Source organism: Zingiber officinale, chromosome 6A (assembly GCF_018446385.1).
Source record: "Zingiber officinale cultivar Zhangliang chromosome 6A, Zo_v1.1, whole genome shotgun sequence".
NCBI classification, from domain to species: domain Eukaryota; kingdom Viridiplantae; phylum Streptophyta; class Magnoliopsida; order Zingiberales; family Zingiberaceae; genus Zingiber; species Zingiber officinale.
Window position 1 is genome coordinate 93,710,799 of NC_055997.1, and position 72,089 is coordinate 93,782,887.

The window sequence follows — 72,089 nt, forward strand, 5'->3', positions numbered from 1 at the left end:
TAGTCTGCACACTTAGCTAAATCATCAGATCATAACAAGACTTAACTTGAACCTTTGACAACATCAAAACTCAAGTTTGATTCTGGTACAGCTTGCACCAACAAACGACGATGGGGAAACGTAAGAAAAAATATTTTTCCTTCCATTTTAATTCTGAGGATGGGAGGGGAGCAAAGAAGGTTGTACGAGTATGGGCTTGGAGATAAACAAGGTCCTCACTATGGCGACTAGGGGTGAAGAAGTAGTGGAATAGATGGGGAGTCCAGGAGACTTCACACACTTTCCAAAGGAGAACGAACCCATACAAGATCTGCATGGAATTGGGAGTAAGTTGACAAAGAGGAATGTGGAAATAACGACTTATGTCAGAGAAGAAAGGGTGGATAGGAAAACGGAGGACGATGACAAACTATTCTTTGAAAAAAATCACATTACCCATCGGAAGGGAGGAGACCCTATGAACCTCAGACGGTATGATGATATGCATGACCATGGGGGCTTCATACATGAAGCGAAGATCATCCAGATCCACACCAGTGAAAGTTGAGACTCCAGGAGCATATGCAGGCACAGGGGAGTCCATGAGACATTGCAAACACAAAGCGAAAGGGTCAGAACACAGAAGGTAGCAGAAATAAGAGGAAGACTTAAGTTAGAGGTGAAAGGTTCAGTGAAGCAGTAGGACAAGGATATTTATAGCTATCAAGAGGGGCGCAGAGGGCCTCATCATCAGCGGCCATCATATGATCCATACATAAGGTAGCTAATGTCATCCACAGGCTTAAATGCAACGTGGGTCGTAGGATCATCTTAGAAAATTGTGCCAGAATGTCGTGTTAGAAGGGAGCTGTCGTGGCTTCAGGAATAAGCGAGGCTATAGTAGCTTCCCCTCGGACCCGCGAGGGGACTCTTAAGTATCGTGGCTCCCGACTAGTCGGGTGACTAGATTGCGAAACTCGGTCGAGGACCCTAGAGTATGGTGGCTCACAACTAATCGAGTGGTTAAATCGCTAAACATGGTCGAGGATTGAATCGGTTGGTCATATATATGCCCGATCAAGTAAAGTGATCTTCCCAGGTGCATGCCCTAACACCTACAGAAGTGTTAAGCTGACCAAGCTTGACCAAGCAAAAAACCTGTACTCAAGCCTACTTGGATATTAAATTGGCAGACTGTTGATACATAACCAAGTCTTAAATCGACTAAGCACTTGCAAGGGATAAATACTTAACAAACTATTCAAACGTATAAAGTAAAAGGAGCAGAGGCCCTGAGCGAGCATAATAAGTAAATAGTACATTGCATAGGAATAGTCTGGCCGATCATATGCCTTCCATAATTTTCAAGATTGCAGAGAGAGGGGAGGCCTTACATCCGTGTCAAAAGAAAGAAGAAAGTTACAAGGTGAACCCAAACTACTCAAAGGAAGGGAAGGCTTTGTCAGGAAGCTCTTTCAGGAGATGGGCCCGGTCCAAGAAGGTATCAGGGGGAATTGACCATAACGGCAAGGCCCGGTCCAAGAAGCCTTGCTCCTGCAACTGCAGCAAGGCCCCTGCGTCACCATAGCAAATCATCTAGTCGATAAGGTTGCCTATGTTTGCCCCGAACTCTTTGGAGGCTAGGTAGGTTGCCTTGTGAGTTTCTAGAAGAGAGCTCTCACCCTCCTGATATTCTTTCAGCTCTTCCCCAGCTTTAAGGGCTTTAGTCTGTGCCTCAGTTAATTCCAGCAGGTGGTCGTGGTCTCTACCTTAGTCGCTGAAAGTTCGTCTCGCAGAGACTTGAAAGCAGTCTCAGACTCCTCCCACCGCTTCCGAAGGGCAGTTTCCCGATCAGCGCCAGCTGACAGATCTATCTTTTTGGCTGCCAAGTCTCTCTCTAGAGCATTGTGCGCCTCTTGAAGCTCCCGCAGCTGTAAAGAGAGGGTGGTCACCTCTGCTTCCCTCTCTTCTAGGTCAGCTAAGATCTAGGCACGCCGTAAGCCCTCAGACTTAAGTTTGGGCTCGCTAGTCCTCAGAGCGGTCTGCAGGGACTGTACTTTCTCTGACTCCACATGAGCCATGCCTCTGATTGTCCAGGTCTTCTCCTCAATAGTCTAAAGGTAGGACTGGATCGGGGTATCGACAGTGGTTAGGTCAAAAATGCGACTGGCGGTCGTAGAAGATGTCGTCTCCTGAATGCGAGCCCTTAAGGATTCGTTCTCTTGATGTAGACCGGCCACGTACTGTGAGAGTCTTAGCCCCATGACATAGGTATGTCAAAAGCAAAAGAAGGATCAAGATTATTTCAAATACACAAAAAGGAAACAAATAAAACTCACCGACACTAGTCGTTGAGAGAATAGATTGGCCAACTCCAATTGGGGTCATTTCAAAACCTGGTTGGCGGTGCTTTTCCACGAGTCAGCCAGAGCCCCATGGAGTTGCACCTGACCACAATTGGGAGATGTGCTAGCGGAAGGAATGGAGCCCAACACTTGTAAGGAGGACAGTTGGAAGGCAGAGGTGAAGGCGTACCGGCTCTTGAAGCGCTCCTTAGAACGAGAAGGAGCAGGAGCCGAAGTGGGTAGCTAGCTCGAGGATGGTAGAGTGGAAGGCTTAGAAGCCTCGGGTTGGTCTTCCACTCAGGAGATGGTCTGTTCCGGAGCAGAGACTTTAACAGGAGAAGAGATCGCAGCCTCTGTGGTAAGGGGTGTGTCTGTCCGGACAGGGGTTTTGTCTTTGGAGGACATTCGGGATGCAAGAAACCTCTGAGGTGAAGACTGGACTAATAGGGTAACGCGTCGCCTTTTGCGCTGAAGGCGTAAATGCTGCTCAAGAGTTGGAGAATGAGCCCTCTCACCAACAGCTACCTCGGTGGGGAGGGATTCAGTGTCAGGGGCCTCAGGGCCCCAGAATGTTGAGAAGAAACCTCCGTTGAGACGCTAGCCTGGGGAACTTCCTGGCCTGCCATGATCTCTCGACCCCGCTTCTGCAGAATCTCACTAGGCATCATAGAGGAGTCGAGGGCAAAAGTGCGAAACATGATGACTTCTGTAACCAAAAAGAAGATACCTCAGTTAGCGAATACCTGAAATGGGAGACATTGGATCTTACCAAAAGGAGTGCCCAAAGGCGTCAAGATGGGGCTTAGCCCGAAAGTGTGCAACACACTCTCTCTCAACAGAGAGGGAAGCTGAAGTTGTACTCCCTTCAGTTTCTCATAAGCCACGAGACAGTCTGGTCAATACTGATGGTCGCTCAGCTCGAAGGGAGTTGGAAGAGTGTGACACCATTCCATAGGTCAAGACACAGACTCAGACAACTGGACATAAAAGAATTGAGACTTCCAACCCTTATTGGAAGAAGGCATGCCCTCAAAGAACTTGTACCCGGTCTGGAATTGCACCATGAAAACTCCTAGTTCTGAGCGTTTGAGGGAATAGAAATGGTGGAAAAGTTGTGGCATCAAAGGGATTTAATATAAGCGATAAAGAATCACCATTCGACACATAGCACGGAAGGCATTGGGGGTGAATTGAGATAAGGGGATACCAAAATACCGGCTCAAAGAAGAAAAGAAGGTAGCGATAGGAAAGCGAAGATCACTATGAAGCTGATCTTTGAAGAAAGTCACGAAGTCGACTGGAGGAGGATAAGGATGGTCATCAGGCCCCGGGAGGCAGAGCTTGTAGGTATCCGAAAGTTGCAAGCTAGGCTGAATATACTTAAGGTCACTCCTATCTAAATCGGAGCGGAAATACGCATACCAGGGTACTACCATCTCACCGCCCATTGTAGGGTCAAAAACTTAGGGAGCAAAAGATGAAGGAGGAGTAGCACTTATAGAAGAGCACGAAGAGGAAGGAGAGCGAGCAAAAGCAAGTAGAGAAAGAAGGATTGAAGGGAGATGAAGCGCTAAGTAGCAAAGGCGGGCGACCTTTAGGATTTTTAAATCAAAACTCTTAGGCAGCATCGGGAGGCGAGCCGGACAAATCAAAATGGCATAGCGCACATCAGCCGTCAGATCTAGAGAAGAAGCACCCTAGGGTCGCGTGCAAAAAGCGTACGTCAGACATCATAAGAAAGTTCGTGGGGCATGTGTCCGCTCCCTATGAAGTGGCATTTATGATGGAAGTGAAAGGGAAATAATGGAGGGGATATGCAAATAGGAGTGCCCTACCTCATGAAGACCATGCCTTGAGAATTGAAAATTCTAGGTGGCAGCTTCGGGAAATGAAGCAAGAGACGACGGGAAGCGTCGATCAAAATTTGGCGCCTCCACCTATCCTCGGAATCAGAGTAAGATTCAAAATTTGACTAAAGCCTTATGTAATGCACTTTATGATGGCAGGAGCATTAGACTAAGTCCGCGAGCACAACTCTTTCAAGCCACAAATGCTACCCTTCCAAGCCAATTCCCTGTCGGGATTCCAGACTCTCGCCCCAGCGCGAGTTATAAGTGAGCATGCTCTCACGCCTCTAAACTCTCGCCCTAGCACGAGTTATAAGTGAGCATGCTCTCACAACCAATGACCTCTCAGTCGGGATTCCAGACTCTCGTCCCAGTACGAGTTATAAGTGAACATGCTCTCACGACCAATGACCTCTCGGTCGGGATTCTAGACTCTCTCCCCAACGCAAGTTATAAGTGAGCATGCTCTACCGACCAACGACCTCTCGGTCGGAATTCCATACTCTCGCCCCCAGCGCAAGTTATAAGTGAGCATGCTCTTACGACGAATGCCCTCTCGGTTGGGATTCCAGACTCTCACCCCACCGCAAGTTATAAGTGAGCATGCTCTCATAACCAACGACCTCTCACTCAGGATTCCAGACTCTCGCCCCAGCGCTAGTTATAACTGAGCATGCTCTTACGCCTCTAGACTCTTGTCCTAGCGTGAGTTATAAGTGAGCATGCTCTCACGACCAATGACCTCTCGGTCGGGATTCCAGACTCTCGCCCCAACGCGAGTTATAAGTGAGTATGCTCTCACGACCAACGACCTCTCGGTCGGGATTCCAGACCCTCGCCCTAGCGCGAGTTATAAGTGAGCATGTTCTCAAGACCAACGACCCCTCAGTCGGGATTCCAGACTCTCTTCCTAACGCGAGTTATAAGTGAGCATGCTCTCACACCTCCATACTCTCGCTCCAGCGCGAGTTATAAATAATCATACTCTCATGACTCCAGACTCTCACTCTAATGCGAGTTATAAGTGAGCATGATCTCACGACCAACGACCTCTCGGTCGAGATACCAGACTCTTACCCCAGCGCGAGTTATAAGTGAGCATGCTCTCATGACCAATGACCTCTCGGTCGGGATTCCAAACTCTCGCCCCAGCGCGAGTTATAAGTGAGCATGCTCTCACGACCAACGACCTCTTAGTCAGGATTCTAGACTCTAGCCCAAGCACGAGTTATAAGTGAGCATGCTCTCACGACCAACGACCTCTCAGTCGAGATTCTAGATTCTCACCCCAGCGCGAGTTATAAGTGAATATGCTCTCACGCCTCCAGGCTCTCACCCCAGCACGAGTTATAAGTGAACATTCTCTCACGCTTCCAGACTCTCGCCCTAGCGCGAGTTATAAGTGAGCATGCTCTCACGACCAACGACCTCCCGATTGAGATTTCAGACTCTCACCCTAACACGAGTTATAAGCAAGCATACTCCCACACTTAACAACTCATGGGTCAGCTTTCTACACTCTTGCTCTTGGGTGGGTTATCAGCAAGCAGAGCCTTCACTAACCCCCTCCCCCCCCCCCAAGGTCTGCACAAAGTAAGAAAGTGCTAGGGAGGAAAGGAAAAAAAGAAACATGAACAACAACCAAAACCCAACCATATTTGCATTTATTGGATAAAATACAAGAAACACTCCTCAAAGGATCATTTTTGCATTTGAGACATCTAAACGATCATAGTTCTCTTCTAGTATCAGCAGTCGGTTGGCACCTCGGGCAAAAGTGTTCCGCTTGACTGCCTGCTCCAGATAAGCTCGAGCCTGAATTACCTCAACCTTGGTTGACTGAATAATGCGACGTTGCTGAGCAATAGTTTCACTTTTGAGCCGGTTTTCTTCTTAAAGAAGGGATATGGAAGAGGTGTGTTTCTCTTTCAAATAGATCAAGAATTGGGCTTAGCTCTCCAGGTCTGAATAATATTTCTGTTTCAACGCTACTTTAGCCCAGACCCGAGATTTAGCGGCTAACCAAAGTTCCTCAATTTCTCGGAGAAGAGAAAATTGAATATCTCTATCCTGCATCATCTTGGCTAAGGTCGTACTCTTTTAGGTAAAGTAGCTGAGTCATCTGATCCAATTGTTGACAGAGATGCTGCAGTTCATTTGACTCAGAATTCAAATCCATGGGTAAGGGGCGTCAGTAGAAAGAAAGTATGACTTTATGGATGATGATCGACCTCCTTTCAAACAAGAGGGGAAGGAGAAAGCAACTTATGCAGAAGTTAAAATGACTCTTCTTCTTACGTTGATTGAGTAATTAAACAGGTTATACGATCGAGGATCTGGAAAAAGGAGCAACATTTAAGGTCATAATGGCGAAATAAATGAAACCAGGGTATGAGTCTAGTTAGTCAGACTTGTGCATCCTTCGATTAGACTTGGAGGGGAGGCTTGTGATACGGTGTATAATGGTAGGGTCCGATAAAGCCAGGCTGTCATAAGTCAAGGAGACATGGCAATCAGAAGTCAAGGGGGATGTGACAATTAGAAGTCCAGGAGATGTGACAGTCAGAAGTCAAGAGGGCGTGACAGTCAACAGTCAGGAGGACGTGACAATCAACAATTAGGGAAAAAAGAGGTAGGACCGCCTGTTGTCATCAGTCGCATGATGCTCGGTCAGGTGCTTACAGATCAGGATCTCAAATCTGAATCAGGATGTGCGATCGGGGTAATGTCTGACCTGCTCCGACTGGTTGGATTTTCACAGCTTGGTTATATCAAGGTCTGGTTCTCTCAGTATGCCAACTCACGGTCAGCTCTTGAGCGATCTCGCCACAGTTCTTCCTACTCATCAAGACTTAGGCCAAGTGTTATACCTGACAGATCATCCTGAACTGCCCCTAGTCATACCCGGACGGGACAGAAGGCACTACGCGACAAGATCAGAGAATCGTAACCGCCTATTAGAGAATAACTGTTGTATGTTAGAGAATATTCCAATGGTCTGCGGTCATCTGTGAATGGAACCTTCTTCTAGTTCATGAGAGGATGTCACGCGTCATCCATCACCAAACAGGTCTTGACACCCGACATTTCCTAACATCAGTCAGGGTCCAGAGGTACGCACTGTCATATAAAAAGGGAGGTCATCTCTCTTGAGCAGGTACGCTTCTCACATATTCGCACTTATCTTCTACTTTTCTTTCTTTTTCGTACATTATTCTTCTGGAGAAAAGGTACCTGACTTAAGCATCGAATGACCTGCTTTGGGAATTTTTTTCCTGATTTCTGACCTCTAACGTTCTATGTGCTTATCTGAGTGCATGTAGAGCTCAAGTACCGTCGGCTTAACTACCACTATCCGTCAACACCACGTGAAGATCCATTTTCTAAGGTATATATGATAAAGGTATTATAATCATCTCTCCGTCAACACCAACAACAATTCTTTTGACCTTTGTCTGATTCAGATTTCAAACCAGACCAATCGTCTTCTCAATTCCAACGCTGAGCTACAAAATGCGGTATTTTACATCAAGATCCACTCTAAATTTATCAATTATTTATTAAAAAATAAAGTGATATAAGCAGGTGCACACAGGGGCGTAGCTACATAGGGCCAAGGGGGTGCGGCCGCCCCCCCTGAAATTTAGGGAAAAAATTAATACAATGAAATTATTTAAAAATAATTTAATTATAAATTCTAAAAATATCAAGATTTTTTTTACAAATTGTTCAATTAAAATAAATAAGAGAACCCAAACCTTTTTTTTCTTCTCTTAGCCAACCTTTTTCTTTCTCTCGATATTTTTTTCTCTCCCATTGCTTGTACTTTTTCCCCTCTCCCTTCCCGTATTTTCTTCTTCCTTCTAATCCCCTTTCCTTTTTTCACTCCCGTGGTCGTCTTCCTCTTATAATCCCCTTATTATTCTTTCCCTTTCCCTAATCCTAATTTTACCCTCAAAATCCTCCATCGCACATTGATGTCATTGTCGTCCATGTTGTTATTGTCGAACGCCGCTATCACTAACACTGATATCGTTTGCTGCCAGCGTTGTCATCGTCGCTTCGTCGATACTCCACAGCAAACGCTTTTTGATTAAGGTAAAGTTTTCTTGCTTTATTTCTTTTGATTAAGAATTTAAGTGTTGGAAAAACATATAATGTTAATTTTTCATATATTTATATTTTTGTTTGCTAGTCAAGCATTGTTTGATTTGTTATATGAAGATGATTAATTTCATTGGCGAGCCTTCAAAAATTTGATCAATTAAATCATATCATTTATTGCAACTCATCATATAATTCACTACAAGAAAACTCACAATTAGCGATGAAATTTAATTTCCGTTGCTAATTAGAAATCAAAATAAATTATGGTCACTAATTTAGCAACAAACTAAGTTTCCGTTGCTATTTTAGTGATTGAATTAAGTTTCCATCATTAATTAATTTTCTAATTAAGATTTTTATTCTCAATTTCTCTTCCTAACGCCCTAAAATCTTCCTCTCTTATCGACCACCTCTCCAATCTCTAGCACGTTCCTCTCCTCTCCTCTCCTCTTCGATCTTTAGCACCAGTATGCATCGTCCCATCGGTATGCTCGATCTTCTCCCCTTCCCTCTCCTCTCTTAGCGATAGCTTGGCAGCGGTGTCACAGGGAGAGATCTCGTTTTGGCCGCGACCTCGCTGTGAGGTTTTGCCTGGGCTACGACCTTGCAGCGAGGTGGTAAGATCAGGCATGACCTCAACAGCGTGTCATAATTAGCTTGAATTCATCCCCTCATTGTAAATTCTGGCTACGCCGCTGGATGCACATGAAGAAATTGAAACGGCGGAGGTGCGGTGAGAAAAATCAGCTGCGGCGGGCAGCGGTGAGATTGAGTTTGGACGAGGACGAAGACAGGGCGGAATGGAGCAGCAATGGAAATCGCGTCCGAGTCTTCACTGCTTCTTTATACTGTTGTCTGACGTACTGCGCAGAGACATTGAAAAAGAAAAAGGGAAGAAGCCGCCGTACGGCTCTCACCCACTCCACTTTGGATAAGCACAAATCCGTGCGTAACCCGACCACTAGCCGCGGCAATGGAGTAGACGACATCACGCCCTTTGCCTTCGCCATTCATGCTCTGCACCTGCACGCATTTCCTCACAACCGTGTTATATTTCCTTCGTGTGTTTGTTACCGGCGTGATTCAATCCCAAATGGTCCAAGCCCAAAACATTGGGGTGGGGCCCTTGCGATCCCGTATCGGAACTGGGGCCACCGTGTCTGGCCCTATTCGGATTTCGCCACACGGTGGGCCAGCCGATTGGGTTTGCTTGTTAAGTCAGTATTTTAATTGTTCTTGCTTGTCTTCTGTAATTCCACCCATCTTCAAAACTCTTTACGATTGATGGGACCAATTTTGGAACAAGTTAAACGAAACGAATAGACGAAGGCAGACCATCGTTTTGTTGAAATGCCCCAGTAGCTGCTACGTCTACTGGCTCCAGCTCAGTCGATGCATATTCAGGCTGGCTCGGTCTTCTGATAAAAGCTACAACAAGGGGCAAAACTGCATTATTGATTAAAATTAATATTTAGTCAGGGACCATCTTAAAAATTATTACGCATAAACTAATTGATTTTACTAACTGATACTCAGAACAACCTCCAACATTAAGAATTCCACTCACGATGGCAATGGCCAAGTACCTAAAATAATTGAATGCATGTATATAAAAGAAGCTGTTGGCACAATTGCTTTCAATGGAGGCTGCCATCCACAGCAAGCAAAGGACAACCACACAACAAGAACATTAAAAAAGACAGAGGCAGCTAAGACGAAGAGAAAGAGCATGGGCAAATAATTGACCCTGGATTTCATGATTCAAGCATATTTTTATACAAATTGAATATTTACAGAATCGAGGGACACAACAGATGAGTCGAACGGCCTAAGATTTTTACAATAACAATTTTGGAGTTGGAAGAGATCCAGAACTTTTGAGCTCAAAAAGCAAACTCCCCCTCAAGCTATAGCTCTTGAGAACAATAGCTAATCCAATTCATGGATCAAAATAAAAACATTAAAAAAAAAAAGAAAAAAAAGTAGCCTTCTTCCTCTCCGTCTCTCATCTCTTACTTTGTATCTACATGGAACTTGAATTACGAACAGACAGAATGGTACTAGAAAAATGTACAGTGGCAGAGAAAAAGCTTAAAGGACTTGCAAAATACCTCAGAGCTCCATTTTAATTTAACTCTCTTCTTCGCCATCTCCGTTGCTAATTTTGGCACCCTAAATTTTGGATTATAGTTTGTCCTCTTTGTTATTGTTTTTGTCCTCTTTGTTTTGTTATTCTCTTCCTCGGCAGCGCTCCAAAATGGGGCCGAGAACGCGCCGGAAGAAGGGACTGGTTTAGGCCACAGCGGTTATGCTGCTGCAGCTCCGGCGGCCGCGGTTGAGGCAGTCAAAACCCTCGACACGCACGGCTGCCGGAACCAGGCCAAACTTGGCGTGGGCACAGCCTTGCTTGGGGGACACAGGCGGGCCGGTTTGGGTTAGTTGTGAAGGGGCGAAGGGCGCGGGTGGGCGGTCCTCGCCGAAGCGGGCGTCGTGGACGACTGGGTTCGCCGCACGGCTCGGCGGCGAGCCACAGAAGAAGGGTGGTGAACAAGAAACTTGACTCTGCTCTCCTCCCTACAATCATTCAGCACCATAGAAATTTAGATGTTTTATCCGAGGAATCAATTGATTTATTAAACAAACTAATAGAAAACAAAGAAAAATCTTACCTTTGAAAGAAATATGTCAAGAAGGTCTGCCCCGGCCTTCGAATCAGACATATCCAATTGATGACTAAACAACAACAACAACAAAACAAGAAAAGTTGGACAGGTTGGAGCATGCGAAGAACGAGTGATTCGTCAAGTAGCAGCTGGACTTCAGATGAGATGAGACGGATACCTGTGCCATCTAAGAGGCCGGACGGAATCTCCGACGGAAGCGAACGAGCTTACTCGCCGAGGCTTGGGACAGAGGACAGGCGGCTTCCTCTCTGCTACGGCGAAGGGGGCCCTCATCTCTTCGCAGGCAACAAAGGCGTTCTGCTGTTGCATCGCACAGTGATTCATTTTTTCTTCAAGCTCTTCGAGACCCGCGACAGCAACACCTCTACAAGAGCAAATCAAAGGAATAAGTTCTCCGATCCAAGCATGAACCACCCAATTAATTAAGAAACCCAAACTTTCTCAACCAGATCTGGAAAAACCAGGTAAAAATCCAAACAAGCAAGCTACTTTGGACAGAAGGGAAACGAAAGCAGCTAGGCAATGGAAATTTTAGCTGTTATCGGACCAGAAAACCATAAGTTTTTAACGGGACAACACAATTGCCCTCTCTTTGCAGAAAAACTGCCGATAATTCCATGAAAGTCCAGTAAAGGTTCCATCTCATAGTAAGAGGGACTTCTTAAAATCACGAGATGGATGAAAAAGCACAGATTTAAGAGCAAAAAGGACGATGACCGCACAGCATCGGAGAGTATTATCTTCAAATACCTTGTCCCACCTCCTTCGTGCGAGAGAGACGATGGAGAGAACTCCGGCGGGAGAACAAAGATGAGAGTGCCGATAAAGAGAGGAAGGAGAGTAAAAGAGAGATTCGGAACAGATTTATAGGAAGAAAAAAAATAAAAAGATAAAATAAAAAATAAAAATGAGAGAAGCGTGAGGGACCAATAAACAAGATAAGCGAAGTAGTGTAGGAATCGGATGACCGGTAACCGGCGTGACCAGTAATCGCTGCAATTAAATGATGAAACTATATTTAAATTCAAAAAATGTAATCTCTTATCTCGTGATTCGATTTTATTATTTATAATACTCCTCGAGAGTCGTAGCTCACTCCTTTTAGTTTTAATTTTTGCATATTATTCTTCTAAAAATTCCACGAATTAACAAAACATCTCTTAATTTACAAACAATAATTAATAAATTTTGATAACCTCTCAAAATAAATAAATAAATCTAGATTTTATGTCACCGTTCCGTGTTGGATTATGGCGTTCCAGCTACGCATAGCTCATATGGCTAACTAATTAACCACTCATTAGACACGCATAATCTGCATTTAATTAGGTTTACTCGGAAATATAATTACTCGTATATATCATACGTTCGGTTTAATTATCCGGTCATAATAATTCCTTAGCCCTTAATTAAATATTATTAGCGCATTTTAATTTGTTTAATAATCAGGGCTTAGTCGACGACGCAGGCAGCGATTTGGTTTCAATTTCTGGGCCAGTGGACGGCGGCGGCGGCTCAACCATTCCGATCGTGACTCCGGTCAGAGCTTTTAATTTTGACCCACCTTTTCAACGGGGATTATATTAACATTAAATTCGTTATCAGATTTCAAAATCAAGAATCATTAAACTAATTAATACCAACGTATTTATATAGATACCAGATACGTAGTGAATACACAGTAAAGAGGGAGACACTCGTGCAGTCACGTGAGTTATCCTTCTTAATCATTTTAATATATATATTTTGCATCTAACTCTTAATATTAAATTTCGTTTGCTTTTCCATGCATTGGATTGTACCATGTGCGTAAAGATTAGCTAGAAATCGGTCGATTAATAATAATGAAAAGAAGGGGACAAGTGCAGCACTAAACAAATCTGACATTGTCGGCGACTTGGTGCCTTGGTAGGGTCCCACGCAGCGTGAAGGTGACTAATTTGGGGAGGCCCACTGAGAAATGTGGGCCTGGCCTCACTAAGGTTGAGCCCTTGCTCGCATGTCAATTACACCGGCCCATGTTTGCAATATTGGTGAAAGAGAGAGCCCACGTGGCCCAACCGTCTGGAGTCTCTGTTTTCATCACTATGACAGTAAATCCCAACCTTCTTTTACATTTCAAAAATCAAAACTCTAGCCGCCTCCCTGTAAATCCCGGCTGAGAACCTGGAGAGGCTACGCCGGCGGTGAGGCTTTATTTTGTCGTCCCCTTTGAGAACTGGGGGAAACCTGGATTCCCAGATCCGAGGAGCTGCTGCTGAAGGGATCTCCGGTTGGCGATCAGCTGCTGAAGCCGGCGCTGAACTGTGCTGTTAATACTACTACTGAAGCCGCTGTGTGGTTAGAGTTTCTGATTTTCTTTTTACTTTTCTACATATTTGGTTGGAACTCCTGAAGACTTGGGGATTCCCGGTTCTCAGAACGGAGAGCTGCAGCTGAAGCTGTTGCAGAAGCTAGCAATCCCATCCAGTGGGGAAAGACGAAGAAGAACAACACAGAAGCTTCCTGCAACTCAAGCGGTGGATTCCAACAATGGACAGTAGGCAGCAAGTTCCGGTCTGAATGAGGGAACAGTCTCCTCTAGTATCTCGGTGACACTTGATGAGGAGGACCTCTATTTTGAACCCAACTGTTGAACTGTTTGACAGAATTGACCTCAATGAAGTGCAGACAGATGTCGATGTAGTCGAGCTCCCAATACACAACCTGGACAAAACGGAGGATGCTTGGGGGTTTTGCCTCATATTTTCCAACACGATTTCCAGGCAACGAAGCGCTTTTTAAGGTTTGTGATTCCTCGACGGGAACTTGTTCTTATTTTGTTCACCCCAGTGGCTGGATAAATCTTCAAAGGAGAGGATAGGAATGATGTGCTGAATGCGGGGCCATACTTTGTATCTGGCAAACCCCTGTTGCTGAAGATCATGCCAAAATTTTTTAAATTTGACGACCATGAGATTAAGCATGTCCCGGTTTGGATAAATCCCACGGGATTATGTGAGATGGTAAATGATGTTGGAAATGGGGATAGTGGGGAATGTGGCCCATGTTCTCCACTAAACATAATGGAAAAGTCCATTATGCCCCTAGTGTATTTCCTTATATAAAGGGGATCCGTCCAAGGCTCAGTGTGCGTTGGAGACGAGAGTAAGAGGAGAACATTCAAGGCGGCGGGATTTGGTTTGTGGAATTGCGGAGGACTTTCCAATCTTGTGATCGCTCTTCCGACAGTGAGTTTTCGCCACTGCAGACTGCGGATCTGCGGGAGATCGCTGTAAGTTTTTACCGCATTTATTTTTAATTCGCCTTTCATGCATTTAGTATAATCTACAGTGGTATCAGAGCCGTGTTAGTTCTAAATGCTTAGAGACGAATTATGAAATCTCTGTTTGGAAATTTTCTGTATCGCTTCGTCATTTCCCGTCGTTGTTTTGCATGACTAATGTGTCGTAACATACACGTTGTGCCAAATTTGTAAAATCGCAACGCTGCATGGATTTGCCGACGACGGCAGTACATGGCCATGACCGGCGACCGTCCTAATAGGCCGGAGATTGGCCTTCGTGGTCGGCGACTGTATTTGTTACGGTTGCATGGAGGCTATGGGTGAGGCGCAGCATCGACGACTCGGCATGGTCGATCGTGGGCACGGCGTCGGCGGAAAAATCGTGCATTTGTGAAGCACGGTGCAAAAGACGTGGGTGTTTTTTTTATGTTTATCAAAAAAAAAAAACCTGTGAACAAATAAGTTCCCACGTATTCATGCATGCAAATATTTTGTAAAACAGTATGCAAATATTTTGCAAAACAATAGATTTATAAAAAAAAAAATAATAACGTGAGCATAATTGCTGCATGCTTAAAAAAAAAATGAAACTTTTGTGTTTCGAATTTTTTATGCAGAAAGGTGTTTAAAAAAAAAAATTTTGCATGCGTACTGTACATGTTAATGTATGCCTATCGTAACAATATTTTTAATTTTGGTACATGCAATAATTAATTGAATATTAGTTTCAATTAATTCCCATTTATAATAAATGGTCTAGAGTAATTTTGGTCCATTTAGATCCGGTTCAGGTTTAAATCATTAGTTGGTTTAACCGAATCAATTTGATCCAACCCGAAATCAATTTGGGTTGATTAATTGGACTTAGACCAAATATGATCAAATGATCAGATTTGTTCAAATGGGTCAGATTTGATCAAAACAATTAGATTTGTTCTAATTGGTCAGACTTAAACCAATTGATCAATGATCAAACGGATCTGAGTTTGATCAATAAGTCTGAAATTGGTAGAAATGGACTTAGAGAAAAAATAACAGAACATAGGCACAAAATCCCTGTCCAATTAGATTAGTTCTAATTAAGGACAATGGACCAAGCTTAGGATCTGGATCCCTAATCAACTGATCCAATGGGTCTGACCAATTAGATTAGTTCTAATTGTCGACTTGAACTCCTGAAAATCGAGAAGATTTATTTTTCTTGATTTATTATGTTGGTACTAAGCCTGTATAAATTGAAATAAGCCGGTTTTGTACTGGTTAGTCGGTTTTGTACTGACTTATTTATTTTCAATTTTTCAGATGGCACGGACGATTACCACATTGACTCATCGCGAAGTACGACGAAATCAGCTCAGGGAGGAGATTCAGGAGATAGAGTACAACTCTACTTATGGAGCCGACGGACACATTGGACGACTTGATGATTTGTTTTGGAAACTTGAGCGAGAAGAATTTCCAGTCCTGGACAGTTATAGGATTTGGGCTTTGATGCAATCATTGCCAGAAAATCCTAGGATGATAGCGGACTATATTTGGGGGTGTCATCAAGGACGCGTCACATATTCTGTACTATGTGAGGAGTTGCTTCATCATATGACTGAAGAGGACCCGGAAGAGTTCGAAGAGGACCCGGAAATGATCGAGGAGGAACCAGAAGAGGATCGATAGAGAATCTTGAAGCTGTCTTGCCTAGGATTACCCCAAATGAGTCTAGGTGAGAGGGATTATATTAGAACCTGCACTAGTGTACATCCAGTGGAAGTGGTAGTTGCCTATCTAGTTTATTAAAGTTCTGTTATTTTTATTGTCGTTTTGTATGAACAATAGTTAGTCCATTTCATTCATGTCAGTTAGTTATATGTTAACAATTTACAGCATAATTTTATATTAATGATATGTTCATTTATTTATGTTGTTTGCTTGACATGATGCATGATTAGTTCATGATGTATTAAATGATTAGTTCATTTAATTAAAAAAAACATGATATATTAAATGATTAGTTCATTTAATTAATGAATTCATGATATTATAAATGATTAATTCATTTGTTGGGATGTATGTAATAGAATTGATTAATATTAATTTGATTGGTCATACGGATGATGAGTGAAAACATAGTTGTCACTTGATTTTGTAAACCAACTCAAAGTCATATTAAGTCAATCATAAATTACATACATATGATATACACTGAATACTAAATAATTTATTTTTTTATGATAGATTATGACAACCGAAAACATAATAGCTGAACTCAACAAAGGTGAAAAACTTAATGGGGATAACTACAAGATCTGACACCTCAAGATACAATATGTACTTGAGGAACAAGAAGTTCTAGAGACTGTAAATCAGGTTATGGAAGTACCTGTAGATGGTCCCACTGCAGAACACAGACGAGATCTTGATGCCTATAAGGCATGGAAGAAAAAAGACTCCACTGCAAAGGGTATATTGATTAGTTCAATGGTAGACGACCTAGCTTTTGAATATGAGTCATATCTTACGGCTCATGAAGTCTTGGTTGCCCTTAAAGAAAAATACAGTGGAGTAAGTCTGCGCAAGCTTCGACAGCTGACAATTAAATTTGACAGCTACAAAAAGCGTCCGAATATGTCAATGGTTCAACACCTCAGGGAGATGTCGAACATGATTCGGGAGCTTAAAACTGCTGGTCATGAGTTGACTGATGAACAACAGGTTCAAGCAGTTATTCGTTCACTTCCAGATTCTTGGGAGACCATGAAGCAGACCTTAACTCACAGTGAGAGTATCAAGACTTTCACTGATGTCTCACGCCATGTAGAATTGGAGGCGGAGAGAGTTGAATCCGCAAGGATTACTGGACAAGCCTATGTGGCTGTAAGTTCTGCTGGATCATATGGATCCAAGAAAAAAAAATAGTTCAAGAAAGAGAAGGGAAAGAAGAGGGAAGCTGCTGTTGTGGGACAAGGCCCAATCAAGAAGATAGTCAAGAAGACTGGAAAGAAACCTAAAAACAAGTTGACTTATTTTAATTGTGGCAAAAAGGGTCACTTTTCTCGGGAGTGTACTGAGCCGAAAAAGGTAAATCCAAGTGTGTCTTTTTTTCAAGAGCATTTTGTTGCTAGTTCAGTGTTGTTAGCTGATTCTTATCCTTTGTGGATTATAGATTCGGGAGCAATTAACCATGTATCTCGGGAACGAGTTACATTTGTTGAGTACCGTCGGGTACCAGCTGGCAACAAGTGGATCTATGTGGGAAATAATGCAAGAGTTGAAGTCAAAGGAGTCGACACTTGCAAACTCAACCTACGTGGTGGTAGAGTTTTATTTCTACATGATGTCCTGTATGCTCCTGAAATTCGACGGAATCTTGTTTCCGTTACGTGTCTTCTTGATTTAGGGTATTGTATTAATTTTTACAGTCGGTCTGTTGAACTTAAGATTGACTCAGTGTCAATCGGATATGGTTTTTTTTAACAAATGGTTTTATGGTTCTTGATGTAGAACCAGATGTCAATTATGCTATTGATGGTTGTTTTTCAAACATTGCTTTAACTAGTGATGCAGATATAACTGATGAAGTTTGGCATGCTAGATTAGGACACATAGGACAAGAACGTATGAATCGATTAGCTAGAGAGGGTCTATTGGGCACTCGAGATAAGATTCAATTGTCTATATGTGAGCATTGTCTTGCTGGAAAAGCAACTAGGAAACCATTTGGAAAGGCTATTAGATCTGAATCGACATTGCAGTTAATTCATTCGGACATTTGTGGTCCAATGAATGTGAAGGCTAGACATGAAGCTTCCTATTTCATTACATTTATTGATGCTTTCTCTAGGTTCGGTCATGTGTATTTGATTTCTCACAAATCTGAAGCATTAGATTGCTTCATTCGTTATATGAACGAAGTTGAGAATCAAACAGAACGTAAAGTTAAGGCTTTACGCACTGACCGTGGAGGGGAGTATTTGTTTGATATGTTCAAGACAATATGTAATGATAGAGGGATTATTAGACAGTTAACAATCCCTAGAACTCCACAGCAAAATGGGATAGCTGAAAGAGAAATAGGACTCTTCTTGAAAGGGTTAGGTCTATGATGGCGCAAGCTAATTTGCCAATCTCCTATTGGGGAGATGCACTATTAACTGCAGCCTATATACTTAACAAAGTGCCTTCAAAGTCAGTTCCATCTACCCCATATGAATGTTGGACAGGCAGAAAACCAGATTTGAGTAATCTGAGACCTTGGGGGTCAACTGCTTATGTTCATGATAGTTCTCACAAGTATGGAAAACTAGGGCCTAGAGGTAAGAAATGTATCTTTATAAGATATCATGAGACCTCCAAAGGTTATGTTTTCATAGGTGAGCAACTAGATGGAACCATCTCCGAAATAGACTCGAGAGATGCGACTTTTCTCGAAACAGAGTTCCCAATCAGAGGTGATGTTGATAAAAATGTTCCTCTATTTGAGGAGGATGAGATATTATCAACAAGAGAGGTGTCAAAAGGGATACCTGAGTCTAGTCAACCGAGTGAGAGTGATATGCCGAGTCATGAGTTGACTTCTCAACAGCCCAACTTACGGAGAAGTGTTCGTAAGATCAAACCTAAGAAGAGGTTTGATATTGAGAATGAGGCATTGGTTACACTTCCAATTGACGACGACGAGCCTCAATCCATTGAGGAAGCATTGGGATGTAAAGTTAGAGAAAAATGGAAAGCTGCAATGGTTGAAGAGATGGAGTCCATGATTCAAAATCATGTTTGAGACTTAGTCGATCTTCCTCCGGGCCGAAGGGCTATTGGGAATAAATGGATTCTCAAAATAAAGAGGAAAGCAGATGGATCGATTAACAGATACAAAACTCGTTTAGTTGCAAAAGGATATACCCAAATGGTGGGTATTGACTTTGAAGAGACATTTTCTCCCGTAGTGAAATTTGTATCAATAAGAGTTATTTTGGCCTTTGTGGCACATTATGACTTAGAATTACATCAAATGGATGTAAAAACCGCTTTCCTTAACGGTGATTTTGACGAAGAAATCTATATGGTTCAACCAGAAGGTTTCATTGCTGAAGGCCAAGAGAAAAAAGTATGTAGACTTGGAAAGTCTATATATGGGCTAAAGCAAGCGTCAAGACAATGGAACATAAGATTTAATGAAGTCGTTTTATCTTATGGTTTTGAAATGATCAATGAGGATCATTGTGTTTTCCTGAAACAGGAAAAAGGAAAGTATGTCATTTTATCATTATATGTTGATGATATGCTGATAGCTGGAAAATGACATAGGATATGTGAATGAAGTCAAGAAGTGGCTGTCATCACAATTTGATACAACAGATATGGGAGAAGCTGAATACATCTTAGGGGTGAAGATCATAAGAGATCGTCCTAAAAGACTTTTGGGTCTGTCACAAGAGTCTTATATAAATAAGATGTTACATCATTTTAGCATGTCTAATTGCAACATAGAACATACACCTATTGTGAAAGGTACTGTGTTGAGCAAGAGTATGTGTCCTAAAACTCCAGAGGAAATAGCTGAGATGAATAAAAAACCATATGCCAGTGCTATTAGTAGTTTGATGTGTATACGTCCCTATATCAGCTATGTTGTTGGCTTAACCAAGACACTGGAAGGAGGTGAAAAGGATATTCAGATATCTGAAGGCGACAACAGATTATTGTCTCTGTTTTCAAGGATCAGATATGAGTCTGAAAGGTTATTCAGATGCAGATTGGGCTGGAGACCTGGATGATAGAAAATCCACATCATGCTATGCATTCTTGCTGAATGGTGGCGCCATCTCCTGGAACAGCAAGAAACAAGTTTGTGTAGCTTTGTCGACTATGGAAGCTAAATATGTGGCATGTTCAGTAGCTGTACAAGAAGCAGTCTGGTTGAGAAGGTTTCTGAAGCATCTGAAAATTGCTGAGGATAGTGGGAGTTCAGTAACTGTCTACTGTGATAGTCAAGCTGCAATAGCTTTTTCCAAGGATCTCAAATATCATAGCAAAGACAAGCATATAGAAATTAAATATAATTTTGTAAGGGATATTGTGGCTAAAAGAAAAGTCATTCTTGAGTATGTCCCTACACGTGTTATGCTTGCAGATCCTTTTACTAAGTCAATGACTAAAGAGTCATTTAAAGAACATGTAAAGTCTTTGGGACTTCGTAGAATGTAACAATATTGAAATAACAATCAGACTTTGTGTTATGATTGTGTCATTTGCCATAATTTATTCAGTGTATATGTTATATTTGTTACATTCATGTAAGATCTCGGTGAGCATGTTGGCAGGTGGAGATTGGTCCACTCACATGGACAATCATCTCTGTTTGTTAAGTACAAATAGGGGTAAAACCGTTACTTATGAAACAGCTTACGTAGCTGAAATTATGAAATTAGAGACAGATTCATAAGTTGAGGTCGCCTTGATAATTGTGTCAAGATGAGATCATTTATGTGTAAATAATGATCGAAGTAAATGAACCCACCATTACTAAACCTGTTGAAAGTCAGATTAGAATTCATATGTTGAATTCAGGATTAGACGTTAGGTATGTCTAGATCGAAATCTCTACGATGTTAAATTTGAAGACAACATGCACTCTTTTTAGTAAAGAGAATAACATCGTAGCATGTGATTCATACCACATGTGCTATTGCGACAATAAAGGTAGTAGGAGAATGAATCCCTGTTTCTATACTATGTGAGACCTTTGAGATTATATGTTAATCTCAATTTTTGCCTTAGTGACTATTTAGCTGTCTACTTGAAGTTTTAATCAGTGTCTGCTACTTTAGCGTGTATCCTATGGCTATGGATGATTCGGTCTATGGAGCATAACTAGGAAAGTGACTGATTAAAATGAATTGATTCTAGCTAAAAAGGAAGATTAAATATATTTACATCTTTTGTTGTTATTCACTGGTCGACCCATTTCTGTTATGTACGGAAATGAATGTGAATATTGGATATGGAACATGCTCATGACATAATGGTCATTATAAGGGATTAGAGATGTTCATATCGATGTAAATGAAAATTATTTAATCTGGGTAAATAACAAGACATGGATATCTTCAAGATAATGGTTGTGTGTCACTTGAAGATTGGATGGATTCTGGATAAAGGCTATGTGCCACCAGGAAAGAGGCTATGTGCCATGAAGAGTGTGTCTCTAATTTATTTGAGCAGCTAAGTAAAATGTAACAACTTTATTAGTATTGATTGCTCAAAGAGCGGCTAAGTCAAGGTGTAACAATCTTCTTAGCAACTATCGCTCAGTGTGCTTTCTGTCGCACGAATCATTTTCTCTAAGTATGGATTGGATGTTCTCATACGGTCTATGTGACCAAACTCTCTAATAGTCTATGTGACTTATTAAGTTTTTGTGACTTACCTGAATGAACTAGTCTTAGTGACTTACCTTGGACGAGTGGGAGATGTTGGAAATGGGGATAGTGGGGAACGTGACCCATGTTCCCCACTACACATAATGGAAAAGTCCATTATGCCCCTAGTGTATTTCCCTATATAAAGGGGATCCGTCCAAGGCTCAGTGTGCGTTGGAGACGAGAGTAAGAGGAGAACATCCAAGGCGGCAGGATTTTGTTTGTGGAATTGCGGAGGGCTTTCCGATCTTGTGATCGCTCTTCCAACAGTGAGTTTTCGCCACTGCAGACTGCGGATCTGCGGGAGATCGCTGTAAGTTTTTACCGCATTTATTTTTAATTCGCCTTTCATACATTTAGTATAATCTACAAATGGTAGTTACGTTTGCAATTGAAAACGTGAGGTCAAATCATAGGGATATCGGGGCGTAAATCTCTAGACCCTATGTACCTCATCCGATCCACCACTTGCCCTCTCGGCTATCATGATTTACTTTCCTCATGATGACCTTGAGTTGGGTGCGATGGAGACGCTGAGGGCAAGTGATTTCGCCTTTTGCATATGTCCTGGTTTCGATAATGCTGCCATGTTTACCTCTGGAATGTTGGAATGCCATATGCCTGAGCCGGATTGTATCCAAAGTAGACAAACCATTATATACAGACATGGAGGCCTGCACAAAAGAATATTTAGATTTTGCTAGGGTACTCATCGAAGTTGACACTTCGAAGGAATTAGTCCAGAATGTTAAGATCAGATTACCAGACGGAGAATATAAGCAAAGGGTGGTCTTTGAATATGAACCTAAATTTTGTACAAATTGTAAAATGTTCGAGGACAATGCTGGCAATTGTTTGCCGCTGAAAGAAAGCATACCCACCACCCTCAGGAATGACACTATACAGCAAAGAATAAAGGAGGAAGATGGGGAGCTGGGACCTAATGTGAAACAAATTGATTCGTCAACTGCCCAGCTGATGAATGCAGCAAAGGAAAAAAAAATAGGGAGGAGCATATAACAGCAACCAATGCCGCAGCAGGCACAACAACAACCAGCAGAATGGACGATCAATTTCAGCAACGCAGCAGTCAACCAGACAGGAAGCAGCTGAAAAGAAGATAACGAGCTTGAAGGCTGTGAACTCAAATCAGAATGAGCAATTCACTTTGCTAGAACAGGATGAACAGCCAGATCAAGCAGCAGATGTAGAGAGCAGGGTGCAAGCTAAATGAAAAATGGTAAAGCCTCAGGGCCCATCAAGGCAAAAGAGGTGGAGGGTGGTCCATACACTTTCCATATCTCCAAGAAGCTAGCCTGCTGGAATATAAGGGGCCTAAATCTTCCCCTTAACTAAATTGGAGTGAGACACCTCATTAAGGAGTACAATATAGATAAAATGCAAGTTCTTGAAAACAAACTTAGTTAAGAAAAACTAGAGCAAGGTGTGAATATAATCAGATCAACAACTTTCAGGAGGTATTGAACCTGACTAGAGTTCCTTTGAAAGCACAGGATATGGACCCACTAGCTCCGATCCATTGTAAGGTGAGCTGTTAGGTAATCTCTATCTCCTTCCAAGTCAACTTTGTCAATGGATTTTTTTTTCTGTTGTCAATAGGAGGTATCTGTAGGAAAGTCTCAGAACCAGGGATGTTGAATCATATCATCCATGGATGATAGTGGAGGACTTCAATAATGTTACCACTCCAAAGGAAAAATATAACGGTGCAACTGTCAGCCTATGAGACCAGAGATTTAAACAGAGTGCTTTCTCATTTATGGGATACTCTTACACATGGTCGAACAAAATTTTGTGCAAATTGGACGAAGTATGGCTTAATCAAGGATGTCTGCAAGTGGAGTACTGTGAACTTCACAGGCAATTTTTTTTTCTCTCTATGGTGTTTATTAGACCTCACATCTTGCTTGGTGCCACTCTTTCAGCTAAAGAATCAAAGAAGACCCCCTTTAGATTCTTTAATATGGGGACAGAGCATACAGATTGTTTGACTATGGTGCAAGAGGTGTGGAATCAACACTGGAGTGGGACACGACAATTTATCTTTTGCAAGAAGCCTAAGTTGCTTAAGCAACCCTGAAGTTACTGAACAAAGAGCATTATTATCATATATCATCCGAGCGTGCCAAGCAAACTAGAACTGATGCAATGATAAGGGGGGCCCACCAAGTGTCGGGTCAAGGACAGAGATAACAGCCGATATGGAAATCAAAGTCAAGGCGGTCAATACAGAGAACCAACAAGCTCACCAAAAGTGAGTCGAATAGAGGTCAACTTCAGTTGTCGATCGGAGGTCGACTTCATTTGTCGATCGAGCTTGAAGAGTCTGATCGGCCAGAAAGCTTATCGAAGTAGATCGCTCTCCCTGACGGGTCATATAGAGAGAACATCAAATGACACACAAATGACAAAGCGAGTACCGGACAGACCGGAACTCATGCCCAGTCGAGTTAGAGACAATTGGTCGAACCAAACTGTAACGAAGAAGAGTTGTTGAGATCGACCGAGCGGGGAGTCCCGGCCAAGCGACTACCCTGCTCTGCCAAACAGTGGGGTCCCTCCCATATCTTATAATATCCCTTTGGGAGATAATGCCACTGACAACAGGGCATGATCAACAGGTAAATCGTATGATGGAAGCTTCTACGGTCATATCAGGGATTTGCATGCCTTGTTAAGATATGGTGTCAGAGATACCTTTCTGACATGTCTTTCATAGGATGGTTGGAAAAAGGTGCCCGCGCTTTGAGGAGCATGCACATCGACTACTGTGGTACTATATAAAGGGGGATCTATGCATCGACGGAGGTATGTGTTATTCATTTTTCACACTTGTGATTTCGTTGCTATTACATTGATTTGCCTTCTTCTACTACTCTAGTGATTGACTTAAGCATCGGAGGGCCAACGCCGGAGACCCTTTCCCTGGTCCGGCACTGACGTTTTTCATGTTGCAGATCAGAGCAAAGTCTTCGCGAAGTCAATAGATGAGCCACATCCCCAGCTAACATTCTTTCCGATTTTCAGACAGGATCATATTGACACCGTCTGTGGGAATGTAGCCTGTATATGAGACGTGAAGATGGAGGACGCTGAATGACTCACGATGGTGACACTGACGCAGGAGGAGTTAGATATGCTAATACAAGACTAGGAGGCCAAAATGTTGGAGCAACAACAACTGGCGATGGCCAAGCGACACATAAATGAACTCGCGGCGTCAACAGCGGGACAGCAAGCCGGATATAAAGAATGAGCGGAGAACATATCTATTCGGGGGAAGAATAAGAAGCTGACCGACACATATGGGGATGCGCCGAATGCGCTGTTCCCCTTTCATCGGGTATTGTTCCACACACCCTCAGAGGAACAAGGTCGGGTAGATAGAGATCAAGGGTCTTCCTTGGATGACGCGCCTATGAGGGATGCACAGAAAGGAAAAGCACCAAGGACCAATGATTCTCCCGAATAGATCAACTGGCAGTTTTCTTAGGGGATTCTAAACAACCCGCTACCCTGACATTACACTCCATTGACGATTGGGGAGTACAATGGAATAATCGATCCAGATGACCACCTGACCAAGTTCGATAACGCGGCCACACTCCATCAGTGCACCGACAAAGTGAAGTGTTTGTCTTCCTTACCATGCTCTCTAGATTGGCACAGTGGTGGTTTAGGCGCTTGCCGATAGGATCAATCTGCAGCTTCAGAGACTTTCGAACGACATTTCTACATCATTTTGCCAGTAGCCGTCACTACCAGCAGATGAATGTTAACTTGTTTGCTTTGAAGCAAGGGCCTAATGAGGCAATGAGAGCCTATATCAAGAGGTTCAACCAGGTAGCCATGGACATTTCATCAACCTCTCCAGATTTATTAGTAAGTGCCCTTCTCGCAAGGGCTTTCCGAGGGCAAGTTCTTTCGCTCACTCATCCGAAGGCTGCCGAAAGACTTCGACCACCTGCTCAGGCACACCAGCGAATACATCAACGTCGAGGAAGCCCAAACGGCATGAAGGAATAAGGTACCCACTGAACCTACCGTTGCCGCCGAACGACAGTCGGACAGAAACCATGAACCCCCAAAAGGCCTTGGAGCGGGTGTAGCACAACCGCATCAGGAGCCCCGAACTCATACCGTGCAGCACATAGTAGCAGATCGGCCTAAAGCTGCTAAAGGTAGGACTTGGATGACATTGTTTTGCTCGTTCTATCAATCGACGACACACAACACCCACGATTGCTACGATTTGAGACCAATTTCCAGTCAACCGCCTCCTCAGGGATATCACTTTCGGTCACCATCTCCCGATCGACATCATCACCATCGATCATACGAGCGGCGGGAAGAAGAAAGAATGGCGGCTGAGCAGCGTCAGCCTCAACGGAGGGGTAACGCAAGCCCCTCCCAAGCTGTCGCTGAGCGGACAAGACCCTCGACTCGGGATGAGAAAAATCGAAGCAAAGCCACTCGGGATGAAATCAGAATGATCGTCGGAGGGCCAACCGACGGTGATTCCAACCGACAAGGAAGTTGCACGCCCGACGACTAGAGATACATGTTGTGGGGTACAACAGAGAGAAGACCGAGGGACCAGAGAACAGTTTTGGCCCTCGAGACCGAGATGGAGTAGAGATTCCTCATAATGACGCTTTAATCATCCGAGCGATAATAGCTAATTATACCGTTCACTAAACTTTTGTGGATACAGGTAGCTTGGTGAATATCATCTTCAAGAAGACGTTCGACCAGTTGTAAATCCACCAAAGCGAGTTACAGCCCATGACAACCCCGCTATATGGGTTCATATGCAATGAAGTATTGTCGATAGGTTAGGCTCGGCTGGCCATATCGCTTAGAGAGGAACCTCTCAAGAGGACAAGGACCACAAACTTCATCGTGGTTGATGCGTCGTCCGCCTATAATGTAATATGTTAGAGTGTATACTAAAAGCCTAGCTTTTGTATAAATATTTATTTAGAAATAAAGAATCACAATGGTTAAATATCTACATTTATTTGTTAAATGTAATTTGTTCAATTAATTTATATAGTAGACAACATGGTGTGTGGTGTCACACACAGAAGATCATGTTGTCGGTTCTTTATAAATTATAAACAGTTGCTCGCGACTAAGATGGAAATGAACAAATCGTTGAAGTAGTCGTAGTGTAATTAAGTATTAGTTTATCTTAACTAATAAATTACATTGATACACTCCAAGTGTATTGAGTAGGACTATTTTAGGTAAGTTCTTTTTGTACTGACTTTATAAAAGAACTAGACCTTAGTTATTATGGAAGTGTGTGTTCTTAATCCTAATATAATAACAAACACATATATTTAGTATTTATTTCTTTGACTTATCAATGGGTGAGATTTAACTCGATAAGTTAATAAGCCCGATAAGTTGGGAAATGATATTACTTATAGTGTGCGTTGTTGATTATAGAAGGAATCTGTGTCCTAGTTATCTAGGTTGAGAATGTCCCCAAGAGGAGCTCATAAGGATTGTCATGTTAAACTCTGCAGGTGGACTTAGTCCGACATGACAATGAAGTTGAGTGGTACTACTCTTGGAGCTAGATATTAATTAAGTGAGTTGTCAGTAACTTACTTAATTAGTGGACATTCGTTATCTTAAACATAGGGAGACTAACACACTCATGATAAGAAGGAGCCCATAATGTAATTTGGGATTGGTGCGGTAGTGCGATAATAACTCTCTAGTAGAATGAGTTATTATCGATGAACTTGAGTTGTGTGTTCGGGGCGAACACAGGATACTCAAGCTCATCGGAAGGCCAAAACCAATTTCTCCTCTAGGTCCCTGTCATAGCCTCATTAAACCCTCAAGTCCATCCAAAGAAAGACCCATCTTGGTGACCAAGAAGGGGGTCAGTCCATTGCTTGGTGACCAAGAAATGGTCGGCCACATCTCCTCTCAAGAGGGTCGGCCCTATGCTTGGTGTCCAAGCATAGGAAGGGTTGGCCACAATAATTCAAACAAGGAGGGGTGTTTTTGAATTTTTAAAATCTTCTTTTTGTAGAAAACTACAAGTTTTAAAAGAGAGATTTTAAATTTAAAAACTTTCCTTATTTGAATTAGGCCACATGTTTTAAAAGAAAGTTTAAAAGTTTTAAAACTTTCCTTTTTAACCATCCTCATGGTTTAAAAAAAAAGAAGAGAAGTTTTAAAATTTAAATTTTCTATCACCATGTTAAAAAAAGAAATTTTATAAGAGAAGTTTTAAATTTTAAAACATGGTTTTAATTTTTAAAACTTTCCTTTTTTAACTCATACTTTAGGAAATTAAAAGAGAGTTTGTAAAATTTTATAAGAGGATTTCTTCTTGTAAAATTTTATATAAAAAAATATATTTCCTTCCTTATAGGGGTTGGCCACCCTTCCTTGGTGCCCAAGCAAGGGGCCGACCAATAGGATTAAATCATCATCCAATCAAATTAAAACTAATCTATGATTGGTGATTGATTCAATCAAGATGAAAGAAAAGGAAAAATAAAAAGGAAAAAGGAAAAACATCAGGAAGATTTTAATTTTTGTAAAAAGTTTTTCCTTATTTGCCTTGAGCAAGTATTATAAAAGAAGGGGAGGAGAGGCTTCATGGGTTAATGTTTTTTTTCTCTCTTCTCTCTAGTCTCCTCCTTAGGGCTGACCCCTAGCTCTTTATCATGCTAGGGCCGGCCACATATTGCTTGTGGTTTCTTTAAGTGGCCGGATAAGAAGGAGGAGAAGGAGAAGAAGAAGAAGGAGGAGGAGACATCTAATTCTAGTCTCTTGCTTGTGCTCTCTCATGATGGCCGGATCTCTCCCCTTCCTCTTCCCTTGCTCTCTTTGTTTCCTAAATTAGTGGTGGTGGCCGGATTTTAGAGGAGGAAGAAGAAAGCTCTTTGGGTGGTGTTCATCTTGGAGGATCGTCGCCCACACGACGTCCAAGGCGAGGCGAGGAATACGGCAGAAGATCTCGAGGTCATTAGTTTACAAAGAGAAGGTATAATTAGCAATTATTTTCCGCATCATGCTAGTTATTTCTTTTTGTAAGAATTCCAAACACAAGAGGCATTAGATCTAGTTTTTTGAATTTATTTTTCGAGTTTGTGTTTTCTTTGTTTTCGAATTTGTGATTCGATTGTTCTTTTTGGTTAACCTAGAGTTATTTAAGGAAATTAAATATTAGCTTTCCTTAAAAAGCTTTGTCTAGGCGGTGGTGGTTGCTCCCATATCCAAGAAGGTCATGTGCCTTGCCATGCAGTCCTGGAAGTCAATTTTGGAAATTAATATTTAATGGAATTAATAACATAGGTGGATTTGAATCAATAGTGTTAAGTTCCGCTTGCGATTCAAATCTAACCCATTAAGAACAGATAAGTTAAATTTGGAATCAATGATGTTAAGTTTCGTTTGCGATTCCTAATTTAACTTCTAAAGAACACAATAGGTTATTTAAGGAAAGGTTCGACACTTGTACAAAATTTTTGTACAGTGGAACCGATACGTTTTCCTAGGACTAACCAACAGTAATATTGGGTCAACCGGCCCTGAACGAGTTCCGTGCCTTTTTGTCCATCTTTTGTCAGAAGATCAAGTTTCTGGTGGGCAATGTGGTAGGCGAAGTCAAGGGCGACCAATTGGTTACTCGGCGGTGCTATGTCGAGATAGTCAAGTCAGAGGTAAAGGCCACTTGGAAGACTCAGCGTCTGGAGGTGAACACAATCATAGAGGAACTACCTGTATTTGGTTTATGATGAGAAGGAGGAAGTTCAGATTCATCCTAGCCGGTCAGAAGCCACTACATTCATCGTCGCCGACCTGAAAGTCGAGAAGAAGGTGGAGTTGGTCGCCTGTCTTAGGCGAAACCATGATATGCTAGCCTAGTCGACACACGAGCTCCCGGGCATCTCGCCGAATGTGACTCAGCACGAGCTTTAGATTCGATCGAACGCTCGACTAGTGAAATAAAGAAAGAGGGACTTCAACTTGGAGAAAAATCAAATCATCCGAGCGGAGATAGAGAAATTGTTGGAAGTCGGTCATATATCCGCGAGGTGCAATTTTTGAGCTAGCTTGCCAACGTTGTGCTAGTCTCCAAGTCGGGCAACAAGTGGCGAGTCTATATTGACTTTCACGATTTAAACAAAGTCTGCCCGAAGGACTTCTATTCTCTGCCCCAAATAGACCAAATGGTGGACTCCACGGCAGGCTATGAGCTGATCTGAATACTCGACGCGTACTAGGGCTACCACCAAGTGCTGCTCGCTTGTGAAAATTAAGAGAAGTTCAACTTCATTACAACCGACTAGACATACTGTTACAATGTGATGTCGTTCGGACTGAAGAATGTCGGCACCACTTATGAAAGATTGATGAACAAGGTGTTTCAACGGCAGATTGGTCGCAACATGGAGGTATATGTTAATGACATCTTAATAAAATCTCTTTGAGCTGTTGACCTTTGCGCAGATATTGAAGAAACTTGCTGAACTCTGAGGGCATATAGAATAAAGTTGAATCTAAACAAGTGCCTGTTTAGAGCAAAGAGTGACTGCTTCCTTGGGTACATAGTGATCGAGAGGGGAATAGAAGTGTTGGTTGGTCCTAGGAATATCGTACTGGCTCCACTGTACAAAAATTTTGTACAAGTGTCGAACCTTTCCTAAACAACCTATTGTGTTCTTTAGAAATTAAATTAGGAATCACAAACGGAACTTAACATTATTGATTCCAAATTTAACTTATCTGTTCTTAATGGTTTAGATTTGGATCGCACATGATACTTAACATTATTGATCCAAATCCACCTATGTTATAAATTCAATTAAATATTAATTTTCAAAATTGGCTTCCAGAACTGCATGGTGAGGCGCTAGTCCTTCTTGGGTATAGGATCATCCACCACCGCCTACACAAAGCCTTTTAAGGAAAACTAATATTTAATTTCCTTATATAATTCTAGGTTTAACCAAAAAGAACAATCGAATCACAAATTTGAAAAACAAAAAAAACACAAACTCGAATCACAAATTCGAAACTCTAGAATCATATGCCTCTTGTGTTTGGAATTCATACAAAGAAAAAACTAGCATGATGCGAAAAATAATTACTAGTTATACCTTTTCTTTGTATGCTAATAACCTCGTGATCTTCTACCGTATTCCTCGCCTCCTCTTGGGTGTCGTGTGGGTGACGAACCTCCAAGATAAACACCACCCAAAAGCTTCTTCCTCCTTCTCTAAAATCCGGCCACCACCACCACAAAGAAATAAAAGAGAGTAAGGGGAAAGGAAAGGGGAGAGGGTCGGCCACAAGAGGGAGCACAAGTAAGAGAATAAGAATTGATGTATCATGAGGCCTCTCCTCCCCTTCTTTTATAATATTTGCCCAAGGCATACAAGGAAAGATTTTTACAAAAAATTAAAATCTTCCTCTTGTTTTTCCTTTCCTCCTTTTTAATTCCTTTTTCTCCTCTTTGATTGATTAAATTGATTGGCCGACCCCTTGCTCAGGCACCAAGCAAGGGTGGTCGGCCCTGAAAGGAAGGAAATAAAAATTTTGTAAAAATTTTATAAGCAAAGAAGGAAAGCTCTTATAAAATTTTACAAGCTCCCTTTTAATCTCCTAATGTGGATGTTTAAAAAAGGAAAGTTTTCTTTATTTTAAAACAAATTTTAAAATTTAAAACTTCTCATTTAAAATTTTCTTTTTTAACATGGTGACAATAAAGGAAAGTTTCAAACTTAAAACTCCCTTTTTAAAAACCATGAGGATGGTTAAAAAAGGAAAGTTTTAAAACTTTTAAACTTTCTTTTAAACCATGTGGCCTAATTCAAATAAGAAAAGTTTTATAATTTAAAATCTTTCTTTTAAAACTTGTAGATACCTACAAAGAGAAGATTTTAAAAATTCAAAACACCCTTATAATTTGAATTATGTGGCCGACCCCCTTTGCAAAACTTATGGCCGACCCCTTTAGAGAAGATAGTGGTCGACCTTTGGCTTGGTCACCAAGCCTTGGGTCGGCCCCCTCTTGAACACCAAGATGGACTTTTCATTGATTCTCTCTAACACCATCTCTGCAAACATCAATTCTTTCCATCGGAAGACCTGATTCTTTCACCAGTTTTTTCATATTGTAAAAATTAGGAAGAAAAATATGATCACGTGGCAATGAGTCATCAAAAGCTTGACCAAAAGCATTAAAGCAATCTTGCAACACATTATGATCTGTCTTTATATTTAATAGTCTTGCGGTGAGAGATAATTTAGTTTACACAATCAGCCCATAATGATTCATCTGCAGCACTCAACACTTCTTGAAATTTGCGATATGTTTCATCCACACCTGGTACTTCTAACTCCTCCAACGGTGATGTATAAGTAGTAAACAATTGTTCAACTGTTGGAGGGAAACTAGAACTTGCACCAAATGTTTCGGGAATGAAATTCTGACCTCTTGCATCAATTATCATTTTCTGATATGGATTTAATTGTTCATAATAACTTTGATCCCCACTAAAAGAGACTTGGATATTCCATCCATAATCCTCATCATATATGAACGGTTCACCATGGCATGCCCAATTATAGTAATTAGGGGTAAAACTAAATCTACAAAGATGTTCTTCAACTTTATTGAAGGCTAAAAATTTTCCATTATGACACTTTCTACACGGACACCTTATCTTATTATCATCCATATACTTAACTTGACTAGATGCAAAATTTAAAAATTGCCTCAAGCCAGTGATAAACTCATTAGTTAAATCTCAACGATCGGACAAATTCTTGTTATACATCCAACTTCTTTGATTTTGCATTTTACCTGTATTTATTTATTTAAATACTATTAGAAACTAATACACATAAATCTTACCATCGAAGACAAAGTAACAAAGAACACTTTATCAAAATGAAGAAACACGCATATATATAAAATATTAGTATGATAAAATTTAGAAATGAACACATATCAGTACAAGGATGCTACAGGGAAGATTAACAATAACTGTTATGAAAATATTGGATTTATTACAATTAATCATAACGTACCATATGATAATAAATCACAAACACCAAGCAAGATCAACACAAACAACATTACAAATTTAGATAATACCGTACGATAATAAATCAAAATTTAAATTAGGGAATATAAACCCATAGTAGACATCTACAGCTACAGCCACCGAGGGCAGCTGCAGCTAGGCCTGGCCACTTTGCCAGGGTAACGCGCGTCCAGGGCCTGCCACGCGCGACCAGGGTCGGCCACGCGCTGCTAAGGCCAGCCAGGTGCGCGGCCAGCCTCGGCGACGCGTGCCCAGCCGCGAGGACACGCTGTTGGATCATGAAAGTTGATAGAGGGGCGGGGGAGGGGTGGGAGGGGGTGAATATCGATCAAAAAATTATACACCAACACGCGTGGCTAGCCACGGCGATGCTCGGCCACGTGCGGCCCCCAGCGGCCAAGCGAGCCCATGCACGGCTCCGTGTGACCAAGCGAGGCCACGTGTGAGCTACCACAGGCTGAGAGGTGAGAGGGGAGAGAAAAGAGAAGTACCAAGACACTGCTCCGTCGCTGGAGAGTCCTATGGCTGCTGCCGGAGATCGTGTCACGCCCCAGAGGAGTCCCTGTCCGAAGAAATTTTGGCAGCATCTCCCCTGTACGGCGGACAATCTGAAACTTTCTACGTCCCATATACCTCAGCCACATGCGGTTGGAATAATAACAGAAATAAAACAAACATATACATAATCATCACACGCAGTTAATATAACAAGTAAACAGAACAATAATACTCTGACTCGAAATCAACCCTACTCAACTACACTCGTAAAGCTCAAATCCGATTTTTTCTACTCCACTACACTCATAAAACACAAATCCAACAGACTCACCTCTTCTGCCGTCCAGGCAGGCATGTAGTAAAACATATCGAATAAAAATCCATCAACAAGGACAATCCATACAATATCCAGGTATCAAACAAAACCAAGTGTAAACATGGTCAAATAAGAAGCAAAACAAAACCAAAAGATCCATAAGTCTTCGGGGTCTTCAGGGGACCAGCAACTAGAACTCTCTCCTGACAGCATCATCCTGAAATATAACAACAATGGAGGCGGGGTGAGTCCAACACTCAGCAGGTACAATTGATATGCAAAGTAAGGAAATAACACCTAGCACTAATCATGCGTACAGTCTCCTGATAAAATAAAGGTAAATGAAAACCGAAGTAAAACAGGAGAGAAACTGTACTAACCATGACCTGGGTATCAGGACAAACAGTCCGAGTGGTATAGAAATCCTGTATGCATGTCAAACATAGGTATCTAAATAATATACAACATATAAATGCAGCAAACATAAACACAAGCAATAAATGCATCATACATATGATGCCAATGTCATGGTCACCCCTGACGCCAGTCAGCCAACTCACAACAAAAGTGGGACCGAGTGGGTAGGGCTGTGAGGACCGTGCACTCTGCATCACTACCCCTGATGAGTGACTGAGTGGACGGGATGCTGTCGGAGTACACACATACTCCTACCCCAAATCATAAATGGGGGAGCTCAGTGCTCTCATCTCCCGGTACACTATGAAGGGGAGGGATCTCTAACGTGCTACACGTTGCGTCACACTACCCCTGAGCAGACCAACGGAGCACCGGAAGAGCAAACTGACGTGCTACCACGCTGTATCACGCTACCCATGAGCGTCACAACGGAGCACCGAACAGTAATGAAACTGGCAATGTGCTCGACAATAATGGAGCAATCTATCACACAGCATTCAATCATGCGAATGGTGCATGTCACTAAGCATGGTAATATACTAAACCAATCTATGGACATATAATGATGTACACCATAGTGAACAAATCATATCAAAGTACACTGATCAAATAAGGTATCAAACCTAGGTCCTGAACATGGTGAAACATGGTTATATCACTACCCCTATGAGCATGTGTAACCAGGTACATAACAACACGAAATGCAAAACAAACAATCAATCAAGCAGGTAACAGGTAATCGGGTAGTGATTAACCGAAACAAATAAGAGAACATAATTATTGCTACTTGTAAATTTCACTACTATGCATATCAAAGACATAAAGTCAAAAGTACCCGCCTCTAAAAAGAAAGGATCGTATCTGGTCCAAATCTGACATCGAGATATCGTCTCGCGTCAAGGTCCTGTGTCAATCAATATATATATTTTTATTTAGCTAACATTCATAAGAATTTAAATAGCTAAATAAAATCCACAAGACTAAATTAGGGAAAACCCTAATCCGCACAATCTAAATCAATACACCCTAATTAAATCCCATGGTCATTTAGGATTAGTTATCTTAACCCCAAACAACCATTAGATAGCAATCCAAAGACCTAAATCCAATTACACCTGAATCTAAAACATGATCAACCACATGTTTCATTCTAAATTCATAGACCACATCAATTACAAAAGGTATTAAGATTCCTACATCATACCTCAAGTTCACAGCCGATAGGATTACTGGTTGGAGTGCTGCCGGCAAAGAAACACTACTGAAATTTACCTCTGCCTTGATCAAACATGCTGTCCACCAACCGAACACCCAAGTACCAGTAACCTCACCTCTTGAAATTCTTCCCTTCTGTTCGATTCTCAACTATAGGTGGTTGTTGCCGGAAGAATACTCCACAACCAGATTACCTCAACAATCCACGCCTCTGGTGAACAAGGGAAAAATATGAATCAATCACACAACATCTCAACAACCCACACGGTACGTTGCTTACCTCCAAGATCCGGCTAGAGCACGGCTTGGCACAATCAATCAAGCATAAAGCTCGGCACTGGTCTACAGTCGGAGAAGGTGGCGGCAGCACAGAGGGAAGGGAGGTCCGGCGAATCAAATCCAGGCCTCGGCGTTATGCGGAGAGGCTAGGGCACAACCTCGGTTGCGACGACTGACGTGGTTCCCCGGTGGCTGGCAGAGGAGATCGGGACCGGCGCTAGGGTTCGACTGTGAGTCGCATCGGCTGTAGGGTGTCGGCTAGGGCACGACGTCGACGATCACCGTTGGCGTCGATGCCACGCAGAGGAGAGGAGAAGAAAGGGTGGCTCTCGTCGCCCGCGGCCTGGTTTCGGGCGGAGGAGAGGGAAGAAGAGGAGAAGAAGAAGCGTGGTCGTGCGTGCAAGGGAGATGGGAATTCGACCGGCGGTTTGTGCGCGAGGGGAGAAGAAACGACATCGGTGAGGAGATTTGGGGCACGGGGAGGAAGTCAAAGAAAAAGAAAAGAAAATTTAAAAAATGAAAATCAACATTTTCTCATTTAAATGGGGTAGCCAAAACAGGCTTTTCCCGGCCCAGTTTTTATCCCTGTAAACTCATCCATACGATCTCCGAAAAATTTCAGAAAAATTTCTAAAAATTCCGAAAAATTCCCTTATCATTATTCTCTATTTTCCGGTATTTTACATTCTCCCCCACTAATAAAAATTTGGTCCCCAAATTTTGTTATCTTTCATCAGCAAATACTAACAACAAGTAGAGCGTATAAATGCTGAACGGTAAATAACTCACATACCTCAAATGAAAAGATGGGGGTATCGAGCTCGGATAGTATCCTCGAGCTCCCAAGTAGCCTCCTCGTCCGAATGATACTACCATCCGACGTTAACCAGCCATATAGTCTTGTTCCGCAATTGACGCTCTTTCCGGTCCAGAATCCGTACCGGAACCTTCTCGTAGGTGGCGTCAGGCTGAAGGGAAACTGGTATATCAGACAACACATGAGCTGGGTCTGCTATGTATCTCCACAACATAGATACATGACATACGTCGTGAACTCCTGCCATGGACGGTGGTGGTGCCAACCAATAAACTACCGCTCCAATCCTTTCCGAGATCTGGAAAGGTCCAATGTATCGTGGCTAGCTTACCTCTGAGGCCAATCTCTTCACCCCTTTTATGGGTGAAACTCGCAGAAATACATGGTTGCAAATGGAGAACTCTAAAAGTCTTCGACTCCGGTCAGCATAACCCTTCTGGCGGTCCTACGCCTCTGACATCCTCCGTCTGATACTACGGACCAACTCTACCTTATGCTGAGCTCTATGAGGTCCCAACAACTGGGCCTCCCCAACCTCATCCATAGGGTGGGTGTCTGACAAGGCCTACCTTACAACGCTTTAACGGTGGCCTTTGGATAGCTGAATATAAACCATTGTTGTAGACGAACTCTCCAATGGCAAATGGTCCTCCCAACTGCCCCTAAAATCCAATACACAAAACCTCAACAAGTCCTCTAGAGTCTAAATGGTCCACTCTACTGTCCATCTGTCTGCGGATGGAAAGTTGTACTAAATCAGAGATGCGTGCCCAAGGTCTGCTGCAGACTCTGCCAGAAACGAGACGTGAACAGGAGGTCTCTATCCGAAATAATAGTCCAAGGGACACCATGTGATCTGATGATCTCACAACAAAACAGATCTACCAATCGATCCAGGAAATTTGTCTTCCGGATCGCTAACGAGTGCGCGAATTTGGTTAATCGATCAACGATTACCCAAATCGTGTCACGGCCTCGTCGTGTCCTCGGCAAACCCACCACAAAGTTCATAGTAATGTGTTCTCTTTTCCACTCAGGATTAGGAATCTGCTGAAGTAAGCCGGCAGATCTCTAGTGCTCTATCTTCACTTGCTGACAAACAAGACATCTAGCTACAAAATTCGCGATGTCTTCCTTCATACCATTCCACCAGTAGGAACGCCTCAAATCTCGATACATGCGGGTCCCGCCTGGGTGAATCACAAATCGAGAGCGATGAGCCTCCTGAAGTAACTCTTGTAAGACCAGATGAGACAGAGGTACGCATAATCGGCCTCGGCAGTGTATAACATACCCTCCTCGTCTCGTGTAAACTCGGTCTGCTGCCCGGAAGCTATCTGACTACTAATGAACTGCAAATGCTGATCACCAGCCTGTGCCTCTCGGATCCTCGTCCTGATCGACGACTGAGCAACCATGGTAACCAGAATACCCTGTTCTGTAGATCCCTGCTCCTCAAGGTCTAACTCAGAGAAACTCTGAATCAAGTCCGTGACTGAAGTCCGGTGGCAAGCCAAAGTCCCTCTGGACTTCCTGCTGAGTGCATCGGCAACCACATTAGCTTCCCCCGGGTGGTAGCTAATGGTACAATCGTAGTCTTTCAGGAACTCGATCCATCTCCTCTGTCGGAGATTAAGTTCCTTCTAAGTAAACAGATATTTGAGACTCTTATGGTCAGTGAGAATCTCAAATGTAACGCCATATAAATAATGTCGCCAAATCTTCATGGCAAAAATAATGGTGACTTGCTCCAGATCATGTACAGGGTAGTTCTTCTCATGCTCCTTCAACCGACGAGAAGCATAGGAGACTACCATATCGTGCTGCATCAGAACAGCACTCAAACCCTAAATAGATGCGTCGGTGTAAAGGACATATCTGTCCTCTCCAGAAGATAAAACCAAAAATCGGAGCCGACACTAATCTCCGCTTCAACTCCTAGAAACTGGTCTTGCCATCCTCAGTCCAAGTGAACTTCACACCTTTCCTGGTCAGGCGTGTAAGTAGCATAGCAATCCGTGAGAAACCCTCAACGCATCTCCGGAAATATCGAGCCAAACAAAGGAAGTTGCGAGCCTCTTCTATAGACTCCGTTTACTCCCAACGGTAACAACCTCGATCTCCTGTGGAACCACGGTATACTCCTACTGGTGACCGTGTGTCTCAAGCATCTCACAGAAGACAACCAAAAATACGCACTATTGATCTTCACATCTAGACGTTTCCATCGAAACATCCCTAGAACTATGCGAAGATGGTGTACAAGACTTATCTCGGATCCGTAATAGATCACCACATCGTTAACAAAGACAATGGAAACCGATCCAAACATCCTAGAAATACCAGAAATCATCGAGTCCCTGAAAACATCTAAAGCTTCGCAAGCTCTAATGGTAAAAATCAAGAACTCACAATGTCCGTACTAAAGACATTCCTAACCATAATATCCCTGACAATAAATCAGAAATCCAATCACCAATAATATAAATCACCAAAGAATAAATTCACCAATGTGAGAGCAACAAATACCGCATATGTGGGAGCAACGCTCTACCACAAACAATCCGAAATATGTAAGGGCAATACTCTATCACAAACCAACAATAATATGTGGGAGCTCCGCTCCACCACAAACGATCCTTAAGTGTTCAAGGCACCTAACTATCCAACTAGAGGCTGCACGAGATCACTCAACCACATATCACTGTGGGCAGCCAAAGGTATAACAATCCAGCAATCAAATCAAACTCATCGTCAAATCTATCAACATCGTAGTGAGTCACCCACTGATAAAAATATGGGTTGACAGGGTAATCCAACAAATGACATAATGCAGACACTCTACATCCTACATTCAACATAAGTAGAATCATGCTGCTACCAACAATACACCTGACACACTTGCTCACACAACATATGTATGATCAACATAATCCTCCAATTATTATACACCAAACACACACACACAGGTATAAATCAGTGTGATACCTCCAACAATACCTACCGAACCCGTGTGCATATATCAACATAGGTATAATCGATAATACACCTCAAACAACCTCACATGGCATATATACACCTATGCCAAAAGTATAATCAATGTAATACTTCTAACAAACCATACTAAACCGAGGTGCACTCAAAATCAAACATAATAAAAAAAAATACCTCAGATACCACATCAAACCCATATGTACATATCACAACACCGATGTAATCGACAAAATACTTCCAATTAAGACACTCAAACACATGCGCACATACTACGACACAGATTAAATCGACAAGATACATCAAGAAAAATACCTAAACTCATGTGCACATCCCACAACATAAATTAGATCGACAAGATACTTTCAATAATACAATCAAATACATACACCGAACTACATAGCTATGATCCACAAGGAACCTACAACCCATAACAGAACATGTATACCTATACTACTTGCAAATGGACAGTCTACCACAGGACTCCTACAACACATAACAATCATAATATACATGCAACATAGACATGCATAATCAGCATACTAGCTCAATCAAAGAGACCAACCTTATGCTACCAACACTCATAGGTTACGGGTATACCTAAACAAAATCATGCATAGGTATCAAGCAGGAGTACATCAATCATAGACACCCAAAATAAAACATCCTAATCATCCAGTAACAACCCTGCTCTAGTTCAAAGGAATTCACCAAATTGTCAAATAACTAAATTAGTTCATGGGTCAATTCAACACTAAATACATCAACTCAAACTAGAAAATGCCAACCCACATAATATCATATGTATTAATGTGTACGACCCAAAAGAAAAAGTCAGAATTCAAGAACATCAGACACTCTCATTTTTATCCTCAAAAATATCAGCCCACATACTATCAGATGAATAAATCTCTACTCCCCATGAGAGCTAGTTAGCATTCAAAACATCAAATCATTATTTATTCACATAGTTCAATATTAGAGGAAGCAAATATCAATTTTTATCATCCTATTAACTAACCACAACTAACCAGATTTATTAAAATCTCATAGGCACACTCAACCGTAAACTCTCTAGCACCCGATTATAATCTGATCACCAACTATAATCATCAAACCTGTGAATATCATACATGACACTTACTATGTCACCATCAACGACAACCCAAATAATAGATCATCAAAACAGTTATCCACTAATAGATCATCAAACAACCACATAACATTTACTCTCATAAATCATTAGAAATCAACACATCACAATATCTGATCTCACAATATCCCTCAACCTCAAACCATTCTCAACAATGATCAAACATGATAACTCCCCAATGACCATTTTTCATCGTATCGGGTACCCTAATATCCAAAAGATATGAGTATAAAAACTCTACTGGCTAAGTCAACCGGAATATGTAGGTATCAGCCATCACCCAGCTAACAATAGCAGAGGCTGATACGCGCCTTCATCTCCTACTAGTAGTAACAGAAGCTAAAACTACTTATGGTATGATATGAAAAATCACCAGAGACTATAATCTTTGATCTCTATTAAGGTCAAATATGCTCAATGGCTAACCCATCACATGTAATATGTGTTACAACAACCAGACATGTACTAAACAAAGAATGCTAATACATGTCATAAACTATAAAATTAAACATCATACCTATTTGCTGTCTGGAGATGTTTCATCGCTGTCCAGTCCCCAAATTGACTTCGGAATTCCGTACAAGAAAATCATCGGAAATCCATATAAACCCAAAATGAAAAATCCGAAACATAACCATAACGAAAATCTGAAAATGCCCAGTTTGACTCGCAAACTTGGGCTAGCACAAAAAAAATATCCAGAATGCCAAAAGCAGGTATCACACCAAAATCCAAATCACATAGCAAGTATCGTAAACTTGCTCTGATACCAAATAAATTGGTATCAGATAAATCTCGAAAATCCAACACACGAAAATCAAACAAGTTTCACCAAACTTTGGCGCTCTGATACCAACTAAATTGGTATCAGGTTATCCCAAATATCCCAAAATACGAAAATAAAGATCGTAAAACTTAAGCTCTGATACCACTAAATTGTCACGCCCCAGAGGAGTCCCTGTCCGAAGAAATTTCGGCAACATCTCCCCTATACGGCGGACAATCTGAAACTTTCTACATCCCATATACCTCAGCCACATGCGGCTAGAATAATAACAGAAATAAAACAAACATATACATAATCATCACACGCAGTTAATATAACAAGTAAACAGAACAATAATACTCTGACTCGAAATCAACCCTACTCAACTACACTCGTAAAGCTCAAATCTGATTTTTTCTACTCCACTACACTCATAAAACACAAATCCAACAGACTCACCTCTTCTGCCGTCCAGGCAGGCATGTAGTAAAACATATCGAATAAAAATCCATCAACAAGGACAATCCATACAATATCTAGGTATCAAACAAAACCAAGTGTAAACATGGTCAAATAAGAAGCAAAACAAAACCAAAAGATCCATAAGTCTTCGGGGTCTTCAGGGGACCAGCAACTAGAACTCTCTCCTGACAGTATCATCCTGAAATATAACAACAATGGAGGCGGGGTGAGTCCAACACTCAGCATGTACAATTGATATGCAAAGTAAGGAAATAACACCTAACACTAATCATGCGTACAGTCTCCTGATAAAATAAAGGTAAATGCAAACCGAAGTAAAACAGGAGAGAAACTGTACTAACCAGGACCTGGGTATCAGGGCAAACAGTCCGAGTGGTATAGAAATCCTGTATGCATGTCAAACATAGGTATCCAAATAATATAAAACATATAAATACAGCAAACACAAACACAAGTAATAAATGCATCATGCATATGATGCCAATGCCATGGTCACCCCTGACGCTAGTCAGCCAACTCACAATAAAAGTGGGACCGAGTGGGTAGGGCTGTGAGGACCGTGCACTCTGCATCACTACCCCTGATGAGTGACCGAGTGGATGGGATGCTGTCGGAGTACACACATACTCCTACCCCAAATCATAAATGGGGGAGCTCAGTGCTCTCATCTCCCGGTACACAATGACGGGGAGGGATCTCTAACGTGCTACACGCTGCGTTACACTACCCCTGAGCGGACCAATGGAGCACCGGAAGAGCAAACTGACGTGCTACCACGCTGCATCATGCTACCCATGAGCGTCACAACGGAGCACCGAACAGTAATGAAACTGGCAATGTGCAATGAAACGCTGCATCACGCTACCCATGCGAATGGTGCATGTCACTAGGCATGGTAATATACTAAACCAATCTATGGACATATAATGATGTACACCATAGTGAACAAATCATATCAAAGTACACTGATCAAATAAGGTATCAAACCTAGGTCCTGAACATGGTGAAACATGGTTATATCACTACCCCTATGAGCATGTGTAACTAGGTACATAACAACACGAAATGCAAAACAAACAATCAATCAAGCAGGTAACAGGTAATCGGGTAGTGATTAACCGAAACAAATAAGAGAACATAATTATTGCTACTTGTAAATTTCACTACTATGCATATCAAAGACATAAAGTCAAAAGTACCCGCCTCCAAAAAGAAATGATCGTATCCGGTCCAAATCTGACGTCGAGATATCGTCTCGCGTCAAGGTCCTGTGTCAATCAATATATATATTTTTATTTAGCTAACATTCATAAGAATTTAAATAGCTAAATAAAATCCACAAGACTAAATTAGCGAAAACCCTAATCCGCACAATCTAAATCAATACACCCTAATTAAATCCCATGGTCATTTAGGATTAGTTACCTTAACCCCAAACAACCATTAGATAGCAATCCAAAGACCTAAATCCAATTACACCTGAATCTAAAACATGATCAACCACATGTTTCATTCTAAATTCATAGACCACATCAATTACAAAAGGTATTAAGATTCCTACATCATACCTCAAGTTCACAGCCGATAGGATTACTGGTTGGAGTGCTGTCGGCAAAGAAACACTAGTAAAATTTACCTCTGCCCTGATCAAACATGCTGTCCACCAACCGAACACCCAAGTACCAGTAACCTCACCTCTTGGAATTCTTCCCTTCTGTTCGATTCTCAACTATAGGTGGTTGTTGCCGGAAGAATACTCCACAACCAGATTACCTCAACAATCCACGCCTCTGGTGAACAAGGGAAAAATATGAATCAATCACACAACATCTCAACAACCCACACGGTACGTTGCTTACCTCCAAGATCCGGCTAGAGCACGGCTTGGCACAATCAATCAAGCATAAAGCTCGGCAGCACAGAGGGAAGGGAGGTCCGGCGAATGAAATCCAGGGCTCGGCATTGTGCAGAGAGCTAGGGCACAACCTCGGTTGCGACGACTGACGTGGTTCCCCGGTGGCTGGTAGAGGAGATTGGGACCGGCGCTAGGGTTCGATTGTGAGTCGCATCGGCTGTAGGGTGTCGGCTAGGGCATGACGTCGATGATCATCGTTGGCGTCGATGCCACGCAGAGGAGAGGAGAAGAAAGGGTGGCTCTCGTCGCCGGCGGCCTGGTTTCGGGCGGAGGAGAGGGAAGAAGAGGAGAAGAAGAAGTGTGGCTATGCGCGCGAGGGAGATGGGAATTCGACCGGCGGTTTGTGCGCGAGGGGAGAAGAAACGGCATCAGTGAGGAGATTTGGGGCACGGGGAGGAAGTAAAAGAAAAAGAAAAGAAAATTTAAAAAATGAAAATCAACATTTTCTCATTTAAATGGGGTAGCCAAAACAGGTTTTTCCCGGCCCAGTTTTTATCCCCGTAAACTCATCCATACGATCTCCGAAAAATTCCAGAAAAATTTCTAAAAATTCCAAAAAATTCTCTTATCATTATTCTCTATTTTCCGGTATTTTACAGATCATTGCTGTTAGAGTGTATACTAAAAGCCTATCTTTTGTAAATATTTATTTGTTGAAATAAAAGAATCACATTGGTCAATATTTGTATTTATTTATTAAATGTATTTATTCAATTAATTTATATAGTAGATAACATGGAGTGTGGTGTCACACTCAGAAGATCATGTTGTCAGTTCTCTATAAATTATAAACAGTTGCTCGCGACTAAGATGGAAAGGAACAAACCATCAGAAGAGTCATAGTGTAATTAAGTATTAGTTTATCTTGACTAATAAATTACACTGATACATTTTAAGTGTATTGAGTAGGATCATTTAGGTATGTTCTTTTTGTACTGACTTAGTAAAAGAACTAGACCTTAGTTATTATGGAAGTGTGTGCTCTTAATCCTAATATAATAACAAGCACATATATTTAATATTTATTTCTTTGACTTATTAAAGGGTGAGGTTTAGCTCGATAAATCAATATGCCCGATAAGTTGGGAAATGATATTACTTATAGTGTGTATTGTTGATTATAGAAGGAATCTGTGTCTTAGTTATCTAGGTTGAGAATGCCCCCAAGAGGAGCTCATAAGGATTGTCATGTTAAACCCTGCAGGTGGACCTAGTCCGACATGACAATAAAGTTGAGTTGTACTACTTTTGGAGCTAGATATTAATTAAGTGAGTTGTCAGTAACTTACTTAATTAGTGGACATTCGTAATCTTAAACACAGGGAGACTAACACACTCATGATAAGAAGGAGCCCATAATGTAATTTGGGATTGGTGCGGTAGTGCGGTAATAACTCTCTAGTGGAATGAGTTATTATCGATGAACTTGAGTTGTGTGTTCAGGGCGAGCACGGGATACTCAAGCTCATCGGAAGGCCAAAACCAATTTCTCCTCTAGGTCCCTATCGTAGCCTCATTATAGCCTCAAGTCCATCCAAATGTAAGGCTCTTCTTGGTGTCCAAGAAGGGGGTCGGACCATTGCTTGGTGACCAAGCAATGGTCGGCCACATCCTCTTAGAGGGGCCGACCCTATAGCTTGGTGACCAAGCTTGTAGAGGCCGACCAAGATTAATTCAAATAGGAGGGGTGTTTTGAATTTTTAAAATCTTCTCTTTATAGAAAACTATAAGTTTTAAAAGAGAGATTTTAATTTTTTAAAACTTTCCTTATTTTGAATTAGGTCATATGTTTTAATAGAGAGTTTTAAAAGTTTTAAAACTTTCCTTTTTTAACCATCCTCATGGTTTAAGAAAAAAAGGGAGATAAGTTTTAAAATTAAAATTTTCTATCATCATGTTAAAAAAGGAAATTTTATAAGAGAGTTTTTAAATTTTAAAACATGGTTTTAATTTTTAGAAACTTTCCTTTTTTAACTCTAGGAAAGAGAGCTTGTAAAATTTTGTTAGAGTTTTTTCTCTTGTAAAATTTTATAAAAAATTATTATTCCTTTCCTAAAACATGGTGGCCGGCCACCTTACTTGGTACCCAAGCAAGGGGCCGGCCAAGCTTAATCCTAAACCAAATAGGATTGATCTCAACCATTGATTGATGATTAATTCAATCAAGAGGAAAGAAAAGGAAAAATAAAAAGGGAAAAGGAAAAACTCTTGGATGATTTTATTTTTGTAAAAGTTTTTTCCTTATTTGCCTTGGGAAAGTAATATAAAAGAAGAGGTGAGGGGGCTTCATGAGACACAACTCTTATTCTTTTGCTTGGGTAATTCCTTGGTGGCCGGCCCTCTCCTTTCTCCCTTTCCCTTTGCTCTCTTCTCCTTGGTGGTAGTGGTGGCCGAATCTCAGAGAAAGAGGAAGGATTCTTTTGGTTGGTGTTCATCTTGGAGGATCGTCGCCCACACGATGTCCAAGGCGAGATGAGGAATACAGCAGAAGATCTCGAGGTCATTAGCTTACAAAGAGAAGGTATAACTAGTATTTTTCTTCCGCATCATACTAGTTATTTTTCTTTGTATGTGATATGGGATAGGTGTCATGGGTCCCCCGATGAGGAAGGGAAAGGAGATAGAACGAAGAAGGAAGGCTAGTATTGATTGGGATACGCCTTCAAGAAGGAGGTAGGCTAATATCGTCCGAGATGTGCCTTTAAGGGGGAAAGATCCATATCACTTAGCGTATACCTCAAAGGAGGTAGGCTAATATTGGTGGGGCATACCTTAATAAGAGATAAGTTTATATCGACCGAAATATGCTTCCCAAGAGGAAGGCCTATATACCTCAAAGGAGGTAGGCTAGTATCGGTCGGGACATACCTCAATAAGAGATAAGTCTATATCGACCGAAATATGCTTCTCAGGAGGAAGATCTATATACCTCAAAGGAGGTAAGCTAATATCGGCCGGGACATACCTCAATAAGAGATAAGTCTATATCGACCGAAATATGCTTTCCAGGAGGAAGATCTATATACCTCAAAGGAGGTAGGCTAATATCGGTCGGGACATACCTCAATAAGAGATAAGTTTATATCGACCGAAATATGTTTCCCAGGAGGAAGATCTATATACCTCAAAGGAGGTAGACTAATATCGGCCGGGACATACCTCAATAAGAGATAAGTCTATATCGACCGAAATATGCTTCCCAGGAGGAAGATCTATATACCCCAAAGGAGGTAGGCTAATATTGGCCGGGACATACCTCAATAAGAGATAAGTCTATATCGACCGAAATATGCTTCCCAGGAGGAAGATGTATATACCTCAAAGGAGGTAGGCTAATATCAGCCAGGTCGACCAACACCTTAAAAAAATACTTGATAAAATATGGCCTATTGCTGGTTAGGATAATTAACAAAGAAGGGTGCGGACAGAAGCCTCATGAGGAAGGACAGAGATAAATATTTCAAATAAGATAATTAATGAGGATATCTACAATATGTAACCACATAACAGGTGTTATATATTTCGGCGGGAAATGTGCTTCTAGATTATTTTGCAGGTGCTACACGACAAATGAGGTACATCTGGGGTACAAAAAAGATTCCTTAAAAGTCATTTATCACAAGTACGCAACTTACGTCATCTCATAACAAACTCTAACAAACCGGGGTCCACTTCATGACTACGGAGGTTATATGAAGTGGTATAAAAAGGGGAATCCTCTCCGTTGGCAAGGTAAGTTCACATCATTGCGCACACTCATAACCCTAATTTTCAACTACTGTTCATCTTCTTCCTCTTTCTTCCACACCGGAAGAGATCACTGACTTGAGCGTCGGAGGGCCTAACCAGGGATTCCCACCCCGGTCTTAGGTCACTGACGGTAGTGTTGGTCGGTCTCTTGTGCGCAGGAAGCCTTGGAAGCTTGTGATCTGGGTTTTTTCTCTTCAGATTTGGATTTCCTCTTCGTCATCGAGTCTTTGTGGAGGAAGACCTTCGGTGACTCTATTTTTTCCTGATCCGCTTTGGGTTTCTCGGATCGGCGTTCCACAGGTATTATTCTCTATCAGCGGTGGGTTTCCTTCTTTCGGATCTCCGTCCTGCCCAGCTTCTTAGACAGGATCAAATTTGGCGCCGTCTGTGGGAACTTCACCTGAATCTGAGACTACTGGATGGAAGAAGCCGGAAAATCAAACCTACTCACTCTCAGTGACGTGGATTTGGATTTCCTCATCAACTCTCACGTTCAGAAAGCCTTACAACAGCAGCAACAACAACTTCAAGCCCACACCGGAGCTACTCTACCAATAGCTCATAATCCAGCAATATCGACTACCGAGCATCGGAAAGGAAAGGAGATGGAAGAAGAAGAACATGCGTATTTTCCTCCCGCCGCTGTTTCTCTAACAAGGCGTCCACGAGCTTTTCTTCGCACTCCCATGGATCAAGGGGGCAGGAGGCCCGTGTTCCAAGAGTCCTCTGGTGAAGCACCAGATAGAGAAAAGCGTAAGAATAAAATGATAACTAGTGATAGCTCACCAGAGAAAGTCATCTCCCCATTCTCCCAAAGTGTACTAGATGATCCGCTTCCTAAGCGGTATCAAAATCTTCAGATCGGAGAATACACTGGAACAACAGATCCAGAAGATCATCTGTTGAAATTCGAGAACGTAGCATTATTACAACAATTCTCTGACGGGGTGAAGTGTCGGATGTTTCTCACTACCCTCGGAGGAGCTGCACAGCGCTGGTTCAAGAGATTGCCAGAAAAGTCTATTCGGAAATTTAAGGATTTCAAGAAAGTCTTTCTACACCATTTTTCCAGCAACAAAAGGTATCATAAGACTCCTTGGAGCCTATTTTCAATTAAGCAAGCATCTAAAGAGTCCATTCGAGCATACATCAAAAGGTTTAATCAGGTAGCTATTGATGTACCTAATGCTACCATTGAAATATTAGTTAGTGCTTTCTCTCCAAGTTTAAATGATAATGATTTTTTTAAAGATTTAGTAAGGAATCCTTCTGTTAATTTTGATTCCTTGATTGAGCGTGCCACCGAGTTCATTAATGTGGAAGAAGCTCAAGCTGCTCGTAGAAAGGAGGGTGTTACCTCTTCTCCTACCCAGGTTAAGGAGAAAGCTCCGACCCCTATGCCTCCACCTAGAGGGCCTAGAATAACTCATCCACCCCATCGACAACCAGAGTATCATCCACAAGCTGTACAACATGTGGAGATATAGCCAGAGGCACCAAGGAGATGGTGCATTTATCATAAAACTAGCAATCATCATACTGAAGACTATTTTGTTTTAAGAAATAAACGAGCTAATAGGGAGCGTAATCAGAGGCAGAACTATTATCGACAGCAATACCCCAGGCAGCAAAGTCCACTCAAACTGGAATATCACCCGGTCGAGCCTCGGCAGGAGGCAATACCAGTCCCGGCCGGTACCAGCCAAGTGTCAGAGAAAGCACCTTCTGAAGCTGTGACGACTCGGCAGGAAGAAAACAGGAGCAATGCTGCTCGAGGCAATATCAATATGATTGCGAGCGGACCCACTGATGGGGATTCTAATAGAGCCAGAAAAGCACATGCCCGAAGACTGGAAATTCATGCCGTGGGATGTAGCATGGAACGGGCGGCCGGTCCTGAAATAAGTTTTGGGCCCAGAGATCTCGAGGGGGTAGAAATACCCCATGATGATGCCCTGATCATCAAAGCTGTGATAACCAACTACGCCATTGCTCGTACCTTCATAGACATGAGCAGTTCTGTCAATATTATATTCAAGAAGGCTTTTGATCAACTGCGGATTGATCCGAGTGAACTTCAACAGATTGTTACTCCTCTATATGGATTTACAGGCAACGAAGTACAACCGTTAGGCCAAATAAAGTTGGCCATATCTCTGGGAGAAGAGCCTCTGATGAGAACAAGAAGATCTTATTTCATGGTAGTAGATGCTCCATCCTCTTATAACGTGATACTGGGTCGACCCACCTTAAACGAGTTTAGGGCGGTCGTTTCTACTTTTTGTCAGAAGATTAAATTTCCTGTGGATGACCAAGTCGGGGAGGTACGAGATGATCAGAAGACCGCCCAAAAATGTTATGTGGAAATAATTCGAACTGAAGCTAACACCTCTAGAAAGATTCAAAGAATGGAGGTTAATGCCATTCGAGAGAAGCATCCCGTCCTGGTTTATGAAGAGAAGGAAGAAGTTCAGATCCAGGCCGGTCGGCCTGAAGCTACTACATATATTGCGGCTGATCTTGATCCTGTTCTGAAAGCCGAATTGGTGCAATGCCCGAAGAAGAATAATGATGTATTTGCCTGGACGCCCAAAGAAGTCTCGGGCGTTTCTCCTATAGTCATGGAGCATTCCTTGCATGTCTTCCCAGATGCCCGCCCGGTCATGCAAAGAAAAAGGAGTTTTAGCGCAGAACAAAACCAGATCATCAAAGAAGAAATAACTAAACTTATGGAAGCCGGTTACATCAGGGAAGTATAATTTCCAAGCTGGCTAGCTAATGTGGTGTTAGTCTCTAAGCCTGGAAACAAATGACGAGTATGCATTGATTTCCGGGATCTCAACAGAGCTTGCCCAAAAGACTATTATCCATTACCCAGGATCGATCAATTGGTAGACTCCACTGCTGGATGCGAATACATCTCTATGCTAGATGCTTATCAGGGCTATCATCAGGTTCCCTTAGCTAAAGAAGATCAAGAAAAGGTCAGTTTTATAACATCTGAAGGTACTTATTGTTATAATGTTATGCCTTTCGGACTAAAAAATACAGGAGCAACATATCAGAGGCTTATGAATAAGGTCTTCCAGAAGCAGATTGGTAGAAATATGGAAGTATATATTGATGACATCTTAATTAAGTCTCTTCAAGCTGCTGATCTATGCAGGGATGTAGAAGAGACCTGCAAGACATTGAGGCAATATGGGCTCAAATTAAATCCGAGCAAATGTTTATTCGGCGCGAAAGGGGGAAAGTTCCTGGGATATATGGTGTCCGAACGAGGGATAGAGGCCAACCCGAGCAAGGTCAAGGCGCTGCAGAACATGGAGCCACCGCGCAACATGAGAGAAGCTCAGAGACTAACAGGTCGGATTACAGCCTTGTCTAGATTCATTTCTAGGTCAGCCGATCGTAGTTTCCATTTCTTTAAAATACTTAGAAAGGCCAATAAATTTCAGTGGAATGAAGAATGTGATAAGTCTTTCCAAGAATTGAAAGATTATTTGTCTACTCTCCCTGTATTGGCTAAACCTATAGTAGGAGAGACTCTTTGGGTATATTTGTCAGCTAATGAAAACGCTGTAGGCTCTGTATTAGTCAGACAAGAAGGAAAGGAACAACAACCTGTATACTTTTCTAGCCATTTATTAAAAGGAGCTGAGTGTAGATACACTACACTGGAAAAATTAGCTTATGCCCGGATATTGACTGCTCGAAGGTTGTGCCCATATTTCTTAGCACATGAGATTATTGTGTTAACCAACAGTACTCTTGGACGGGTGTTACTCAATCCAGAGGCATCAGGTCGGCTAATCAAATGGACGACTGAAATTGGGGAATATGACATTCAATATCAACCTCGCTCAGCCATCAAGGCACAAGTTCTAGTAGACTTCATCATAGAAGTTCAAGTCCCTGAGGAAGAAAACATTTGGAAAATTATGTAGATGACTCTTCAACTAGACAAGGCAACGAAATTGGTGTTCTTCTTATATCTCCGAGGGAAGATAGACTTCAACTCTCCATTAGATTGAATTACAGAGCTACCAACAATAAAGCAGAATATGAAGCCCTGATAGCAGGATTGCAGGTCGCTCAGCATATAGGGGTGGTTCGAGTCCTTATATATTCTGATTCTCAGTTAGCAGCTCAACAACTATCAGGTAATTTTGAAATTAATAATGACAGGCTTAAGTTATATGCTGAAGCGTTTGATAAGTTGAAGTCCCAGTTTCAAGAAGTGAATATACAAAAAATTCCTCGATCTGAGAATCAAGTAGCAGATGAATTAGCTAAGCTGGCCTCTGCTATAGTACCGTGGAGCTTAGATCGGCCAGTAGAACAAACTCTACTAGTATCTTGTATCGAAAGACAAGCTGACGTAGAAATTCAAGGTGACTGGAGAGCTCAAATTATATTGTATTTACAGCAAGGTATTCTTCCCAGTAATGCAGAACAGGCAAGGGTATTTAAGAAGAAAGCTACTCAATACACTATGGTAGGAGAACAGTTATATAAAAAGAGCTTTTTCTAGACCTTTACTCAAATGTATTGGTACAGAAGACATACAGTTTATCCTACAGGAAGTCCATCAAGGTTCATGTGGTAGTCATATAGGGGGAAGATCATTAGCCCGAAAAATCTTATTAGCAGGATATTTCTGGCCTACTCTACATGAAGATGCCAACAAGTTGGTAAGAACTTGTATTTCTTGTCAAAAACATCAAAATATCTTACATAATCCTACACAGTTATTGAGAACTTCTATAGTTTCATGTCCCTTTGATCAATGGGGCATGGGCATAGTAGGTCCATTTCCCATGGCAACTGCACAGAGAAGGTTCTTATTGGTAGCGGTGGATTATTTTTCTAAATGGGTGGGGGCAGAACCACTTGCTCGGATTACTGAAGATGCAGTTATTAAATTTCTATGGAAAAATATAATCTACAGATTTGGTATTCCTCATAAATTAGTCTCTGATAATGGAAGGCAATTCCAAGGGGACAGGATCTTAGACTGGTGCAACAGTTACGACATTACTCAGGCCTTCACTTCTGTAGCTTATCCGCAAAGTAATGGTCAAGCAGAAGTAACCAATAGGGAAATCATAAGAGGCTTAAAGACCAAACTGGATCATGTCGGAGGTAGCTGGGTAGATGAATTACCCAGCGTTCTTTGGGCATATCGTACCACGCCTCGAGAAGCTACAGGAATCACTCCCTTTCAATTAGTTTACGGAGGAGAAGCAATAATTCCCATCGAGGTGGGAGTAGAATCTGACAGAAGACAATTATATGATGGGGACAATGAAGGTAGACGACTCATGGAGCTAGACTTGATAGAAGAGATTAGAGATAAAGCTGCTACTCGTCTGGCATCATATCGACAACGGATGAGACAAAACTATAACAAAAGAGTCATCCCCAGATTTTTCCAAGTAGGAGACTTGGTATGGAAGCGAATTAAACCTGTCGGAGATGTCAGTAAGTTGTCACCACAATGGGGAGGACCCTACAAAGTGGTAGAAAAACTCACATCAGGTTCATATTATCTCCAAGATACTGAAGGGAGAATTCTAGAGCATCCCTGGAGTGCAAATCACTTACAGCCTTATCGAACCTAACTACATCATACTACTCAAGAATGTATCTAGAGAAACAAATCACAATTATTTGAAGTCCTCGGTGACTGAGGACAAGTATACCTACAGTTTGCGTACTCTACTTCTTTTTAATAAAAGCCAAGCAAGACAAATATCGCCATAGAAATAAGTATGGTTCATACAGATTGATAAATATCGAGAGGACTTTCATTATCTATTTCGAGCAATTTACAGGGGGGAACCCTAAAGGCCTATTCAGCTTCCCTCAAGAACCCAGAAACTTTAAAAACTGTCACAAGGTTAGTACAAACATAATATTTTTACATAGAATGAAGTCGATCGGGAAATCTCATGAAGTAACTCGGAAGGGTCTTCATGGGGGGAACCGGAGACTCTAAACCATCACAAAACATAAGTCGATCGGGAAATCTCATGAAGTAACTCGAACGGGTCTTCATGGGAGGAACCGGAGACTCTAAACCATCACAGAACATAAGTCGATCGGGAAATCCCATGAAGTAACTCGAATGGGTCTTCATGGAAGGAACCGGAGACTCTAAATCATCACAGAACATAAGTCGATCGGGAAATCTCATGAAGTAACTCGGACGGGTCTTCATGGGAGGAATCGGAGACTCTAAACCATCACAGAACATAAGTCGATCGTGAAATCTCATGAAGTAACTCGGACGAGTCTTCATGGAAGGAACCAGAGACTCTAAACCATCATAGAACATAAGTCGATCGGGAAATCTCATGAAGTAACTCGGACGGGTCTTCATGGGGGGAACCGGAGACTCTAAACCATCACAGAACATAGGTCGATCGGGAAATCCCATGAAGTAACTCGGACGGGTCCTCATGGGGGGAACCGGAGACTCTAAACTATCACAGAACATTAGTCGACACTACAAGAAAAAAGCTAAACAACAACGCTTTTTTGGCGTTGTCGTATGTACTTAAAAAGTGATGTTGTAGATGGTGTTGTAGAAAGTCATATCAAAGACAACGCTTTAAAAGCGTTGTGGTTGGTCACAAAGACAACGCTTTTTAAGCGTTGTCTTTTCGTTCTTAAAAAGCGTTGTTATAGATGCTGTTGTAAAAATGCACATATCAAAGACAACGCTTTAAAAGCGTTGTGGTTGGTCTTAAAGACATTGTTTTTTAAGCGTTGTCTTTTATTACTTAAAAACGTTGTCTTTTTAAATTTATAAAAAATAGTGTTTTTCTTAATTAAATAGCAAAAATTATAAAAAAATACTCAAAATTTACATATAATTAAATATCCACAACCACAATCATTTTTATAATAAGACTATTTAACAAATAAATAAAACTTTATATTATACAAACAAAATGTATACATATTGATCCACAAATTAAATTTGTATCATACAAGTTATCCTTAACTTCATGACAATAATTTTTCAAACACACAAGTTTTACAAAACCTCATCATTGACTAACCGCTGTTGTTGGTGTCCATCGCATGGAATTGCTTCTTTAAGTCCAGCCAACTCAAAAATGTTGACGTCCAAGTGTTAGTGTTCAACTACTTCTGACAATGAAGTAGTAGCAGATAATCAAGAACACAAGAGAATCTGAAAGAGTCTATATTTCTTTCACTAGTAGCAGATAATGATTAGATTAGAAAGCAAAAGAACGCATACCACACCAGCTGCTCCTGCTGTTAAAGCCATAGGTGCAGTGACAGCGCTTAATCCAGATGAGCACATAACTGGAATCTGAACTGCTCGGGAAATGGAGTATGCAGCTGCTAGCGTTGGTGTGGCCTACATTTTAAAGAGGAAAAATATCACATTTTTCATCACAAGTGTGCTAAGATTTCTTATTCGTACTGTTGTTACCTTCTCGATCAAACCAAGGACACCAGGTTTTGATGGACTTGAGTATTTCCCTCCTTCAGTTTGGATTATATCAGCACCTTCCTGTTCCAGCAACTCTGCTAGCTTCACCTTTTTAAATTGAACAAAAAACAACGAGAGATTGTGTTAGTGACAAATCTCAGTTTACGAGGAAATAAATGAGCTACCTGATCAGGGAGACTAAGCATGTGTGGCACGGTTACAGACAGTGTAATGGATGGAAGAATCCTTCTAGTTTCTCTAGTGAGCTTTAGAATCTGACAATGGCACCACAGAATAGTGACGAGATAGAAATAGCTGAAAATACTCGAGGAACTGCAAGGAAAAGTACGATCATGATTCATATACCTGTTCAGGGGAAAACTGAATTCCCATCTCGTAGAAAGAATCATAATTTCCAATTTCCACCTGCATTTAGCACAAGGATTTTAATGTTTGGTATGACAGACAATCCGATCGAAACCAGTCAAGTTCATCGCATCCTAACCATTTGGGCACCTGCTTCCACTGCAGAAGGAAATGCCAAAGGGTCCACAGAGGAAACACAAATCTGCAAGAACAAGATCATCATAAGAAAGAAGAGTGTGGAACTTGCGACTCATGTGAGTGAGCAATCTGCTTGAACAAGGTAATCATGCAGCGTTGAAACTCTGTCGTGAGCATCAAAGACCAAATATTACCAAATATTAAGATCACTGACAAACCAAATAATAGGAAGATTATTGGTATAATCAGCTTCCATAGTTTTGATGTTTGTGGTACCGATGATATTAAAAGATCTTCCTCCTGAATGCTTTGACATTTTGGAATTTAGGAGTTCGAACATGTGTATTAAAATAGAAGAGAATCATACGAATGTGGTATTATTCGATATGATTTGATACAAATTTTGTTTTATACGATTCTAAGATATAAAAAACTATTAAAAAGTAAATAAAACTAATTGAAAGTAAAGAATTAATCTAATTTACTAGAAATTAAATTGAAAGCATTATTACAAAAGAAAAGCAATAATGGGTGAAGTTTAAATCATACAAAACTTGAAAAGAATGAATCTGCACTCTTCACATGGAGACACAAAATTGTCTATAGGTAAGGTCGATTCAACACAAAATAAGTCTAGCCAAAGCCAAGTTGATATAAAAATATGACAATAAGAGTGAAAATTGCACTTCACTCTAGAAGTTATGTACTCTAAAAATTGCCATAAAAATTGAATTTTAATCGATTATCATGGTTTTCTATGGTATACAATTTGGTCTTCTAGGAACAACACATGTGACAAACATGTAAACGATTCATCAACCTAAATGCCATTCTTCAATGCACCAAAAGCACCACATTTGAAGGAAGTAAAACAGCAAGGATTTCACAACCAAAGCATATTATAAGGTAAGTTGCAGAGACGATATTTCATCAGCATGATGATTGATGAGCAGAAAATGCAAGCTATGTTTAATGGCATCACACACCTTTTGAGCCCACGTCGATTGAGTGCTTCCAGATCTTGAAGCTATAACACCATTTCCAAGTTGCCATCAGTAAGTAAAACTCCCACATTGACATTTCATTGAACAGGTGGGGGACTGGCATTACTGGGAATGGCGATGCTGAGATTGGTTGGGACTAGGCCTTGCCTCGACCACGGCTGCTGCGCTGCTTCAGGTAGTAGCGAAGACAAGGTAAGCCACCAAGGAACTTCCTAATTCAATAAAACATCAGGAATTAATTATAACGATCCTTTTGCTATATAAAATGTTTGGAAGAGTAAGCTCCTGAATGCATTGCCAAAACCTGAACAATGGTCAATTCATTCGATAGAGGTGTACCCAGTTACCCTCACTATGTACCTCTTTTCAGAAGTTTAACGCCCCTACTCCCAATCCATCCCAAACCAATTCCATGATTGCCTTCATCATAGGAATTCAATTTGTAACCAACATAAAAAAGGACAACTTTAACTAAATCAAACAATAACTTTCTCCGGATTCACAGACCTATAGTGCAGGAACTTCCCCTTGTGGAGGGGGAAAAAACAAGGAGCTTAGGACAAGAGAGGTTACACGATTTTCGCCACTAGGGTAAAGCAAAGCGCAGGAAGACCACATAAGACATCAAATAAATGAATAAGAACAGTACAGGGCGAAAAGAAGGATGACGACTTACAGAAACCAGTGTGGATCATGAATACCTCCATGGACGCTCCGATCAGCGCCGATACCGCGCCAATCTTCAAGTACCAATCCAGAAACTTCATTGCCTAAAAGATTCGAAGACAAAAACAGAAACGACAAAATCGAAGCCTCAGCGTGGATCTGCAAGTCAACCAGCCGCAACGGCGACGCGAAACAAAGCAAGAAACGAGGGACCAAGAATCAAAGAGAACACTACAGGCCGCCGCTGAGAACAGGAAGTCCGTGGAGCGCCGTTGTGGCTCCGGCGGCGGATGCTCCGTCAACGCGTCAGCGTGCAGAGGGAAAAGGGGGCAGCTCTGGCGGCGGATGCGGTGGCTTCGTCCAGAGGTAGCGGCTAGATCTGCCGTCAGAGATGGCGTCGGCCGGCGTCAGAGATGGTGGCGGATTAGGAAGGGTAAGCTGACTTTGATTGAGGAGATGGGGAAATGCGAGATTAGGGATCTCGACTTGGAGGAGTTGGGCCGGCGTGAGGAGTTTGGGTCGAGATTAGGGTTCAGAGGAGATCACGCGGCAAGGAGAGGAGAAGGCGCTCGTGGAGAGGAGAAGGCGCTCGTGGAGAGGAGTGGAGAGGAGAAGGCACTCGTGGAGAGGAGAAGGAGAGGAGAAGGCACTCGTGGAGAGGAGTGGAGAGGAGAACTCGTGGAGAGGAGTGGTGAGGAGAAGGCGCGCGCGCGTTGAGGGTTTAGAGTTTAGCAAAGCGAGGGCTGCGAATTTATTTTAAGTGAGTTTAGGGGAAACATACACAACACTTTAAAAAACGTTTTTTAAAAAAATGTTGTCTTTGACCATAAACAACAACACTAAAGACAACACTTCATTAAAAACCGTTGTCTTTAGTAAAAAGTAAATACCATAGACAACGCTTTTCACTAAAAGCGTTGTAAAACAAAGAACGACAACGTTTTTATTAAAAAGCGTTGTCTATTGGGTGTTGTTGAATGCAAAAATTCTTGTAGTGCGATCAGGAAATCTCATGAAGTAACTCGGACGGGTCTTCATGGGAGGAACCGGAGACTCTAAACCATCACAGAACATAAGTCGATCGGGAAATCTCATGAAGTAACTCGGACGGGTTTTCATGGGAGGAACCGGAGACTCTAAACCATCACAGAACATAAGTCGATCGGGAAATCTCATGAAGTAACTCGGAAGGGTCTTCATGGGGGGAACCGGAGACTCTAAACCATCACAAAACATAAGTCGATCGGGAAATCTCATGAAGTAACTCGGACGGGTCTTCATGGAAGGAACCGGAGACTCTAAACCATCACAGAACATAAGTCGATCGGGAAATCTCATGAAGTAACTCGGACGGGTCTTCATGGGAGGAACCGGAGACTCTGAACCATCACAGAACATAAGTCGATCGGGAAATCTCATGAAGTAACTCGGACGGGTCTTCATGGGAAAAACAAGAGACTCTAAACTATCACAGAACGTAAGTCGATCGAGAAATCTCATGATTTCAAAGCCTAATCGACCGTGGTTATACGGACATGAAGCCAGGATTCAAAAGGAGATTCTATGCATATGATGCATTATTCATCTAGAAGCCTATTTATATGAAAATCTTTACTTAAAAATCGTCTGGGATATTATACCCAGCTCGAAGCTCAAGAGTTTTATACAATTCTTTATCCGATATCAGCCGGGATTATGCATTCTTTTGGAAATGTGAAGCACATTGGATGTTATCTGCGGAAGACAAGGCTTAACTTCAAAATATGAGCAAGGAATTCTAGAGTAAAGCTTATATCTAATGTTCAGAGGTATTTCAAGAGAGGCATTCTCAAATCAGTACAATAGAAAAACAGGTAAGTATTAAAAATTTCTTATACAACACAGTCATTTAATTGCCAAACTTTGTTTACACTTCTTTTCATTACTAGTTCTGCACTTACAAGCCTTTTATAAATAGTCTCTTTAAACATCTAGAAAAGGACCTTTCAGATCTGTGGGTAGTTCTTCGTTAAGCCTATGATGATTTATAAAAGAAAGGGGGGGTTCCTTGGGTAGATAGTCACCCTCTCGTAACTGTTGAAGAACTCCTGATACGAAATTATTTAAAGCACCTACTATCCTACGAATGAATTCTCGGGCAAACGATGGAGACTTTAAGTAAGCCAGGCACCACTCCTCCCATCGACTCTTCTCTTGCTCCTTATAGCTTTGGAAATCAGCCTGCAGTTTCGTATTTTGATCTTTCAAAGCATCCTTTTCTGATTTAAGCTGTTCCAATTCCTTCTGGAGCAGTGACAATTCAACATCTTGAGCTTTCCTTTGTTCTTGTTCCTGTAGGATAGTGAAATCATGAGAGGCTAGGTCTTGAGCTTGGTCATAAAGACAGGCATTATGAAGCTTCTCTACTCTCTCTAAAATGAGACTTTTATGAGAAGCATCTGAGAGAGCTTTCTCTTTTAAAGCATTCTCTAGTCGAAGACCAGAATGTAGCCGATCCACCTGTAATTCCAAAGTTCTTCTGGCGAGCTCTTTATCTTTCAATAATTGCTTACACTCCTCCAATTCTTGTTTTAGGGCCCCAGTTGTTGATTTTGTAGGGCCACTTTCTCCTGCAATTGAGCCAAGTCGCTATTAGAAGAAGGAGAAGTAGTCCTCAATGTGTCCAGTTGAGCTTTTAATTTTTGATTTTCCTGATCCTTAGCCGTAAGTAGCTGGTCAATGTGTAGACTTGAGGCAAGGAACTAAACAAAAAGATAATATAGTTAGGAATGAGGATGCGAAGTTGACAACATATAACTAGAAATACTTACAGCTACTGCCTGACGACTGTGGTGATCAGCTCGATGTGGAAGACTAAGGCCTCTTAGTTGTTCTTGACCTTGTAGCCAAGATTCGGCTAATAGGCCTTGTAGTTGCAACGAGCCATAGATAGATGGGTCAGATGATCGGCCCAATTGAGAGGGTAGACCCACAGCCTGTTTAAATAAAGGTCGGGGAATGGAGGAAATAGGAGGTAGAGAAGAAGAAGAAGACGTAACGGGAGGAAAAGAAATAGTAGAAACAAAAGGAGCAGAAGAAGAAGTAGATGGAATAGGTGGCAGTACAGGGGAAGTTGATTCAGTCATGGGAACACTAATGGTTGAAAGAATAGCACTTGGAGAAGATCTCCTGCAAGGTGTTCATTTTGCTAGACGCCCAGAAGCCAAGGAAGGCAAGGCTAATGTGAGAGGTGCAGAAGACACAGAAGGGTTAACGGCCACCTCAGAAGCAGAAGCAGAAGCAGAAGGAGCTGAAATAATAGAAGAAGAGGGGATGAGTAGACCGGGTCTCATCATCCTAAGAAAAGGATTAGAGATAATGTGGGTGAGAGTTATCGGTGCCTTACCTCTCTCTCGAGAAATGGGCGCCGGGACAAGAGGAGCTTGCACAAAAGTACCAAAGAAATCACTAAAGGGAGAAGCCTCAGTAAGATTTAGCTTTTTAACTAAGGTAACAAAAGGCTCTTCTTCTTCCTCTTCCATGAGTGCGACAGCCTCTGCCCGTCGTTCTTCTTCATATAGTAAGCCCAAGGTGGAAAAATTAGGATTCGATCGGCGGTCACGCAACCATTCTTCCCCAAGATTATTGACAAAGGACTTAGTCACAGCAGGATTCTTATACATAAAGGCTGGAAGAAGAGCATCAGCTGAAATATAGGAAATAAACACCATTATAAAAGAGACATACTAATCAGTAAATGAGAAGTGAAATGGTCATACATACCAAAAGAACTATCCAAAGGAGTGTCAATCTTGCTTATCCCCAAAGGAAACATTAAACCCTCCACAATTAGATGCGGCAAGCTGAATTTTGCTCCTCTCAGTTTAGGTAAAGCAGAAGCAACAGAGGGATCATTAAGAAGATCATGGGTGCTAGGAAGTGGAGGTAAATCATGTATCCATTAGATAGGAAACGGAGGGGGAGAAGGAAGACGCATATAGAAAAATTTGTGATACCATTCCCCCTGAGGAGGAATGCGGTTGAACAAAATAGCCTTGGGACGAGTTTGAAATTTAAAAACACCAACATCCACTCGACGAGGAATGAAGAAGTGATGAAAAAGACGTGGAGACAAGGGGAAATCTAACAGTTTAGATACTCCAATAAAACCCATAAGAATGGAAAAGGATTGAGGGACAAACTGGTTGAGTGAGATATTAAAATAACGGCTGACATTACAGAAAAAAGGGTGAAGAGGGAAGCGAAAACTTTGTAGGACTTGGTCTTGGAAGATAGATATGCACCCTAAAGGAGGAAGATGCGGACCCTCGTGAGGAGCGGGACGGATTATATAAGAAGGAAAACCATAGGTCGCCTGTAAGTCCACTTCTTCTGTATCTATAAGGTTGGAAACACACGAGAGAAACCATGCGGGAGGAGAAGCTGCCATAGAGAGACGATAAAAGAAAGAGGTGTTGGTTGCTACTCGGAAAGCCTAGAGGTTCCACTGTACAAAAATTTTGTACAAAGGTCTGAACCTTTTCCTAGCTACCATGTGTTCTTTTAAATTAAATTTTGGATCGCCTGCGGAACTTAACACGTTTGATCCAAAACTTAATCTATTTGTTATTTTAGGTTTTGACTTGGATCTCCTGCGGAACTTAACACGTTCGACCCAAATCACCTTAAGTTATTAATTCTATTAAATATTAATTTCCATAATTGGTTCCCAGTACTGACGTGGCGAGGCACATGGCCTTCTTGGATATGGGAGCAACCACCACCGACTAGACAAAATCTTTTATAGAAATCTAATATTTAATTTCCTAAAATAACTTTAGGTTAACCGAAAAGAACAATCAAATCACAAGGAAAAATAAAACAAAAGAACACAACTCCGAAAAACATATTCGAAATACTAGAACGTAAGCCTCTTGTATTTGGTATTATTTCCATAAATAACTAGTATGATGCGGAAAAGGAAAAACTACTAGTTATACCTTCTAGAAAGACCTCTTGATCTTCTACCGTATTCCTCTTCTAACCTCGGGCATTGTGTGGACAACGATCTTCCGAGATGAGAAACCACCAACCACCTTCTTCTCCTCCAAGCTAGGTTCGGCCACAATAAGGATGCTTCACCAAGGAAGAAGATCAAAACACCAACCAAGCTCCAAGAGATGCTAGCTTTCTCTCCTTCTTCTTCTTCTTCTCCAAGTAGTATCCGGCCACCACAAGAGCTCCAAGGGGAGAGAGAGGTTCGGCCACCACAAGAGGAAGAGAGGGAGAGGATGATGATGGCCGGCCACACCAAGGAACAAAAGAGGGAGAGAAATAATAGAGGTTGTATCTCATGAAGGCACCCCCACCCCTTCTTTTATATTCCTTGGCCTAGGCAAATTAGGAAATTTAATTACAATAAAATTTCCTTAATTTCCTTGACATGATTTAATTGAGAAAAAAATAAATAAAATTAAACAATATTGGCCGGCCACATCAAAAGAAATAAATTAGACAAGTTTTAATCAACAAATTAAAACTTCCTAATTTGTTTCCGAAAATTTTAAAAATAAAATTTCTCTTCAAAAATCTCTTCATGGTTGATAAAAAGAAATTTCTATAATTTTAGTTTAACAACATGTGAATAATTTTTAAAGAGAAAATAAAATATCTCACCAATCTACAAATAAGGAAAGAGATCTAATCTCTTTCTTTAATCTTTTGTAGGTCTTTTGCAAGAGAGATATTTTAATTTTAATTCTCTTTAATAAATTATATCTTCCACATAATAAAAATTAAAATTAAAATCCTTTTTAATTTAATATGGCCGGCCCCTCTAGCTTGGGTTCACCCAATAATATACCTAGGCCGGCCCTAGCTTGGTTCCCAAGCTAGCTTGGCCGGCCCCTATTAGGTGGGTATAGAAAGTGGGTATAGGTGGATATAGAACTCTATAAATAAGAAGCTACGATAGGGACCGAGAGGATGAATTGGTTTTGGTCTCCCGATAAAATTAAGCATCCCGTGTTCGCCCCGAACACACAACTTAATTTTATCAATAATAATTCATTCCACTAGAGAACTATTATTGAACTACCGCACCAATCCCAAATTACATTTTTGGGCTCCTTCTTATTATGAGTGTGTTAGTCTCCCTGTGTTTAAGATGTCGAATGTCCACTAATTAAGTGAGTTACTGACAGCTCATTTAATTAATATCTTAGTCCAAGAGTAGTACCACTCAACCTTATCATCATGTCGGACTAAGTCCACCTGCAGGGTTTAACATGACAATCCTTATGAGCTCCTCTTGAGGACATTATCAACCTAGTATCTCTAGGACACAGTTTCCTTCTATAATCAACAACACACACTATAAGTGATACCATTTCCCAACTTATCGGGTTTATTGATTCATCGAACTAAATCTCACCCATTGATAAATTAAAGAAATAAATATCAAATATATGTGCTTGTTATTATATTAGGATTAAGAGCACACACTTCCATAATAACCGAGATCTTTGTTTCTTTATAAAGTCAGTATAAAAGAAACGACCTCAAATGGTCCTACTCATTACACTCTAAGTGTACTAGTGTAATTATACAGTCAAGATAAATTGATACCTAATTGCACTACGACCTTCTAATGATTTGTTCCTTTCCATTTTGGTCGTGAGCTACTGTTTATAATTTATAAGGTACTGATAACATCATCTTCTGCATGTGGCACCACATACTATGTTATCTACAGTATAAATTAATTGAACAACTACAACTAAATGTAGACAATTTGGCCAAATGTGATTCTTTATTCATAATGAATATTTACAAAGCTTAGACTTTCAGTATACACTCCAACAAGAGGAATCAAGGAAGAGGAAAAGAGATGGAGGACAGTGGAAGAAAACTTCGTAAACCCTTATTTTTCCTTCGACCCTGCACTAAAACCCTCAAATAGAAACAGCAGGAGAAAAGAAGAAAGGAAAAGATATTTAGAAATTCCAACCGTCATAAATGAGTGATAAAATCAAAAGAAAGAGGTAAGGTTAAGTAATCTTCCTTGAAAAATATGTAAAGTTTCCCTAGAAACAATTCTTGAGAAAGCTTGGAGGATATAAAGAAAAATTAATCCAGTAATTATAGGTTCAAGTTATAGGTGTAATAAAATAAGGAGGAGTTAAGTGCGAGGTAGCAGGTAGGACTTAGTTAGAGATTACTGGATACGATCTGTAAATACAAAGCGGGCGGTTCTGATAGATCGACCGAGACAAATAGCACGCTAGTATGTCGACCAAAAGCTTATCATAATGAGTCAAATAATATACACTATGATAAAACCATATGAGACTCGATTAATACGTGAAAATGACATATGAAGACATAGGGGTAAACTGATCAAGTAAAATAAATCGACCAATATTAGGGACATCATGATAGAACTGTGTCAAATCAGGCGAGACATAACTACGCTATGAAATATCGGGCGATATTTATCAATCTTGATGTATACCGTCCGGTCATGAGGGAACAATCTAAGACGTGACAATCTGTTGGGAAAGGTTGTATGATGGCAAACCAAACAACGTTGGACACATTTATATAAAATAGATAACTATCATGAGAAAGAGTAAAATTAACAACAAAAAGGGAATAATCAGCGTTACGTGAGATCGTCATTACAGAGTTTCTGCCCTCCTCTTTACAAGAATTTGAATTTAAGTCAAAGTCAACTTAGGGTACAAATCAGGGGGTTTGTTCTCAATAAGTCTACGACGATTTAAGAAATTAGGAGGAGGGTCACGAGATAAGTAGCTCTCCTCTCTTAATTGTTGAATCGCTCCTTGAGCCCCCGTAGTAAAGGCTGACAAGATGGACTTCACGATCGGCCTGTTGAATTCGGGAGATTCAATCATGGCAGTGGCCCGCTCCCTGTAACGAGTATCTTCGTTATCCTTGTAAACCACCAAAGCCATTTGGGAAGTCTTCAATTCAGCTTCTTTGGCGGAAACCTCGGTCTTAACTGAGTTAAGGGAAGTGTTCAAGGAGGTTATTTCATCTTCCTTCAGTTGCAGGGCTTTGAGTTTTTCAGTCAATTCTGCCTCATAATTATCCTTTAGTTTACCAAGTTTGGAAGTCAATTCCTGGTTAAGGTCAGTAACCGACTTAAATTGTGCTTGAAGACTTTCAATTTGCGCTTCGAGTTGTTTCTTGGCAGTAGCAGAAGACGTAGCAGAAGATAACTCAGTAACCTCCTGTCTCAGCCTGTCATTCTCATATCTTAATCTCTTGTTCTCGTTGTATAAATTGTGCATCAGTCGAGATAAACCCATGTTCTCTATCCATCGCTAGAGATATAATAAAGGGCCATGAGATAATTGCTAAAAAATAGAAAGTAAACGTTAGTAGACATACTTGATTCTCCTTATGAGAGAAACGGTTAATTGCTTCAGAAGTATTAAGTTCTTCAAAAATGGGACAAACTTTATCCCAAGCGCCAGCAAAGGAACCTCCTAGAAGTATGGGGAGAATAGGAATAGTAGAAGAACCAGCAGAAAATGAGGAAGTAGGAATAGATGGAGGAGCAAAGACTAAATAAGAAGAAGGCGAGGAAGGTAAAAACCCAGAAGTCGGAATAGACAGGGGAAAAGTGAAAGATACATCACCAGAAGCACTGGCATTAGAGAAGGGCGAGGTAGGAAAACTAAGGGAAGGATAGAGTTCCGCCAACGTCGGTTCATTAGAAGGAAGGTCAGCCGAAGCGAAACCTTCTGAAACTAACTCGTCAGCAGGGAGGATGAGCCTTCTTTTTGATGGAGGAGCTCTGGTAAGTTTGCGCCCTGGGCGTTTACCCTTAGAAAGTTTAGTTATCGATTTGCCAGAGCTATCAGGAGACGTGAGCTCAATGAGGGGAAGAGGGGCAGATGAGGAGACAGCAACAACCGCTGGTGAAGTAACAACGGGTAAAGAACTAGCAAGGATCTCTGCAGAAGGACCTTCAGGAGCTTCAAGAGCTTCAAGAATGCCCAAAGAACTGGATACTTTAGCTAAAGGGGCTGGTTCTTCGATTGGAGGGGAAAGAACAATAGCAGCCAGAAGTTCAGCTTCTTTGGCGCGAATGACATCCTCTTCCAGACGTAATTCTTCATTAATCAAAGCGTCATAAAAGCTTTCCACTGCATAGAAAAGAGAATAGTTTAGTTAGTTAAAAACAAGAAGAAAAAAATAAGGTGTTACCTAAAGGAACACGAGTATAAGGTTTGACGGGGCTTAAGCCAAACAAGTATAGGAGATCAACCCGTAGCCACTTAATAATAGAAAGTCGATGATTTAACAATTTCTCACAATAGATAGGGAAAGAAGGATGAAGATGACACTCCTTGACGTCGGGCAAGGGGGGCAAGAAAGATTTCCAAGCATGAGACCAAGGAATGGGTCCTGGAAACTTTAAGAAGAAAAAACGAGATTTCCAAGCTTTGAGGGACGAGGGCATATCCCCAAAAAGAACCATTTTAGTCCGGGAATGAAACAGGAAGACACCAGGTTCCGAACATTTGGGATAAGAGAACATGAAAATTTTTTAAGGAGTAGGAGGAATGTCCCGCAAGCGAAACAGCATGTAAGCACCACACAGATAACGGAATGCGTTGGGGGCAAATTGTTGTAAAGGAATATCAAAATACTGGCTTATTTCAATCAAGAAAGGAGGGATAGGAAACCTTAAACCCCCTATCAACTGATCATTGAAAAAGGTTACACAATCAGCAGGGGGACGATGAGGGCGATCATCTGAGTTTGGGATTATGATGCCATACTCTCGAGGAATCTCATACTGACGACGGATAGCTAGCCTCGCATTTTTATCAAAGGAAGAAGACATATGGACATACCAAGGAGCAATTGCTTCCTCAGCCATGGACAAAAGTATAGGCTAGTGAAGCAATAGATTACTTACTGAAGACAAGAAAGGAGATCGTCGAGAAAACGGTGAGCACGGGGTTTGGTTGAAGACGACAACAAATAAAGAACTTTAGAGAAGAAAAAAGAAGGGACAAAGTTTAAAAGGAGACGAAGGGTTTAGGGTTTGAAAAGCACACAACTGTTGTCAGATCAAAACACTTTTATCTCAGCAGACGCTGGGGATCGCAAGAGAGAGGCAAGAGGCCTACATGACGTGGCGGTCAGAAAAAGTATGTGGCATACCATCATAAAAAAACATTTATATTGGATGTGACAGATCGGATCACGCTGGGGTTGGTAACACCTCGGGGTACGCTTCTAACATTCTCTCACCCGAAGAAGAGCCAATCACCAGCTAAAAAGCTTCGAAAGAAGACGTGATTAACTGGACATGATAAAGTGAAAATGACTGATTTTTTAACTAAGTCCAAGATAATAACAAAAACATTTAAGGATGGAGATTTAGGCGAATGACAAATTTTGAATTAACGTCCTTACAAAATGCAAAACTAATATTGATCAAAATAATTGTATATTAGTCGGCATAACTTTGATATAATATTGATTTCAATTAACGAAACAATATTGGCTGGCGTAATATTAGCTACAATATAGAAGTATTCCAATAATTAAGATAGCCTCAGCCATGATTGTTGGAATGTATACTGAAAGCCTAAGCTTTGTAAACATTTATTATGAATAAAGAATCACATTTGGTCTAATTGTCTACATTTGTTTGTAGTTGTTTATTTAATTTATATTGTAGATAACATAGTATGTAGTGTCACATACAGAAGATGATGTTATCAGTACCTTATAAATTATAAACAGTAGCTCACGACCAAAATGGAAAAGGAACAAACCATTAGAAGGTCGTAGTGTAATTAGATATTAGTTTATCTTGACTATATAATTACACTAGTACACTCAGAGTGTATTGAGTAGGACCATTTGAGGTCGTTTCTTTTATACTGACTTTATAAAGGAACAAAGACCTCAGTTATTATGGAAGTGTGTGCTCTTAATCCTAATATAATAACAAGCACATATATTTGATATTTATTTCTTTAATTTATCAATGGGTGAGATTTAGTTCGTTGAATCAATAAACCCGATAAGTTGGGAAATGGTATTACTTATAGTGTGTGTTGTTGATTATAGAAGGAAACTGTGTCCTAGAGATACTAGGTTGATAATGTCCTCAAGAGGAGCTCATAAAGATTGTCATGTTAAACCTGCAGGTGGACTTAGTCCGACATGACAATAAGGTTGAGTGGTACTACTCTTGGACTTAGATATTAATTAAATGAGTTGTCGGTAACTCACTTAATTAGTGGACATTCGATATCTTAAACACGGAGACTAACACACTCATAATAAGAAGGAGCCCAAAATGTAATTTGGGATTGGTGCGGTAGTTCAATGATAGTTCTCTAGTGGAATGAATTATCATTGATAAAATTAAGTTGTGTGTTCGAAGCGAATTTTATCGGGAGACCAAACCAATTCCTCCTCTCGGTCCCTATCGTAGCCTCTTATTTATAGAGTTCTATACCCACCTATACCCACCTTCATACCCATGATATAGGGGTCGGCCAAGCTAGCTTGGGAACCAAGCTAGGCCGGCCAAACTTTGGGGTGGCCGGCCCTAGCTTGAACCCAAGCTAGTAGGGCCGGCCAAATAAAATTAAAAAGAAATTTAATTTTAATTTTTATTATTATGTGGAAGATATATTTTAAAGAGAATTAAAATTAAAATATCTCTCTTGTAAAAGATCTACAAAGATTAAAGAAAGAGATTAGATCTCTTTCCTTATTTGTAGATTGGAGAGATGTTTTATTTTTCTTTAAAATTATTCACATGTTGATAAAATTAAAATTATAGAAATTTCCTTTATCAACCATGAAGAGATTTTAAAGAGAAATTTTATTTTTAAAATTTCCGGAAACAAATTAGGAAGTTTTAATTGTTGATTAAAACTTGTCCTCTTTGTTTCCAATGTGGCCGACCATCTCAAGTTAATTGGGAAATTTTGTTTTATTTTTCTCAATTAATTCATGTCAAGAAAAATTAAGGAAATTTTATTGTAATTAAATTTCCTAATTTGCCTAGGCCAAGGAATATAAAAGAAGGGTAGGGTGCCTTCATGAGATACAACCTCTATTGTTTTCTCTCCCTCTTGTGTTCCTTGGTGTGGCCGGCCATCCTCTCCTTCTCTTCCTCTTGTGGTGGCCGAACCTCTCCATCTCTTTTGGAGTTCTTGTGGTGGCCGGATACTACTCGGAGAAGAAGAAGAAGAAAGAGAGAAAGCTAGCATCTCTTGGAGCTTGGTTAGTATTTTGATTTTCTTCTTTGGTGAAGTTCTTCCTTTGTGGCCGAACCTTGCTTGGAGGAGAAGAAGGTGGTTGGTGGTTTCTCATCTCGGTAGATCGTTGCCCACACAACGTCCGAGGTTAGAAGAGGAATCTGGTAGAAGATCAAGAGGTTTTCTACAAGGTATAACTAGTAATTTCTATTTCCGCATCATGCTAGTTATTTATGGAAATAATACCAAATACAAGAGGCTTACGTTCTAGAATTTCGAATATGTTTTTTCGAAATTGTGTTCTTTTGTTTTTTCTTTTCCTTGTGATTTGATTGTTCTCTTTGGTTAACCTAAAGTTATTTTAGGAAATTAAATATTAGCTTTCTATTAAAGGTTTTGTCTAGTCGGTGGTGGTTGCTCCCATATCCAAGAAGGTCATGTGCCTCGCCACGTCAGTACTGGGAACCTTTTATGGAAATTAATATTTAATGAAATTAATAACTTAAGGAGACTTGGGTCGAACGTGTTAAGTTCCGCAGGAGATCCAAGTCAAAACCTAAAAGAACAAATATATTAAGTTTTGGATCAAACGTGTTAAGTTCCGCAGGCGATCCAAAATTTAATTTAAAAGAACACATGGTAGCTAGGAAAAGGTTCAGACCTTTGTACAAAATTTTTGTACAGTGGAACCTATAGGTTTTCCGAGTAGCAAACAACAATGATAAATGACACGTAGGATATACAGAGGGGTAATGAATACAACATCACATTTATTCTTGTAAATTACAGAAGGATTCAATAGAACCACTTAATTCAATACAAAGGTTTGTTTTTACACTTAGAATCTGATCAAATACATAACATTACATTTCCCTTCAAAACAGTAAGCCTCAGACAGATAACAAAAATTACAAACATAAGCTCTTGAGACACTTGGAATATCTCAGTCCCACTGGATTCAAACTTACCATGGAGCAGAGATGGAAACATTGTACCTCGCCCAGGCTTGTCAAGGCTCATAAGTAGAAACATTTTACCTGGGACGAAGAAAGCAACAAAGCAGAGAGACTCAAGGGCAAGGGGAAGGGGATGGGTCTATTCAGACCATGATGGAAAAGTAAATGTAAAAATCACTTCCCCTCTCAAGCCCTAGAGCTCTGCAAGTGAAGCAACCAAGCTCAGCCCAGGGGTAACATGTGTTGTGCCCTTCACACAACATCCATGGGCTATTGAGCCGACTCTCCATAAGTAGTGAAATCCCTCTGAAGCCCCTCGAGCCTTCAGAAACTGGGCACCTTTGGATGAAAAGTCTGGACTGTGAAGCTTCATCTCTTAAGACAATCCCTTGAACCCTAGAGTTAGCCGAAGCAAAGATTTGAATAAACTCACATATAGATCTCGCCTTGTCCAACAAGAGTCACCCCTGAAGAGGGGGAACCGAAGCCATACTCTTAGCCAGAAAAGGAGCAATGGAAATTAACAAGGAAGGAAAAAACCAAGGTGGGTGGTGAGCAAAGAGAAGGTTGTAACCCTATTTAAAGGATCAAGGGACTCAAGGAGTCATTGTACAGTAGTTGCATCAGATAGCTGTACACAAAATCTGTGAGGTCATTTCAATATCTAGAGTAGAGTCACAGGTAGGAAAAGACAAAATCAGACTTGTGTCTAGTCAGTCGTCTACACCTCCTTCGACTAGACTTGAAGGGAGGGCTAGTGATATGGGTTAGGTGGCATGGGTCCCCCGATGAGGAAGGGAAAGGAGATAGAACGAAGAAGGAAGGCTAGTATCGGTCGGGATACGCCTTCAAGAAGGAGGTAGGCTAATATCGTCCGGGATGTGCCTTTAAGGGGGAAAGATCCATATCACTTAGCATATACCTCAAAGGAGGTAGGCTAATATCGGTCGGGGCATACCTCAATAAGAGATAAGTTTATATCGACCGAAATATGCTTCCCAGGAGGAAGACCTATATACCTCAAAGGAGGTAGGCTAGTATCGGCCGGGACATACCTCAATAAGAGATAAGTCTATATCGACCGAAATATGCTTCCCAGGAGGAAGATCTATATACCTCAAAGGAGGTAAGCTAATATCGGTCGGGACATACCTCAATAAGAGATAAGTCTATATCGACCGAAATATGTTTCCCAGGAGGAAGATCTATATACCTCAAGGGAGGTAGGCTAATATCGGTCGGGACATATCTCAATAAGAGATAAGTCTATATCGATCGAAATATGCTTCCCAGGAGGAAGATCTATATACTTCAAAGGAGGTACGATAATATCGGCCGGGACATACCTCAATAAGAGATAAGTCTATATCGATCGAAATATGCTTCCCAGGAGAAAGATCTATATACCCCAAAGGAGGTAGGCTAATATTGGCCGGGACATACCTCAATAAGAGATAAGTTTATATCGACCGAAATATGCTTCCCAGGAGGAAGATTTATACACCTCAAAGGAGGTAGGCTAATATCAGCGAGGTCGACCAACACCTTGGAAAAATACTTGATAAAATATGGCCTATTGCTGGTTAGGATAATTAACATAGAAGGGTGCGGACAGAAACCTCATGAGGAAGGACAGAGATAAATATTTCAAATAAGATAATTAATGAGGATATCTACAATATATAACCACATAACAAGTGTTATATATTTCGGCGGGAAATGTGCTTCTAGATTATTTTGCAGGTGCTACACGACAAAGGAGGTACATCTGGGGTACAAAAAAGATTCCTTAAAAGTCATTTATCACAAGTACGCAACTTACGTCATCTCATAACAAACTCTAACAAACCGGGGTCCACTTCATGACTACGGAGG

The 72,089-nt window shown here is 41.2% G+C and overlaps 2 protein-coding genes and 1 long non-coding RNA gene across 3 annotated transcripts; 1 reads left to right on the forward strand and 2 right to left on the reverse strand.

Moving 5' to 3' along the window:
* Positions 1–10,008: 10,008 nt before the first annotated feature.
* Positions 10,009–11,857, reverse strand: LOC121996960. Its single transcript, XM_042551146.1, has 4 exons — positions 11,713–11,857; positions 11,120–11,326; positions 10,948–11,011; positions 10,009–10,852 (listed from the first exon to the last, which is right to left on the reverse strand). The coding sequence occupies exons 2-4, from the start codon at positions 11,284–11,286 to the stop codon at positions 10,571–10,573; spliced, it is 513 nt and encodes a 170-aa protein (XP_042407080.1). The 5' UTR covers positions 11,287–11,326; positions 11,713–11,857; the 3' UTR covers positions 10,009–10,570.
* Positions 11,858–13,070: 1,213 nt separating this feature from the next.
* Positions 13,071–15,756, forward strand: LOC121994195. The gene is made up of 3 exons (XR_006115631.1): positions 13,071–13,302; positions 13,383–14,236; positions 15,551–15,756. It is a non-coding gene; the product is annotated as an uncharacterized LOC121994195 (long non-coding RNA).
* Positions 15,757–54,596: 38,840 nt separating this feature from the next.
* LOC121995057 (uncharacterized protein ycf23-like) lies at positions 54,597–55,425 on the reverse strand. Its single transcript, XM_042548900.1, has 5 exons — positions 55,345–55,425; positions 55,206–55,265; positions 55,025–55,114; positions 54,840–54,947; positions 54,597–54,764 (listed from the first exon to the last, which is right to left on the reverse strand). The coding sequence occupies exons 1-5, from the start codon at positions 55,423–55,425 to the stop codon at positions 54,597–54,599; spliced, it is 507 nt and encodes a 168-aa protein (XP_042404834.1).
* Between the last annotated feature and the right edge of the window lie 16,664 nt (positions 55,426–72,089).

Bases quoted from the DNA above. Each gene is read 5' to 3' on its own strand.
- LOC121995057 (XM_042548900.1), bottom strand. From the start codon at position 55,425: ATGATCTTGTTCTTGCAGATTTGTGTTTCCTCTGTGGACCCTTTGGCA. The intron at 55,266-55,344 runs GTTAGGATGCGA...TGCTAAATGCAG, and splicing joins TGGAAGCAGGTGCCCAAATG to GTGGAAATTGGAAATTATGA. The intron at 54,765-54,839 runs GTAACAACAGTA...TTTAAAATGTAG, and splicing joins TCCTTGGTTTGATCGAGAAG to GCCACACCAACGCTAGCAGC.
- LOC121996960 (XM_042551146.1), bottom strand. From the start codon at position 11,286: ATGAATCACTGTGCGATGCAACAGCAGAACGCCTTTGTTGCCTGCGAA. The intron at 11,012-11,119 runs GTATCCGTCTCA...GTTGTTGTTTAG, and splicing joins CGGCCTCTTAGATGGCACAG to TCATCAATTGGATATGTCTG. The intron at 10,853-10,947 runs GTAAGATTTTTC...GAATGATTGTAG, and splicing joins TTGACATATTTCTTTCAAAG to GGAGGAGAGCAGAGTCAAGT.